At 44.7% G+C, this 68,749-nt stretch overlaps 1 long non-coding RNA gene and 2 pseudogenes across 1 annotated transcript; 2 read left to right on the top strand and 1 right to left on the bottom strand.

Moving 5' to 3' along the window:
* Positions 1 to 13,720: 13,720 nt before the first annotated feature.
* LOC138398245 (uncharacterized) lies at positions 13,721 to 57,373 on the bottom strand. Its single transcript, XR_011235937.1, has 6 exons — positions 57,295 to 57,373; positions 34,079 to 34,299; positions 33,326 to 33,424; positions 27,867 to 28,016; positions 27,292 to 27,425; positions 13,721 to 13,995 (listed from the first exon to the last, which is right to left on the bottom strand). It is a non-coding gene; the product is annotated as an uncharacterized lncRNA (long non-coding RNA).
* Positions 15,088 to 15,937, top strand: LOC138398242 (spermatogenesis-associated protein 31E1-like; annotated as a pseudogene).
* LOC138398190 (olfactory receptor 1A1-like) lies at positions 29,094 to 30,137 on the top strand (annotated as a pseudogene).
* Positions 57,374 to 68,749: the final 11,376 nt, after the last annotated feature.

The raw sequence follows: 68,749 nt of genomic DNA, 5'->3' as shown, positions 1-68,749 counted from the left end.
CGACCAGGGGCGAGGGACATCTCCCTTCACTCCCAACCGGCGACCCACCAGCGCGTCCACCTAGGCCTTCTGCCGGTCACATCCCAGGGCCCAGTTACCTTCACTGTACGGATTCTCAGAACTCCAACTCCTCCTCGGGTCCGGATTCTGTTCTGGGGGTTTTAGGATCCCGGAGGAGCCCCTAAATGTTAGAACTGGTTTCTCTCAGCCCCAGGAACAGATAGGCAGAGTCACCAAGGCTGCGACAGGCAAAGGAGTTTATTGTCTAGCTCGAGCTAGGGTCCCAGTCCCACAGCGCCAACGCAGTGGCCTCTCCACGAACCAGGACCCCGCCCTAGGGTGGGAACTAAGCTCTTATACTCATCAGTAGGTTACATGTACCGGGCACACCATCCCCCCCGCCTTAGTTCATTTGTTCTTTCAAAAGTGGCTGATAGTGTTGGCTCCTGATTGGCCAGTTTCCAAGCCGTGGGACTTTCAGTTGTTACCAGCGGCATTCCTTAGAGGGGGAGGGCCCACATCCGGGAAACCGAAACTTAAGCCTATCCTAGGAGGTCCAGTCTGTCATGGAGTTACTCCTGTTTTCCTTCCTGCTCTGCACCAATAGCTGTGATACATTTAAATTCATAACTTATTTAATTATCATGACATCTGAAATAAATACACTTGTTATTTACACTTACAAACGAGAAATCTGAAGTTAAAGAGAGACAGTATCTTGCCCAAAGTTACACAGCCAAAAATTGACGTGTGCTTCAGATTCTATTTATCTGATTCTATAACCCTGGTGTTAAATGTTGCATGATACAGCCAACAATCAAATATAGATGAAGTCATCTGCTTCATAGCAAGAGAGGAGTTAAATGAGACAATCAGTTGAGAGGGCAGGTATATGCTAAAATGTGTAGTTTAAGGTTCCGTAAGTGTAAACTCAAGTAGTATAATATATATGGTATACACCTAGTAAACATGTACTGAGGTATCATGTGTTTTTTTCTTTATTATATTATGGTAAAAAAACACATAACATAAAATTTACCATCTTAACCATTTTTAACTGTCCAGTTAAATATTAAGTATATTCATATTGTGAAACCCCCAGAATATTTTCACATTGTAAATCTAAAATTCTACACTCATTATGTGGACAATTTCCCTTTTTCCACTCCCTGTAGAGCTGCTAGTCACCACATTCTACCAATAATGTGTTTTTAAGACATTGTGATTTGGGGATTTAAGAGCCACGTAATGATGAATAGGGTAGGAACAATCTCTTCTTGGATACGGAAACCAGCTCTTTGATCACGTGTTTTCCAGTTTCATTAAAAGCTGTTGCATATGAAAAAATACTAGCATATATTTGGGGTAACAAAATATGATATAAAGATGGACAATACAACCTTTTGAAAGATGAGTATTCTCTTGGATAGAACTGTAATTATTGACTTGCCAGAATTATGTTGGGATAGGAGGACAGTATGTTTTTGACAGATTGCTGGCAGCCTGATGACAGGTAATTTCACTTAATGGTTAACTGTGTCGATTTTAGAGTTAGTGAGACCTGAGTTCCAATCCAATTTATACCATATTAAAACTACTCATTTTCAAGCAAGTTACTTTACCTCTCTGAGACTCAGTGTCCTTGTTTCTAAAATGGCATCAGTAGCAGTACCTATCTCATAGAGGTGTGAAGATAATCCACACAATTACTCTCAACCAAGTGTCCGTTCATTGCTTTCAGGAGCTGGTTAGCTAGAGATCCTAGCTGTCAGGGGCAGGAGTGAAGGAAGGCCTAGAGACATGGCACAGAGAAGAAAACAAAGTAAGGAAGAAAAATATCAGGTACTCTGAAAGTTGTAACTCACCTTAAACTTGCTTACATTAAGATCTTTTCTCCTAAAATGCTCACATAAATAATGTCATTGTGCGAACTGGGAATACCTTTGTCTCCCCATCAAATTCTTCCAAGGAATATCTACCTCCCCTCTATGCAAGCCTATCTTGTAGGAGTGGATGCTGAAATAGAGTAGTGTAAGGTAAAAAGAACAATACAAATCACTGTAATTTTAAGATTCACCGTCCCTCATTGCAGACAAGGCTGTCCAGGATAATTAAGAAATACCTAGTCACAAAGTTTCCAGCGTTTCCTGTTTTTGTATTAAAATATAAATTTTAATTTTCTATTAAAATACTATATGATGTTATTTTCTAATTCTCCAACCAAAAGATCAAAATGGTTTTTCTTCAAAGGCTTTATTGCAAATTTAAGTCAAAATACTGACTACATTTTTCAAAAAACGGAATTTCAATCTTGCTTCTAAATATGGTCATTACTTAACCGTGGAATAAGAAGGCAGGGAAGATGCATATCTATTCTAAAGGACGAATTTTAAATACATTCCATAAACTTTAAAAGTAAAATCAGACATATAAAGTACTATATCCAATATACATGCAATTATGTAATTATGTAAAATATGCCATACATTATATAATATGCATGTAAATTACGTTTATGTGAAAAACAGGCTATTTGATTATAGGACATGTAATTGTGTGGTGTTATAATTATATGAACGTGCCTAAATAAATAATGTATCGCTTCTCTGGCCTAAGGATTAGTGAATTGATGAGCAATGCGTATGTGCCGGTTTCCCTTGCTGTCTGCAGCCGCAGCGCTCCCGGGCGGCCCTGGGGAGCGGCGGAGCCGAGGCTCAGCGCGGAGGCGGCGGCGAGGACCGAGGCGCAGGGCAGGGGGAGGCGGCGGCGAGGACCGAGGCGCACGGCAGGGGGAGGCGGCGGCGAGGACCCAGGCGCACGGCAGGGGGAGGCGGCGGCGAGGACCCAGGCGCACGGCAGGGGGAGGCGGCGGCGAGGACCGAGGCGCACGGCAGGGGGAGGCGGCGGGGAGGGCCGAGGCGCACGGCAGGGGAGGCGGCGGCGAGGACCGAGGCGCACGGCAGGGGGAGGCGGCGGGGAGGGCCGAGGCTCAGCGCGGAGGCGGCGGCGAGGACAAGGCGCACGGCAGGGGAAGGAGGCGGCGAGGACCTAGGCTCAGCGCGGAGGCGGCGGCGAGGACAAGGCGCAGGGCAGGGGGAGGCGGCGGCGAGGACCGAGGCGCACGGCAGGGGAGGCGGCGGCGAGGACCCAGGCGCACGGCAGGGGGAGGCGGCGGCGAGGACCGAGGCGCACGGCAGGGGGAGGCGGCGGCGAGGACCCAGGCGCACGGCAGGGGGAGGCGGCGGCGAGGACCGAGGCGCACGGCAGGGGAGGCGCAGACGGGAAGGGCGCTCAGGGCGCAGATGGCGGGAAGCTCTGGCGGCCTGCGGGGCTGGGAGGAGCGGAAGGCGGGGGAGGAGCCAGGGGCCAAGATGCCGGCCACCCACGCGCTGGACCCGACAGAGGGCGCCGAGGTCAGCGACGACGGGCGCCCGCCTGCCTGCCGAGCGCCTCCCTCCAGCACGAGGCCGGCGGGCAGGCCCGGCTCCCCCCACGGCACCTGCAGCGCCTTCCCCACCCGGGGCTGCCGGCACCTTCCCGCCAGGATTCAGGTATCCCTCCCGCTCCCAGTGGTCGCCAGAGGCCGGCTGGTCCCCGGATCCCTCTGGCCTGATGGCGCCTTCACGGGAGGTGGGCACGGCGGAGAGGAGCGAGCTTACCTCGGCGTTGTCGGAGGGCGCAGATCACGCAGGCGAAAGAGAAGTTGTTCCCGCGTCATCCCTGAAGACCGGGCTCGGGTCCTGCAGAGCCCAGGGGAAGGGTGGTCCAGATCTGGGCTCCAGTTCTCTCTGCGAGGCCGGAGGGCTGCCCAGGAGTTTGCAGGGTCTGGGAGAAAGGAACGGTGTGGAGAGGGTTTGGGGTGGGGCAGCTCAGCGGCCCCTTCCTCTCCTGCCTGGGTTCAGGGGGCCGCAGGACAGGTTGAGAATGGCCTCAGCTGGCTGTCCGCCTCCGTGCAAAACTCACCCGGAAGGGAGAAAACCCAGTGGTGGGTGGGCTGGGGTAACTTGGGGAAGCTGGAGCCGTCAGGGCATGCTAGCACGCTGGGACCAGGACACCGGCCTCCTTCTCCTGCGCTGTCTTGGCTCCTTCCCGTTGTGGTCTCCTCCTTTTCTGTTCCTCAGTAGCCCTGAGGATGCTGCTGCACCTAACGCGTACTGGTGTAGTCTTCAGGAATGTGCTTCTGGAATTTCCTACTTCAACATAGGTATACATATATTTTTACATAGTTAACATTTGATATACTAAACAAAATCTAATAATTCATGTATTTTATTTTCATTATGGTTCTCTCATTCCATAACTATTAATATTTCTTTGGTTCCTCTTATGTGCTAGGAAATATTTTATTTCCTGAATATACAATGATGAACAAAATAGACATGCCCATATCCATCTGAAAATTACCACCCCTTAGTGGGCTTACTAGACAATGGATAAGCAAAGCTATAAATTGATATGTTAGTAAATATGTTCTCATATCCCATCCAGCATTGCTTCAGAGCATAGATTTTCTGATATTAATGCAAAAATGTTATTTTTCAAACTGAAAATTAGATAATTAATTGATTCCGCACTCTCACTCCTTGTCAGAAATAGCCAAGCACAAATAATAGTCCTCTGTCCTACAAACAGAGTTGACACCCGGATGAAAGATATCATGGGATGAGTTTGAACGCTGTCCTGCAGGCTGTTGGCTGTGCTATTAGTTCACTAGATAGATGCTGTTTTAATTACAGCCAGTGCTCCTAAACTCAGAGAACCAGAGGCAAAAGTTGCACACTATTTCCACCTAATAAAACTAAAATATTTGCTTCCTTTCCGTGTGACTTTGTCCTCTGCATTTTATAAGCCTTACTATCCAAAGAAGAAAAGTTTCTATTATGTGAGTTTGCATTAAACTGAAATTTGCGTTGCCTTCCAGCCATTTGGGATTTCTTATGTGACAGACTGACAATCCAAAATAGACGAATCCCTAGCCTTATATAGCTATTCTGAGCTGGGCTCATAAAGTACACTATGGCTATTAGAACTGAGACTTTATTTTTTTTATGTTTTAGTATGTGCCAAATTATTATATACTTGTTAACTGTATTCCAACTCCACCGAGTAAAAGTCCAGGAAATGTTTATATTTTAAATATAAATAGAGAGATCTATTACAAATTACTCAATTTAGTAGAAAGAAAAGTATATTATACTCAAAGTCTGGAATGACTGAATGAAACTCTAACGGTGGGGGAGTAAGAGGATGTCTTCAGAGTCTTAGTTAGGAATATTTTAAGAATCACAGAAAGCTTCACATTCTGCAAATTGAGAGAGAATAACTTTCTAATTGGTATGTGTGAGTGTATGTGTGTGTGTGTTGTGTGTTATAGCACATAGAATGAAAATTCTGGGATCAAAATTACTGAGACCATAGAGAGTGTACCGGGTCGTGGCAACATCCTTGGATTCTGGGGTCGGGAATTATGGATAAATCAAATATAATTCCCCAAGCTGAATGAGATGAGCTTCAAGAATTTATTAAATGTATATTTAAGTAATATCAGTACATGTTTTCCAAACTGGCTTTCATTTCTCAATATTTCCTCACAGACTGCTCAACTCGATAACAAAGCTCATGGACCCCTGACTTCTTAGGAAGTATTTTACTGATGATACCAATGGATGCAGTTGCAGCCTCTATCTCACCTTCTGAGTATTTGTGCCAATCTGTGATTTACTAAACTTTAAATTGCTGTGGTATGTCTAGGTTTTTGCTTTTTATTTTATATATGTATATTTATGTATATTTATGTATGTGTTTAGTGTCTATCTTGCCTAATTTTATTTAAAGTATTTTATCCTACATATGTATAAAACTATTCCTTGTTCTGTGAATATGTTATTTTTCTGCTTTTATTACTTTATTTTTGTGTCAGGTTTCAAAATAGTAATTCATCACCCTGATATGCACACGTGTGTGCACTCGTACACACATACACAGGAATAGCAAACACAGGTGTCTTTGAGTAAGGGCCCCTTAAAATACATTCATTCAAAATTTAGCAAAAGAGCTTCTACTTTGATAAGCACAGGTGCGCGTGCTTGATTCTCACCCAGAATGATTACTCTATCTCCTTTCCCATAGTAAACTTTTCCTGAATATTTTGCATTGATTAGTCTGTATTCTGAGAAAAATCCATAACTATTTTTAATTTCCATTTGTTAAGATATTTCATTGCAGTGTTACCTGCACTGAAGTATATAATTTGTCATTTTTGTTTCATAACAAGTTCCCCTTGCAATAATAAAACTAGGTTCATTTTCAATAATTTCATCAGCATTGTTATCTTTGCCACAGGATATCACACTCGCACTATTCCTTACAAAATTTCTTATAGCAGAGAGTGAACTTATCAATGTTTTAAAAGTATTTTTTTCTCATATCCTTTTTGGATACTCATTGAAGGAGTCATGGGAAAACCTTGGTTTATTTAGTTTGTGGGTATTCCTTTACACATAAGTCTTTTTTTTTTTTTTTTTTTGACAGAGTCTCATTCTGTTGCCCGGACTAGAGTGCCGTGGCATCAGCCTAGCTCACAGCAACCTCAAACTCCTGGGCTCAAGCGATCCTCCTGCCTCAGCTTCCTGAGTAGCTGGGACTACAGGCATGCACCACAATGTCCGGCTAATTTTTTCTATATATTTTTAGTTGTCCAGCTAATTTCCTTCTATTTCTAGTAGAAACAGGGGTCTCGCTCTTGCTCAGGTTGGTCTCGAACTCCTGACCTCAAATGATCCACCCGCCTCGGCCTCCCAGAGTGCTAGGATTACAGGCTTTAGCCACCGCACCCGGCCTACACATAAGTCTTATCAAGGCTGTACCGCTCACTATTCTTTGAGACACTTGCTGTTAAACTAAGTATCTACTAAAATCACATTTAATTGTAAGAGGTTGTCAGAAATGACAATATACTTTTAGGTAGGTATACTTTGAAGTTTGTTTTGTCATTTAGGTCATGAATACTATTTTGCAGTTCTACTATCAATTTGCAAAAACATGCATCTTTTTTAGTCTATTTTTTGTTAGCAGTATGTTTAATCCCTTTTTATTTTAAATAAAAAAATGAAAAACTAAGTAGCATTTCTGAAGGATTATGATGGGAACTCTAGGTTAGGTACTCTGAAGTGGATAAGAGAAAGTCATGGATCCATATCTATCAAATGATGCTAAAACACTTACATACTTGGGATTAAACATGATATTTAGGTTAAATAATATTCCTAACAATTCCTACGCTAAGAAGTGACTGATATTAAGACACACACCTATGATTATTTCCAGAAGTTTATAAGTTTATTTTTAACAAATAGACTACTCAGAAGAACTTTGGGAGGCTTAGCTTCCACATAGAGTCCATTATTTTCTAGAATAGGTGCCAAGATCTTTGAAATGCTGTTCAAGGCCCCTTCATCATTCATTCCCATTTACCTTTCTATCCAGTCACCCTCTGCTTTTGCCCGGTTGATCCACAACTAAAGCGAACTACTTAAAATTCCCATGTTTCTGTTTCTCACAGTCATTACCTTGGTTTATGGTTCATTCTCTCCCCTCTCTCTCTTGCTCTTGCTCTTTCTCTCACACACACTTTCACTCTTGCTCTCATACATATGCTGTGTTTTTTAGTTTTTCTTCATTTATAAGTCCTAATTCACTAATCACTTTATTTTATTTACAGTATTTTCAGTTTTATTATAAAAATGCACACACAACACAGATTGTCCTGTCATTCTTGGCTCTGCTTGCATTCAGCACTTGCTCTTGAGCAGCTTTCTTTGCCGTTACCGTCTCACCAGGTTCCTTACGTCATTTCGTGCAGTCCTGCTTTGCCCTGCCAGGCACCGCTTCTGCTATTTTCTCCCCATCTTTCAGGTGTATTTCCTGGGTATATTTTCAAAGCTTGTTCCAAAAGCTCTGTTCCTCTGTTGTCCATGGGGTGAGATCTGTGTGTGGACCTTCACATCGTTCTGAAGGTATTGCATTGTCTGTGTGAGCTGCCGCCCCATGTTCTTTTTCAAATTTATCAAATGCCTTTTTATTTATATCATCTCTTTGAGGAGGGTCAAGGTTTTGGAGACTCTTTGCTTTGCCAGTAACATCTCTGGTGCTTCTTTTGACTCCAGAAGAAGAATGTGTGCTCATGTAATTAGCAATAAATCCCATCTTAAATTTATTCCAGCAGGGAAAAGATTCACAGCTTTAATTAGTAATTGCAGATCACCTTCTGACCAATTTTAACTGCCATTTCCACCGTTGCCAGTTGATTTTTAGCTTCCTCTTTCTCTTTTCTAATTGGCTCGTTTATTTCTTCGGTCTGTTTTTCCAGAGCAGCGTTTCCGACTTCTTTTGCAGATGCTGTGTTTCCCTCAAGCACTGCAAACTTGGGAGTTCAAGTCGATCACAAAGTTTTCCACTTCTTCCATCATTTTAACCACTCGGCCTCCTTGTCAGAAAGGTGATTCCCGCTCTTGCCTGAGTTTCGGAGTTTTTGCCTTTCCTTTTTGATGGCATTTTTGTGGATATCTTTTGCCTTCTTTGCCAATAATCTTTCTGTCTAACTTCCTCTTCTCCTCTCTCCTTAGCTAACCAAGCAGGTTCTGATTCAGCTTGTCTTTGTTTTTCTTTAGCTTCTTGCTCCTTCCATTTGGCTTCTGCTTTTGCTTTCTTTTCTGCTTCTTTCTTGGCTTTTTCTTCTTCCTTCATTTTTTTATCCTTGGATCACATCTATATGCATTGTAAACCCATGTTCTTATTCTGTTCATTTCTTCTTTTATTCCCTGTTCCCTTGTTGCTCTGTTCTATTTTTCAAGCCATCTCCTCTCATCACGATATTCTTTTTCTTTTCCTTCTTCATCTAAATAAGAAAATTCTCTCCAAGAATAAAAAAAAAAAAGATACGTTTGAGACAGAGTCTTGCCAAGGCTACAGTCCTGTGTTGTCAGCCTAGCTCACAACAATCTCAAACTCCTGGCTGGGCGCAAGCGATCCTCCTGCCTCAGCCTCCCAAGTAGCTGTGACTATAGGCATGTGCCACTATGTCCAGCTAATTTTTTCTATTTTTAGTAGAGGCAAAGTCTTGCTTTTGCTCAGGGTGGTCTTGAACTCCTGAGCTCAAGCGATCCTCCCACCTCGGCCTCCCAGACTGCTGGGATTAGAGGTGTGAGCCATCATGCCCGGCCCACTATTTTACTTTTTGTTTCTATGAATTTGACTCCTCTATATACCTTATATAATATAGGTTATTTTTTAAAAATTCAAAAGTAAGCATGCAAACAGACTCTACACCCTGTGCTCTTCCCTACCAGACATCATTCATTGATTCATTCATTCAGGACACAATGTGTTCCTGAATGTGTTTAGGTCTGGGAGACACGGTGTGAACATGTTAGTTGTGTGAACATTTCTGCATTTTTCTAACCCAACAAACTATTTCATAATTTCTTGCTTTTTAGATCATGCTCCTTGGCTCGGAAGGATCCCTCCTTCCCCCTTTACCCATCTGTCTGAAGAACATATACCCAATCTTTATAATTAGCTCACATGTAATCTTCTTTCAAAATCTGTCCAGACTCTATAATCCACAGTTTTATTTTTCTTTAGCTATGCTCTACCCCAAATCTATAGTGACTTTACTAAATGTAATTGTTCATATCCAACTTACTTGAGAACAAGAAATATATCTGATCCATATCCGCATTACCAGTTCCTGGCACAATATAGACAGATGTATGTTTGGTAAATGTTTGCTGGCTACCTGCGTGTCTGACCAGTAGGCACTGTGATTTTTTTCTTCTGCTTCCATCATTCCATAAACCCTTACATCATTCAGAAACACAAACAGATTTCATCACATGCTGGCCAAGCTAGATCCAGATTGATTCATTCACTCTGGAACTGGTGAAGGTTGCGTGGATGACGGGTACCAGGTGCTCCTTGTCCTTCTTGTCCCTCTGGCTCCAAACGGAGCCCAGGCATTCACAGCTCAGGGTCCACAGTCACCCACAGTCCCAGGCAGGTGACAGTGGTCTGAGGTGGAGTTTAAAAAATCTTTAGAATTGAATCCAAGCTTGTGGGTGTCCCTGGGTTTTATTCTCTGTTCACTGAGGGTGCCAAACGCATAAAGGCCCAGACAATGGTGGGAAAGAGAGAGGGGCACTTTCACCCAGGCCTTTCTCACGAACTCCAAGCACCAGAAGGGCCTCAGACCTGCTCATCCCTGAGGCTGCATCTTCTGCCCATTCTGATTGGCCCTCTCTTCCTTCTCCGCATTCAGGACTGTGGCCCCAATCATACTTTGCCATCCAGGATTTACCATCTCTGGTTCCAATCAGCATGTACACAAATTGATGCAAGTCAGATGACCCTAGGTCATATGTACCCAAAATAATTCTAAAATATTCAGTGCATATCTGATGTTCTTGTTTGAATTTAGGGAAATTGTTAATTATAGCATTTAATTAAACTAATATCTTAGGTTTAAATTCTAAAGTTGCTTACATACTTGACTATGGGAGAGGTAGATCTTTAGATGTGACTGGCATTTTGGGGATTTAGGACAGTCATTTGGAAAATGGAGAGGTCAGGACAAAGAGGATAGGAAGGAGGAGTCAATGGTGGGTCAGAAGAAGACAGATCAGAATCCCGAGAGGGAGATGGGAGAGCTGGATACAAGGAGGTGACTGGAAGAGAAAAGAAGGGAGAGGATTTACTAAAAAAATGAGTCCAGTTTTTTTGCTTATGAATTTTTATCACCTTTGGCCACTGAATAATTTAGTGAAGCAATTATTATTATTATTTTTTAAAATTTTGTTTCAGAATATTATGGAGGTACAAATGTTTTGGTTACATAAAAATTGCTTTTGCACAGTTTGAGTCAAAGTTATAAGTGTGCCCATCCCCCCTACGGTGTGCATTGTACCCCTTAGGTGTGAATTTATCCACCCCCTCCCTTCTGCTCGATTTCTGCTGAATGTTATTTCCGTATGCGCACATAAGTGTTGATCAGTTGGCTCCAATTTAATGGTTAGTGCATGTGGTGTTTGTTTTCCCATTCTTGTGATACTAGTGAAGCAATTTTTAATTCAGAATGTTATGTGGAGTTTTCTGCCTCCCAATTTTATTTTTTAAAAGTGCCTCCCAAGTGAACAATGTTGTTCTAGTCAATATTCATCAAATTAAAGGTCCACATAATCCTTGGCAAGGTTATGCTATTTAGAGAGATAGGCACAAGAATTTCAGTAAAAGTGTGCATAAATACAAGGAGTGTTTACTAAAAGGGAAGCAGATAAAAGGAAACAGGGAATACCTGGCTTCCAGGGGGACAGATTAGAAAATTGACTGAGGTCCCTCTGTGACAGGTTGTGCAGGTGGAGTCTGAGGGAGGGATCCAGGAGCCCAGGGGTGGAGGGATCTGCAGGGTGGGGGAGGGGCTGTGGTTCAGCCTCCTCCTCTCCCTGCCCCCCCCACCCCCAAGCAGCAGCCCTTTGTGACAGGGAGGCCAGAGCTCTGTGATGCAGGGCTGGGCCCTGGTCAATAGGCCCCACAGGAGACTCCCAGCCTCAGGGGCTTGAGGGCAAGAGTGTGATTCAGAAGATGGAGCATCATCTCTCTCCTCTGAAAAGCCTTAGTGACACAGGGCTGAGCCCCAGCTCCGCTGCCTGGGTGGCAGATCTCATGCTGGGCTTCCCCTGTGGGCTGGGGCTCTTCCTCCTGTGACTCCCCTGCCTGGGGGTGACCGATCCTCATCAGCCCAAGGGCAGAAAGGAAGCATCAGTAAGGTAAGGACCCTTGGCCCAGACCCAACAGAGAATGACTCTCTCTTTCCTTTTTATTATTATTGCTACTTTTCCAAACTGACTAGAGACCCCTGAGATGGGAAATGCCCTTGTCCTCCCAGGCCCAGGTGGGGCGGGGAGGTGACAGTGGTGTGGGATCTCTATCCCAAGCTCTCAGACCACACGTGCAGGTGTGCAGGCGGCATCAGGACAAATCAAACGCCAGGACTCGGACCAGGACGAGGCCATGACAGAGCTGAGGTCCCTGTGGGAGGAAGGCCCTGGGCCCCGGTGCCTCAGTCATCAGTCCCCTTCCCGTGGCTGGGGCCTCAGCCCGGCCTTTCCTCTGTGTCGGGTGACCTGAGGGCTGTGCTGAGCCCCCCAGAGCCTCCCATCCGAGGCTGCAGTGGCCTCTGGGCTCCTGGGGAAGCAGGTCCCCGCCTGACAGCTCAGCCCATAGGCCCGAGTCAGTCAGTTTCTCCAGCAGGGGAATGGGGACAATGACGCCCGTGGTGGATCTCACATAGAAAATCCCTCCGTGCATGTTTCAAAGAAGGATAACAGGAAACACTTTAATCCACTTTAAAAATGAGTACAGGGAAGGAAAAGCAGACAGAGCTCCATCAGGTGGATGCAGAAGGTCACGTCCTCCACAGACACTGAATGTCTGCAGCTCCTCTCGGGGGAGGCAGGGGAGGAGCGGTCCCAGCCCCTCCATGTTTCTTGTGTCTCAGCGTCCAGTGGCGATGCTGGGGCTGCCCAGGAGCGGGAAGCAGAGCTGTGGTCTGAGAGGTAAGGGTGTGGCCCGGAGCCCCAGGGGGACTTAGCCTCGCTGTTCCTGAGGGACGAGTCTCCCAGGAGGTCAGCTGCAGAGGCCTGGGGGGGCTCCTGGGGAGGAAATCAGACCCGGATTCTTCTCAGATCCCGGGCTGGGCATGACGCCAGGTGGGCCGGGCATGGCTGCGGCCCACAGCGGGAAGGTGGGGGTGACCCATGACCACCTGCGTGTGCAGGTAGGGCCTCCAGGCCCAACTGTGGACAGCGGCTCCGCCTGCCTGAGGCTGGTCCCTCTAGGAGGTGACGCCTGTCTCCTCTCCCACAAGGGCGGGTGAGGCCCCTGGGGATGGATGTGGAGCACTGAGTACATGATGAAGCGCTGCCTACTGCGCTTCTTTCTGTCACTGCCAGGTCGTGTGGCCTGGACACTGACGCTTGGGCTGCAGGGTCTAACCTCACACGGTCTGTCCTAGGGGCACACTCAGCCACCTGCAGGATACCCAGGTCCCTCTCTTCCCCCCAACCAGGCTCCTGATTTCCAGCTTGCAGAGATGGCCTAAGGGAACTGGAGGGGTCTATGGACCTGACTTCACTTCTGCAGAGGTGAGGGACTGTCCCCTTGTCCCCCTGTCCTCCTCCAGACCAGGGCCTGGGTTGGGACCCCTGGCCTGGGGCTGACCTGGGAGGGGGAGATCATGGAGGGGAAAAGGGATGTGACTGGAGCCCTGGGGCCTGGGAAGGGCAGAGCCCTGTGAAGTCAGCAGGGGACACTGGAGGGGCCAGGGCAGTGCACCCTGCCTGCACCCCTGCCCCACCCACCCCTGCTGCAGCTTGTGCCTCCTGTCCCCTGCAGCCTCCTGGGGATGCTCCCTGACAAGGGGACTTTCATCGGCTCTCGTGTCCAGGCTCCCCCAGGGAGGGGTGCAAGCAGCACCTGCCGGAGCCCAGGGCCGCGTGGGGAGCGTGTGGAAGATGCTTCCCCCCCCACCGCATCCCCATGGGCTTCCCCGGCTCCCCTGGCCGAGCACCTTCCTCCTCTGGGCTCCACCCTGTCAGCAGAACCTCACGGAGACCAGTGTGACTTGAAGACAGTCCCCTGGGCACTGTGTGGTGCAGCTCACCTCCAGGTTCCTCAGGTTTGTGGCCTCCCTTCTCGACCCTCTCAGGCCTTGAACGCATCATTTTGTTCCTCTCCAGGTGGTGGGCGGCGGCCAAGGCCGTGTTATTCCTCACCTCGCGCCACAGCCAGTCCCAGCGAGAGCCTCTTCTCCACCATCCCCCAGAGGCTTCATTCTGGGGAGACCCCACGCACAGACAGATAAAGGGTGGTGACCCCACTTTCACCAGCCCCGATGTCCGGAAGCTCCTGGAGACGCTCCTGACCAAGAGAGCAGAACTGAAGCTGTGAAGGGGGAAGGAAAGGAGGGGTCGTTTCTGCAACACATGAGCCCAGACCGCCCCCGGGGTTCTCTGGGGAATATGTTCAAGTCAGCGGGCTGGGAGCCGGACACCGCGACCCCACACCCCTTCTGGAACGTGAGAGACAAACCAGAGCAGCTGCCCAGTCCTCAGCAGCTCCCCCATCCCCCATCGCTCCGTTTCATCCCGTGAAGTCCCTGAGGCTTCTCCACTGCAGACCTGGGCTGAAGCACCTTCGCGGCCTCCCCAGGCCCAGCCCTGACCCCAGCACATGGCCCAGCCCCAGCCTTTGACTCAAACCTCCTCCCAGCCCCAGCAGGGTGGATTCCCAGGGAGGGGTCAGAGTCTGGCTGAAGACAAGCGGGGGTCCTCCCTGTCCTCCCAGCCGCCTGGGTGTGCAGGTGAAAACAGCAAGGACATAACCACAGGTGGGGCCCAGGAGCTCAGAGCCCACGGTTGTGCCCAGACTGGGGCCCCCTCACATCCCTCTGGACATCGTGTCCCGCAGGTGAGGGGGCAGAGAGAAAACCAGTCAGGGTGAGGACTGACTTGTCTGGTGTCACCTTCTCTCCTGGACCTCCCTAAGGACGTTCTCTCAGGAAACTGTCAACCTCACCTATAGATGCGTCCCCAAACTCACTGATGGCCCAGGAGGGAAAAGCAGAGTGTGGAAGGGGCCAGGGTGAGCCTTGAGATCTACGGGCTCCAGGGACTGGAGGTTTGAGCCTGGCCTGTGCGTCACCCGGAACCTTCCAGTGTGAGCGTCGAGCATCTGCTGGGTGCATGGATGGAGGAAAAAAAGCTCCTGGGAGGTGTTCATACAGCATCTTACCTCTCCAGGATGGTAGATTTGTGGGTTTTGTGCGGGTGTCAGACTTGGGCACAGCAGGGCTGGCAGGAAGCCAGGACCCACGCACAGGCACAGGGACCATGCCCGCAGCAATGGTGCTCTGTCCAAATGAGGTTTAAGGGTCTCTTTGACATGCTGCTTCTCTGGGCCCCTCACTAAGCAATTTCCTCATTTATAGCCCTGGGGCCTGATCCGCTCACTCTCTCCTCCTCCTCATCCTCTGGAACCTTCAGGGAGGTATTTCTGATCCTGTGCTTGCATCTGCTGGGCCCCTCTCCAGATCTTGCCTTAGGTCCCTGCTGGGTCCTTGTTTCCTTTCACCCTCATGGAGTCCTTCCCAGAGATTCTTTCCCACAAAAAATCCACAAATCTGCCACTCTGGAGGGGTCGGAAATGCCGCGTGAACACCTCCCAGGAGCTTTTCTTCCTCGATCCGTGCACTCAGCAGATGCTCGAAACACACACTGGAAGGTTCCAGGTGAGGCCCAGGTGGGGCTCAAACCTCCAGTCCCTGGAGCGCATAGATCTGAAGACTCAGCGCAGGCCCCTTCCACACTCTGATTTTCCCTCCTGGGCCTTTAGTGAGTCTGGGGACGACTCTATAGGTGAGGTTGACAATTTCCTGGGAGAACGTCCTTGGAGAGGTCCAGGAGAGAAGGTGACAACAGACAAGTCAGTCCTCACCCTGGCTGGTTTTCTCTCTGCCCCCTCACCTGTGGCAGAGGACGTCCAGAGACGGCCCCAGTCTGGGGACAACCATGGGCACTCGGAGGCTCCTCACACTGGACAGGAGGGCAGGTGACTTTCTCAGCTCCTCACATGCAGCCTCAGGAACAGAATCTGGCAGAGTAGGACTGTCCTGGGGACCAGGAGAGGCAGTGCAGAGCCAAGTCCAAGTTCAGCAATGGCCAGGAATGTGCTAGGGGAGGAGAAGGAGACTGTGGTCTCAGGAGACCCCTACAGTAGCCCAGCAGTGCTGAAGCTCAGTGGAGGGTCCCTGAGCTTGAAGGCCAGAGGAGACCGTGGAGGCTGAGGAGGAGAAGCCCCTGTTTGGGAAGTCACCTTGGGAGCAAGTATGATCACAAACTACCAAGCCTTCAAAGTGAGCTCAGCCTCTCTGGGGACCAGTAAGAGCTCCCCACTGTCTAGAATTTCTCCCAGCCAGGATCCAGCAGAGCTATGCCTGAAAGCAAAGGTTGTAAGTTTGAGTTCAAAGTGGAGGTAGAGTCAGAGAACCGGCTGCAAGGTCCTGCCTCTGGTGTCCTCCTCCAAGACTGTGCCGCTGGCCTGCACTTTCGAGGCCGTCACACTGACTGCTCCCCCCACAGACATGTTGCCTTCTCAGGCCCCTCTGTCCTATTCCGTGAGTGCACCCAGTAGGGAAATGTCATCTTCCCAGGGGCTATGTGACCCCGCATGGAAGGGAGGGAGCAGCCAGGGGCAGAGGGAACAGCCAGGGGCAGCAGGAGCCCAGCAGCCCAAAATCCAAGGTGCCTTGGAAGAGTCAGAGCGAGAAGTTTGGCCCTACTGAGAAGACAGAGCGCTGGGGGAGGCCTAAACTAGCAGAGCAGGAACAAAGGTTTGCAGGACCAAGGACCTCCCAAGACAGTACGATGAGCCACGCTGCCCGGGTCAGGGAATACTATCATTTTCTGGCAAAATCTTACAGAAGAAAGCCGCTTCAGTAAAGGGAACACTTTCTGCGTGCCTGCAGCCCAATAAAAAAGGCAAAAGGCAGGAAGATCCCTGCAGAAGGGCAAGCCTGGGTCGGCCCCAGCCCAGAGCCCAGGGCCAGCCCCAAGAAGAGTGTCTGTGCACAGCAGGGCTGTTCAAGTCCAGGCACGCGTTACACTAGCTGGACAGATCCTAGTGGAGAAATTGGGCTTTGGCAAGGCCTTAGTCCCCTGGAGTTCAGTTGTCACAAGGAGCAACTCCAGGCCCAGTGTATGGGTGTTCCTGCTACCCCAGGGATCCCTGCCACCCAGAACAAAAGGTGGTGATGCAAGATGTGACCTGCAGTCACTACACCACCACCATGGGCCACAGCCGTCCTAGGAAGAACAGGCAGGTCCAAAGCAGGGACAGCAGTTGGGGCTCCCCACTCAGGGAGCCTGTTTCCCCAGCCAGGTCCTGCCAGCATGAACAAAGGTGGCAAGAGCCTCGGGCCACCTTCACTATCACCTAACATGGTTGTCTGGTCAACCAGACCACGCTGCTTGTGCCTTTCCTGGTGGGACGTTTTCTCCAAGGGAAGGAATGTTGTGTTCATTCAGAGAAAAGCTGTTTTGTCTCATGGTATCGTGTCCCCTATATGCTAACGCCTTCCTCCTACCAAGACATGTATTGCTTCCCAATATTCCTAATAGATGTGTTTTTTTTCTCATTAGTGCTGGTGGCTTTTGTCTATGGGATGCGGGGTTACAGGTAAGGGGCCAGTGTTGCTCTCCCCGCATGTGGCTCCTAGAAGGGCCAGGCGTGCAGGAGCCTGATGGGCTTGCAGACCCACCCTCACCCCAGGGTCCCTCCCTGCACCTTGTTTTCATGACCCGATCATTACAGAGACTCTTCAGGACTGTCAGACCCGAAGGAGACCCCACCCTGGGGTCCGGCTCCCCTCTCTTTCCTGGGCTTTCCCTCTGCCGTGAATTTGTGCAGTGTAGGGCATGGGTTTACAGAGGCTTCTTAGGGCAGAAATTGCCCTGGGGCTCCAGGAATGTGGGAGCCAAACAGCCTTACATGCTCGAGTGGGCCGGGAAGTTCTGGGGGTGGGGCGCTGGCCCTGGGTTCAGAGTCAGGAGAGATCTGCCCCCCTGGATCACGTGGTGGGGAACAGACGACCCTGCCCACTGAAGATTGGGACAGAGCCGGGCCCTACTGACCCCTCTGGGCTCAGCCTGGATGCGGGGAGCACCCTCCCTCCCCCATCCATGCCCACCTGCCTTCCCCTCTGCCGTGACCTCGTGCACAGGAGCCCTGGTATAAACCCTCACATGGGATTGTCTCCTGGAGTTGCCACCGTTACATGCACAAGACCCACTAGAAGAAGCAGAAATGTGACACTGAGAGTGTAGAGAGAGTCTTACTTGAAGCACAAGCTACTGAAAAGAAGGCAAAACCTCACATGTCTGTGCAGCTGTCGCTGATGAGAACAAACGTCCTCCAGAGTCAAGGCACTGAGAGCGGGAGCTGCTCTTCCAGGGTTACGTGCTGCCTCTTGGCCCCGAGAGAGCTCAATGTGAGAAATCGTGGATTTTTAAATAATTTGTGTTTTTGTTTTGTTTTGGTTTACCGCACAAAATAATAGTCACGTGTGACATAAACTAGCGCTGGAAATTCTATCATGACAATTTGAAACTAAAGTGTGGTCACTGCCCCCACCGAGGGAGGAAGGCACAGGAATAGTGTAAGTTCTGATACGACACGCGGGAGGACTCTCCCTCTCCATTTCATGTTTCTGAAAGCAGCAAGAAGGCCAGTCTGTGGCTTCCTTCCTGTAATGTCACAGGGTCCTCAGCGGCCGGCAATGCCCAGGGAGGAGGCCGCAGGTGCGCACAGTCTGATAAAGACTCCCTGAAGGCCTCAGTGTGGCAAATCCTCTGCATCCTTCTCCATCAAGACTTTCATCAAATCAATGTAAAAATTTTCATTTGATTTTAAAAAGCCTTTGAAGTCTATAAATATTAGTTTCAAAATTCTAGTTGGTAAAATGCAAGTACATCAAGTTTCCAAGGTGCAGGGACGTCCCAGGGAAATGTGAGGGCAGGAGCGCCCCTAAAGCAGGTTCCCGCACCGCTGCCCCGTCCTTGGGACGGGACTGAGTTTCTAACCACTCAGAGGGGAGTGACATTCACAAGTGCCCCATCGCTCTGCTCCTGCCGTCTCTGGCAGCTCCTGTCGACGGAGGAACTTAGTGATCCTGGAAGGAAATGACACGAAGCCCCGGGCAGAACAAGGCACAGATGTGCCTTGTTTTCAGTATCGCACATTTCCCACACAGGGGACCTGAGGGGCATGGCTGCTGCCCACGGAGCCCAATCACGTTTTTAGCCACGGTCTTTCCCTCCTTCTCAGGAAGCACCGTCACTGGCCCTCACAGTCAGCTGGAGCGACCATCCCCAGAGCCCTCACCTTTGTCAGCTCAGGAATTCCCCACCCCAAGCATAGCTGTCCCTTCCAGAATGAGGAGGGGTCTGCAGATGGCAGAGCTGGGGCACAAACCCAGCCGGGCTCCAGCACCCAGGACCAAGGTGATGTGGCAGACCCCGACCATCTGCCCCATGTCCTCCCTGAGAGCCCAGGACTTGATGTAGACACCGTGCGAGTCCTGGCCGGTGGGAGGAGGTAGGCAGGGTGGGTGGCACAGACCCACAGAATGGCCCACCGTGCACTGACCGTGACCACCCAGCCCAGGACCACCCATGGGTCCCAGCTGTGCAGGGCTCCTTAGCCTCTTCTGAGCCATAGGGCGGCCTCCAGGAGGACGAGTGCAGCCCCCAGCCTGGGCCCCTCCTGCAGGCACGACAGTCCAGTGGCCGGGCCCTGACACTCTTAAATGATCAGCGGAAGAAAGTGGGGCATAAAATTAGCGGGTTAGGGATGGGAGGTGTGGGCTTCCCATTCTGTGTCGTCCAGCAATAACCAGCTCTGGCAGCCCTGATGCCCTCGTTGGAGTCCATCCTCTCTACTAAGAAGGAAATAATATTTTAAGGTTTGCTAAAGGTGCTAAAAAGTATGCAGGGTACTCATTTTCAATTTCTCTAAACAGAGGTGCTCCTAGAATGTCAGGAAGGTTATCAGATGGGAAAAGACAGGAGAAAAGGAGTGCGGAGTACTGTATTCAGCTGCGTGCATTCTAAAATGTCATCAAAATGTGTGAATAACTGCCTAACTTATACCCCCTGCCTTTGGGGCCGTGTCTGCTAACAGCGTCCACAGGCAGAGCAAGGATGGCTTTTTCCTGATGCTTTTTCAGTGACCAGATGCACTTCAAAGATACAAAGAGTGAGCTTCCTCCAAGGGTCAAGAAAACTGCTGGGGGAAGACCTGTGATGTGGTTCTGACCTCATCACTTCTCTCATGCACAGTGTTCTTGACCTTAAGGAAGTTCATTACCTCCTCTGGGCCTGTACTTGGCAGAAGGCACAAGGTAATCTTTAAGGTTCTCCCACCACTAATGTTCTCTGATTCTGCTAGTACGGATGGACAGAAAGACTATCTCTTTGTCCTGAGTTACCACATCTTCCACCATCCCTCCTCCTGCCTGCTAGCACTGACCACCACAGCAAAACAGAGCTTACCGTTTACCTCCAAAGGCCCCCCCGCCTCTGGCATTTTTCCATCTGGTTAGTCATCTCAAGCCTCAGGAATGGTTTTGTCTTGGCATCATCGTGGGGTAGAATGGAGCAACTGGGTTCAGTATCATAGAGAATGACCAAGGACACTGATTCTCAGCTCTCTGTTCACCCTCCAGGACCACAGGGTTTCTTTAACAATGTGGGAGATTCCTTCTCTTTTGGGATTTGTCTTCTTTTTTTTTAATTCCAAACTGGAAATCTCTTCACTACTTAAAAATTCCACAATACATGTAATATATCATGTTATGAAAGTCCAAACAATACAGAACATCATCATCACCCTTCTACACCATCCCCACAATACCACAATTTAAAAATAATTATTGTTGGCCGGGCGCGGTGGCTCACGCCTGTAATCCTAGCACTCTGGGAGGCCGAGGTGGGCGGATCGTTTGAGCTCAGGAGTTCGAGACCAGCCTGAGCAAGAGCGAGACCCCACCTCTACTAAAAATAGAAAGAAATTATATGGACAGCTAAAAATATATATAGAAAAAAAAAAATTAGCCGGGCATGGTGGCGCATGCCTGTAGTCCCAGCTACTCGGGAGGCTGAGACAGGAGGATCGCTTGAGCTCAGGAGTTTGAGGTTGCTGTGAGCTAGGCTGATGCCACGGCACTCACTCTAGCCTGGGCAACAGAGTGAGACTGTCTCAAAAAAAAAAAAAAAAAATTATTGTTAATCGTTTGGTGTTCAGCTTTCCAGACATGTGAACAAAAACACACACACTCATACATTCAGAAACCATACTGTTTTGTAATTTACTTTTTTCCTGTCCACATTACATAGTATAACTCTTACATGTCAGCCAACAAGTATGACTTATCCTTTTCAAAGTTTGCACAGTACTCCATTCTATGTATAAATTATAATATATTTAACCAAATCCCTATGGATATAATTTATTTTCTATTTTTACAACTTCTAATAATACTGAGATTAATATTTATATATCTTTCCATACATCTGAAATTAATCCCACTGGCTAAATTCATGGAAGTAATTTGTGTGCGTGTGTGTATATGTAGGTATGTGCATGTGCACTAAAGGAATTACAGATGCAAAGTTAAAATTTAGTAAGTATTCTGCCTTTCTGTTTGCTAAAAAATGTGCATCATTTTACATCCTGATTGGCAGTGTATGAGAATGACTGCTATTTCATATCTTTGAATTCACTGGGTGTTATAAATATATCTTTGTATCTTTGAAAATGAGATAAAATATTGAATTATCTTTTCATTTTAATTTCTTTATTTATGGTTGACTAGGTTTTTACATACAGTCGTGTGTCACTTACTGATGGGGATACATTCTGAAAAATGTTTTGTTAGGTGATTGTTATTTGTATTTCTTTTTTTTAATGTTTGTACAATATTTTCAAAAATGTATTATGCTGAGAAAAGAAAATCTCAATAAGTTCCTCCCAAGTAGAAAGGGAATGGGCCATATCATCTGAACTCAATGTCATAAAACTAAAAATTAAATACAAAACATTAAACAAATGATTAAAATTGTCCTGGCAGTTAAACACCATATATCTGGAATACTACTGCACCACAGAAAAGGATGAATTAAAGCCTTCTGCGAGAATTTGGATGAAACTGGAGACCATGATCCTAAGTGAAATATCTAAAGAATGGAAAAACAAATACCACATGTACTCGCTGTTAAACTGGAACTAACTGATGAGCACACACATGCACAGAGGGAAGTTAAACTCAGTGCTATTTGTATTTCTTCTTTGCAAATTGCCAGTTTGTATTTTTCTGCCCTTTTGGTGGTAGTTTGTCTTTTATTAATGATTGGTAGAAACACTTCATGTTTTAAAATGGTAAAATTGGGAGGCCGAGGCGGGTGGATCGCTCGAGGTCAGGAGTTCGAGACCAGCCGGAGCAAGAGTGAGACCCCGTCTCTACTAAAAATAGAAAGAATTATATGGACAACTAAAATATATATATTCAAAAAATTAGCCGGGCATGGTGGCGCATGCCTGTAGTCCCAGCTACTCGGGAGGCTGAGGCAGGAGGATCGCTTAAGCCCAGGAGTTTGAGGTTGCTGTGAGCTAGACTGATGCCACGGCACTCACTCTAGCCTGGGCAACAGAGTGAGACTCTGTCTCAAAAAAAAAAAAAAAAAAAAAGGTAAAATTGTTTGGCATATATGTTGCAAACATATTTCCCAATTTCCCGTTCATCTTTGACTTTGTTTAGAATGTTTACTGCCCAAATTAGGTTTTACATTTTTATGAACTTTATTTTCTTTGTTTTATCTCATGCTTAGAAAAAATAACCTTTCCATCTTAATGCATATGTCTGATGTTTTTCTAGTACTTTTACATTTCTTAAGTCAAATATTTAATTTATCGAGAGCTTATATTTGTACATGTTCTAACTTTCCCCAGCTGATAATAATTATCCCAACACAATAAAATGTAATCTTGATTACATATATAGTGTATTGATATTATATATAATAGCATAACATAAGCTCAGTGAAAGAAAAGAATATTTGAACTGAGACAAGAGCTGCCACCCAAGAAGAAAGTTTCCAGTTCAAGTGTCGCCAAGATAATTACCTGCTAAAACATAGGCAAAAACACTCAATAAATAACCAAATCTAGACTCTCCAGAGCTTAACATTCATAATGTCCAGGATATAATCCAAAATTACCCAACAGATGAAGAATCAAAAAAATGCAACACATCCTCTAGAAAAAGAAAATCTACTGAGCCCAACTCTGAAATGAACTTGATGCTGAAACTGATAGACAAACATTTAAAATGGCCATTATGACTATTCTAAATTCAGTAAAAAAGGAAATAAAAAGGCAACATGTTTTCAATGAATGAAAATCTCAGCAGAGAAATAGACATAATAAAATGGAAATTCTAAAAATGAAAAATATAATATGCAAAATAAAAAATTCTCAGGGTGTATTTGGCAGGCAAATGGATACCCCAGAGTAGAGTAAGTAAACTTGAAGGTCAAGAAAAATTATCTAATGTGAAAAACAGAGAGAAATAAACTCAGAAACTGTTAGATGATATTTTAAAAGCTCGGTATATGGGGAACTGGAATGCCAGAAGAGGAGAGAGAAAAATGGGACAGAAAAAATATTTGAAGATATAATGACCATTTTTTTTTCAAATTTTGTAAAAGATATTTGCAGTATGAAAAGCTAAACAAACACCAAACACAATAAACACAAAGAAGCCCACACCAAGTCATATTATTGAAATCCAAAGATAAAAAGAAAATATTGAAAGCAGTGAGAAACAAAGACAAATCACCTGCCAGGGAGCAATTATCTGACTAACAGCTCGCTGACTTCTCTGGAGAAATTATGGGACCCAGAGGAGAGGGGCAGAACATATTTTGTATGGTTAAAAGAAACCCTGCCAAATAGAATTCTACTTCCAGTGGAAACATCCTTCAAGATTGGAGACATAACAGAAGCATTTCCAGATAAAGGAAAACTAAGAGAATTTGTCATATGTCACTAGCAAGGATGCATTGCCAAAGTCCTCATCACTAGCAGATATTCTTATGTCACTACAAGAAATTCTGAAGGAATTCTTCATCTGAATAATCCCAGATGGAAACTTTGATCCCCTTACAGTTCTAAGATGACAAAAAATCTGGAAAAAATGTGCAAAAGATTTTAAAAGACACTTTACAAAAGAAGATGTAGAAATTGCCTGTAAGTACATGAAAGATGCTCAAGCTCACTAGTCATCAGAGAGATGCAAATTAAAGCCATAGGCCGGCTGACACTGAGTTTCTCAGAGATCACCAGTGCACTTGTTTCCGTATTAAAGAGAGCGGCCTCTGGACCTTCCCAGGGAATGAATCGAGCAGTGGTTCCTCCGATCCCATGTAAGGTTTCTACTCCCCCGAGCCCCTGACCTCTTCCTCGATATTCTTTGAAGTCAATGCTGGCATCGCCAACATCACCTTGCCTGAGCTTCAAGGAGACATGTCAGCAGTTTATGAGGACCAGCTCCAGAAGGCCTTGCCAGGATGTTAAATCCCGAGGCCTGAAAAAGTGCTCCCATGTCAGTTAACTCTGCCCATCTACCCATCCTTACATTCTACCCCACTCCCCTGGTCCTCAGCATCCGCTCCCACGTTTGCTCCTCCATGAGCTAGAGGGACTTCTAGTTCCTGCCAGAATGTGTTAGCCAATGAATTAGTTCCCCGCTGTTGCTGTAACAAATGACAGTGACAAGCCTGATGGCTTAAAACAACACAAATTTATTCTTTCATGGCTTGGCAGGGGTGCAAAAGTCTGCAATGAGTCCTATGGAGCTAACTTCAAAGTGTCAGCAGGGCTGGTTCTCTCTGGAAGCTCCAACGGAGAATGCATTCCTTGTCTCCTCCAGCTTCTAGTAGCTGTCGGCATTCTGTGGCTGTGGCTACCACACTCCAATCTCCACTTCCATCATCACATCGCCTTCTCCTCTGTTGTCCAATATCCCTTGGCTGCTCTCTTATAAGGACAGTTATGACTATATGTAGGCCCTCCCAGCTGATCCAGGATAATATTCCCAGCTTAACATCTTGTTAGAACCGGTTCCCCTCGGCCCCAGGAACAGAGAGGCAGAGTCACTGAGGCTGCAAAAGGCAAAGGAGTTTATCGGCTAGCTCGAGCTAGGGTCCAAGTCTCAGAGCACCAACGCAGTGGCCTCTCTACGAACCAGGACCCTGCCCTGCGGTAAGAGTCAAGCTTTTATACTTTTCAGTAGGTTACATACGCTGGGCACACCATCTCCCCTCCCCTTAGTTCATTTGCTCCTTCAAGAGTGGCTGATCGTGTTGGCTCCTGATTGGTCAGTTCCAAGTCTCGGGACCTTTTAGTTGTTATCAGTGCCATTTTGGGGAAGGGGAGGACCTGCGTCGGGGAAACCAAAACTTAGGCCTATTCCAGGAGGTTCAGCCTGTCATGGAGTCACTTCTGCTCTCCTTCCTGTTTTACAATCTCTAACTTTAAAGTCCCCTTGACCATAGAAAGTGGATTTCAGGAGTTAGATTGGATGTCCTTGGGGGCCATTACTCCACCTCCCACTGCCAGGTAGAGGAATTCTTTGCAGTGAGTAAATTATTTCCTCTTGACTGACAGATGGATTCCTCCCTCAGACGATGCTGAGGACTGCTGATCTCAATTATTTTGGAGGTTCTGAGGGACGTGGAAGATGTTCTTGAGAAGGACAAGAATCACCTTGTTAGACTTCTGCTTTATATGAGATGTTCTTGTGGCCTTTGGGCAAAAGGAGGTTTCTCTCCTCTAGCAAGGGGCAGGGATGCTTCTGCCCTGGCAAGTGGAGTCAGGGGAGTCTGGGGATTCAAAGTTCTCACGCTCATCCACTCAGACATCCCCATGCCAGGACTCAGGGTCTCACTCCTGTCCTACCAGGGCTCAGAGTTTAACAGAGGAGAGCCGCCCAAAGTACATGTCCAGCCCTCATGGTAGTTTCTCCACTCTTACAATTAAGCCCGAGGCCTAATTTTTAACACTGTGCATCTACAGCTACAGAAGGTTAATATCTCGTTAAATGTCACCATGGGAGATTTCCAGATTTCACAACACACCCTAAGCTGCTGGCTCTTGGATAACATGGAGCTATTATCCAGTTTCTTCCAGGCTTTCAAGGAACTTGACAAAAGCCATCCCTATTCTTAAAACTCCACAATACTTATAATTACTATAGTTCTAGAGCTACCACATAACCCAGTGTTTCGCTTTCCACTGTACCTCATCCCAATCTATCCCAAGCAAGTCTGAGCAATGATGATGCCATCACGTGCTAGGGGTTACCACCAACCCCACTTACCCCAAGAGGATGAGTGGTCCAGTCCCAGTATTCTTTCTGGAGGATATACCTCCCAGAGCCACCCCCAGAATCAACTGTCTTAGCTGGGTTCCCATGAAGGCAGAGTCTAAGACAAGAAGTGAGTGTGGTTTCACTGGGAAATCTCATGGAGCAACAGTGAGGTTATTTACTTGGGAGGTGATCCCAGGGAGCAGGACTGATTTAAGAAGAGAGTGAGACAGAGAAGGAAGAATTGTCCCCTACTGAGGGGTGCATTACCAAAGTCCCTGCTGTGGACAGCAGAGACTTGACTGTGCAGGAGCACACAGAATGTCCCCAGAATTGTGTGGAGATGAGGTAGGGCCTCTGCCCACCGTCTCCATTCCCCATTGTCAAGCTGCCCTCTGCACTTCTGAGCCCCACACGTGCTCAGACAGAGGGAGCTACCCCAGCGTTAACGCCATCAGGGATCCCAGGGAAGGGGCTACACTGTCAGCTTGCAGTGAGCATAAGCCTGCAGGGAACTCACTGTCCACCCAGCCATGGCTGAAATCCAAAGACAGGCTAAGCATGTGTGAGTCAGAACGTCCGACATGTCTGCTACAATTTACTTCCTAGAATTGTTGTGAGGAACTATAGGGCCTTCAGGCTTGTAAAGTTCTCAGTGCATCACCATGTACATACCACACACTCATACATGTTAGCAATTCATATGTAGATGAACTGTTGCACCTCTGCTAGCAGCTTAAAGAATCTTACTTCATTTAATGTTCACAGCAATGCTCTGTGATGGAGGATGTCCTCATTTCTTAGATGAGGAAACTGAGGCCCAAAAGTGTTCAGCAGCTTTACAAAGTCAAACCACTAATGACCAGAAGAGCAGGTCTGGTCTGTCTGTGATGATTTTCCTACTGCACTGACTTCCCTGGTGGGAGGAGAGAGAGTACTCTGGCTTAGGGGAGGGGGCAACCCACCCTGCCTTGGGGGAGGGGGCGACCCACCCTGCCTTGGGGGAGCAATTATTAGTGGGAATAGGAGTTGGAGGAACACAGCCCTCAACCTTCCCACACCCTCTGCTCATTAATCTGTGACCTCCACCAGGGCTCTCACTTTCTAAGGGCCTGACTTAGGAAATCGTGTTGGTAGGCAGCTTCCCAGGAGTCCTTCCAGCGTGACATAGCTCTTCTACCACCACTTCCAGAATCATTACAGGATCTCGAAGACACAGTCCCAATGGCCCCACTAACAAGCTCCCAGAGAGAAAGCACCCCATTCTTGAGGGCTCATGAGCACGCTGGCTTTGAAGAAGGCTTCTCCCTCTCTTCTGGGGCCTCGTCCTCATCCCAGGTCCAAGGCAAGTTCAGAAATTGGCTTGTCTCTGCTCAGACTCCTGGGTTGACATCTGGGAAAGAAAATCCCTGCTTTAGGAAACCCATATCTCGTCCCCACCTGTACCTCTCCCCTCCCTGGGACTTTGAGGATAAGTGCAAGTCCTGGAGACCTCAGTCACCCACCAGGAAGTGGAGCTGCCTCACCTGCCCTGACCAGCTGCCCAGAAAGCCAGCACCAGAGGTGAAGCCTTCTGTGAGGTCTAAATACCAGAAAACCTGAGACGTGGCCGCCATCTGCGTGAAGGGCTTGAGAGGCTTCACTTTCCGTGTCTCTCTCCCCACACTACTCCACTCTCCTGGGAGGGCTGATTTCTGAGCCCCCAGAGGATAACGCTGCAGGAAGAAGAGCCCATGACAGAGAGGGTATCAGCTTGTTCCCCTCTCATTTCTAACATAGAGCTAGCTACCTGCTTGCTTTCTGGGCGGGGAACTGGGTCCGCACAGTTCCTCACCTTCTTTCCTGAAGAAACCCCTCTGGCTTCCATGCCCCTTCCAGGGTGAGTATTCCCGGGAGTCCTTCCTCTGCTCTCACAAACAGAGAAGGGGCTTCTGTTCCCAACGGCTTAATGAGCCTGACGTTATACACAGCGCCTCGGATGCCCCTGAAAGGGAAAAACCATTTAGGGGAAGGGCTGGGACTATAATCAAGAGGTTCTGGTTCCTTTTGTGGTCCCCACTGCCCATGTCTCCCTCTCGGGCGAAGCCTGCTCTCTGTCACCGAGTGTGAGGGGACTTGCGGAGTCCAGCTCACTGCCCACACCCGCTGCATCAGGCAGCCTAGGACCTCCTCTCCAGCAAAACCCTTGCTGAGCATTTTCATCACTGGGAACCTGAGGGATGGGTTGGAGTTCCAGTACAGGGAGCTGTCACAGCTCAGCAAGGACAGCCTGGCGAGTAGTGATGCAGGAGGGCCTCATGGCGACCCTGCCAGCCACTCTGGATGGGATGTCTCAGGTGACCTGAGGTCATCCCAGAATCCCAGATTTTAAGTGAGCTGCACCTCGAGCCTTCTGAGGGTTGGCAGCAGCTGTTTCGTGACTCTTCTGTCCTTGGCCGTAATGTGCTTGTCTGTAAGCGTCTTGTTATTTAGGGAGATTTAAGTGAAAAACATGTCAGCATATGGATTGTTCCATGACCCTACTTGTCTCGAAGCACAAAGGGTTCCTGCCACAACCCTGCACTGAACCCCACAGCTCCTCTAACTCACACCAATCCATGAAATCTAGGTCAGATCCCAGTGTGCCTATAAAGTCTTCCGTGACAACTCCAGCTCATACTGATGCTCCCTTTCTCTGAAATCACAAAAATATTAGAACCATCCGTTTATTTATTTACGAAATATCAGGTAACTAAGATGTGTGTAGTATTACGATGAGTATTGCTATCGAAAAAATGAATCAAACATATACTCTGTCCTCAAGTCCCTTATAAAGAAGTAGGAGAGACAAGCTCTATAGAGAAATGATGGAGCTAGAAGGTAAACAGTCGTAAGTTCTAAAAAATAGTTTGTAGTGGTAGACAGGAGAGAGAGTGTGAGAGAAAGAGAGAGATGGGAAATTTTCAAGGAAGAATAAATTCAGCAACTAACATTTGAATCAAGCCTTGAAATACTCGGTCATGTGGAGGTGGAGGAAAGCATTGCAGGAAGCAAACACAGCATAAGCAAAGGGGTGGAAAATCCTAGAGTAACAGTCTAATGCTTGAGTCGAAATGTGGGGAAATGGGAGTAGTGAACCGGTTTCTATTTCTTGACCCCATCACACTGATTGGAAACATGCTCGTCATGTTGGCCATTCACTCTGACATTCACCTTCACAACTCAATGTATTTTTTTCCTTGCCAACCTCTCTTTGGTTGACATCTTCTCCTCATCTGTAAGCATCCCTAAGATGATAGCCAGCCATCTCTTGAGCAGCAAAATCATCTCCTTTGGAGGATGCCTAACATCGACATATTTCATGCTTGCCATGGCTAACACAGACAGCCGTATCTTGGCTGTGATGGCATATGATCGAGCTGTGGCCATCAGCCGCACACTTCACTACACAACAATTCTGAGTCTGAAATCTTGTGTCCTGCTACTTGTTGGGTCTTGGATGGTTGGAAACGCCAATTCCCTCTCCCACACTCTGCTCACAGCTAGTCTGTCCTTCTGTGGCAACCACGAAGTGGCCAACTTCTACTGTGACATTGCCTCTTTGCTCAAGTGTCCTGTTCTGACATCCACTTTAGTGTGAAGATGATGTGCCTGGGGGTTGGCGTTTTCTCTGTGCCACTGTTGTGCATTGTTATCTCTTACATTTGGTTTTTTTTCCACAGTCTTACGGCTTCCATCCACCAAGGGTGTGCTCAAAGCCTTCTCCACTTGTGGCTCTCACCTCACAGTTGTTTCTTCGTATTATGGGACAGTCATGGGCATGTATTTATGTCCTCTGACTAGGCACAGTCTAAAGGATGCAGTGATAACTGTGACGTACATGGCAGTGACCCCAAAGTTAAATCGTTTCATCTATAGTCTGAGAAATCGGGACACGAAGGCTGCCCAGCGGAAACTCTTCGGCAAGAGGATCTCCTCACGCCGTGTGAGGGCACGTGGAGACTGCGACACGCACTTGAAAGCCCGCCCTCAACGTAATTCCCTCCCGGAAGCTACCTCTGACCTGTCCAGTCAGAAAATTCTTCTCAGAAATCTTGGAACAAATTGATGAGATATTTCATTGAGATTACCGCTTTTAACACATTTTTGCTCCTTTTGGCAGAGTGGCAGCATAAGAATATTGGGCACGTGTGCCAGCTCTTCTACTGACTAACAGAACAAAGTTGGGAAAGTCTGAAGCTCATGTACATATTAGAATAACAACACCTGCCCTGTCTCTATCCGTGGGTTTGAGGATCACAATAGCTCATGCTTTAAATGCCATAAATCACCATACAAAGGTCAATTTTTATTGGACTATTATGTTTAAGCACCTCTACTTTGTGTCAAATTATGAAGGCAAAAGCTGTCTTAATACACCACACTGTGTATCTCACAGTCTTGATCACATAAGATGCATACAATAATTATTGGTGAAGTGGAATAAATGTATGAAAATATTCATATCTGAAATGGAATCTGTTAGTAATTAGACATAAACAGACTGGACATTATTTTCCCATACAGGTCAGTTAGAATCCATTCTGTAAACAGAAATCACCCAGTATTTTTAAACAAAAAGATTTGAAACAGAGAATTAGATACTTAGTTGTATTCTGAAAGAGACTAAAGGTGAAAAACGTTCTACTGTAACTCAAAAGTTATTAACTGTAGAAATATGTTACTTCTACTAGGACTAGGGGTAGAAAAAGGGAAGAGTGGTGTTATCAGAACCTAGGAGTTCAGAGGAGGGATGACCACATACCTGATCCTCAAATCTCTGAGGGGAGCTGCTACACAGCTGCCATTTGGTCATTATTTAGTGAGGCGACCCAAACTTTTATTTTTGAGGGGTCTGAAACCTGCCATAGTACTACTTTTTTTATTTTTGTTACTGCAAGTTTTATAAATCTCTGCTATTGGACATGGAAATATTAAGAAGCACCCCAGACATGGTTGTGATCCTTGCCCCTCATTGTGTAGCAGCAACACAGTGTCCTGGGTAATTGGGATCAGTCACTCAAACCAGTGGAGAAATATCTTTTTTTTTCCCTGAATGATCCATAGAGAAATGCCACAATTTGGCTGATCTTAGCAGCATAATTTTAAGTTTAAAAAATGTATATCCAAAGATTATTACTGATAAATTCTTATAAGGTTATAAATAACTAACACATTTTTTTAAAAAACCACTTTCTAGGATAGATACCATAAAAGTGCATTAAAAACAAAAGCGAGGGGAAGATGAATACAGGTTCAAGATAAGAGGATTCATAAGAGTAGACACAAGGGAATGAAAGTGGGGCTACAATTAGTTGATATAGGCTATTACTAAATTCTAATTTTCAGGTCGGATGGTGGATCAATGAGTGTTACCAACGTATCCTTATGAATAGATCAACAGATTGATGATGGATAGATAGACACCGGAAATAAATAAAAGCTCTACATGAAACAATGAGAAGAATTAGTCTTGAGCCAAGGATTAGATATCTAGAAAATGGTAAGGGAAGAGTGTGGAGTAATGAGACCAAGAGTTTAATTAGGCATTTCATAGAGCAGTCTGGAGAAGAGAAAGTGACAATAAAGAAAATATAGATGAAAGGGTGATGTGGAAATAGAAACAATATAATATAGGAATATACAGGAATAGCAATTGTCTGCTCGTGTCTACCTTGGTGCTGCCCCGCTCATGTCTGTGGGCAGCAGTGTTCACTGGCCCACGGTGGCTTAAGCACTGCCCAACCCAAGATCATCAGTGGCACCAGGGACCAGCACATGGCGGCCCAATCTTTCACACTACCCAAGTCCCCCACCAGTGGTGGGGGCACACGGCACCTGCCCATGGGCCATGCAAGAGCACCCAGCCCCTCTGCTCCCTCCCTGGCCTGCCAGGGGTACTGGGGAGGCAGTAGCAATGGTTGATCTGACCCCTAATAGACACAGTGCTCTGGGGCTGTGATCTCAAAATGCTACCAGCCATGCCACCCAGGGTTCCTGCTAGTAGGGCCCTGACAAGACTTCTCACCAAAGCTACACCGCGGCACAGTCTCCAGTCCACTCTCTGTCAGTCCGGCAGCCTGCTACAGTGGAGGGTGCCTTACACAGCTCAGACTGCAAAGTGCACAGGAGAAGGGTTAAGCCGAGGGTCATCTCCTCTGTCCCTTCTCCACACGCAGACACCTTCCCTATGTGCCCCTGATCCCACAGGGTGGGTTGCATCTCTTCCCTCCCCTTCACTTTGGGAGCCTCCTGTCACCTTCATATTGATTCCCAGTGTTCTCATTAGATCACCAATCTGCAAGTGAATATCCACTGAGCACTTTCGATCTCCATGAAAGCAGCGTGTGCAGTCTGCTTCTGGCCCTCCACCTGGGCCCCTCCTCCCAGGAAACACACTTTCTGATTTTAGTATTAATATTTAAAAATGTTTAAATGTCTCTTTGTTGTGAGTCTTTTTCTATAACTTAAGCTTAGGCCAGTCATCCTCACACATCCCCAACTCTCTCAGGGAGGCTAGGATTGGCATCCAGCCTCCTGCATCTAGAAGAGCAAAGAAACGAAGAACTCCTGTCTGTTCTGCCATTATTGAAAATTTAAGTATACTTAGAATTTATCATGCTGCTCAAAAATGATTCTCTTTAATAACTAGGCTAGCTCTAGTCTAAACCAATAAGAAATCACATCACAAAAGTCCTAAATATACCCATTTTGGGCTAACCTAGAGTTCTACTGGGTCTTTGCTAGACTTAATTGCTGAAAATACAATATTCTCTAAGGCATTTTACAACCCAGGGAAACTACTAATATCTGAAGATGGGAAAAGGAGAAAAATATAAACATTTCCTTCAGCTTCTAAGTAATTTCAATAAACATTTGTTCAATGATAACTCCACATTAAATTCTGTGGTAGGCTGTAGAGAAATAGAACTGAAAGACATCTTTTGTCCCAGACCAATTTACAATGCAGTGGGGAAGACAGACGGCTGGACCAAAAATTCAAAAGGATGGGTAAGCACTGAGATAGAGGGGCAGGTAAGAAGAACATTAGTTCTGGGGGAATGAAACATGAACTGCGCCTTCAAGGAGAAGGGGACAGTCACAAGGGGAGAAGGACTATTTCCTGTCAAATCAGTAGCTTTCAAAAGGTTAGGGAAGGAAGACCAGCCAGTGGGACGCCAGAAAGGCGGCCTGACGTGGAGGAAGAGTGAAACCAAAACCGGGAGCTGTGCCTGTACCGTATGCCAAGGGAGGGCTGAGTGGGGACAAACTTACCTGCCTTGACGAGGCACTGGGGCATCGGTCCATTTTCCTGGAAGTGTGACATCGTAAGCAAAAAGGGGACAAGATCATATGTAGATTTTACAACCATTCCTGTGAGTGAGAAGGAAAAATCAAATGGTGTCAGAGCACAGGCAAGGAGACACACTGTGAAAGGAATCTTTTGAGCAAAGGGCTAAAACCAATTTTGTAATATTTTAATTATGCCCAATATTGTTTAAACAGATCTTTTTAAAATTAAAAAATGTATAAAAACATTTTTACTCATCTCTGATTCTTGATTCTGAAACTTCTACATGTCGTATGTCTGCAACAAATCATCGGCCCCATGAATGAGAAATATATTCCAATGAAATAAGCCAAAGAAACAGGATAAATACTAGATAAAGTCACCTGCAGGATATTCTAATGTTTCTTGTCATCCAGAAGCTTCCAGTTTCTAGGACAATGATTCACGTTTCCTTTATTCTGACACCCAAAATTATGTCTCCTCTCTTGGGCATAAGAATATCTAGAGTTACATTTAGGTGACAGTAATGTGTGGTGAAGAGCGGACCCTGCTGGCATGATCACAATGACCCTGTTTGCATCCAATACAGTGCTCCACTATTAACCTGTAAATAAATATATTTGCTTTCTAGACAAATTCCAGGAGGCCACAGAAACTGGCTTCTTAGCCATATGGAATAATCCACAGGTGAATTTCTTTCAGGATAGACCAAAACTGACGTAGACAATAATCCTTACATATTGTGATCCTTCAAGCCAGACCAAAAAGAAAATCTGGCAAGCAAGGCTTCATCGGAAGAGAAATGTGGGCTGATGCCATGCTGACAGTTGGTGGACCTGTTCTACATCTTCTGGGGAGACTGGAGCCCAGTGTGGGCCATGGTCAACTCCAGTTGAAGTAAAGACCTCCTCCTCGGTGTGCATGTGCTTGGTACAGCTATGCCATGGTGATGAGTACCCTAAAAACGACAGGGGAAAAAAAGGTAATAATGCATGAAGTGTGCGTGCCCAGGAGTCCCCGCTCTAGAACCACGCAGGCTGGGTTCAAAGCCCGGCTGGGCCACTCCCACCTGTGTGACCTCAGGAATGCTCTAGGGCTTAACTATCGTTTTACTCAATTTGTGAAAAGAAGTGAGCAGAACCTGCCTGCCAGGAAGGGATGTCATAGGGTGCAGCATCCAACCTGGTCTGGGCCCCGTGTTCCCTTCTCAGAAACCCTCGCAGCTGGGCTGGCGATCCCTGTGGCAGCGCAGAGGCAGTGGAGAGGTCCCCGGAGGAGCCTGGCAGGATCGGGGTTGTCCCCGGGCTCGGCCTCCAGCAGGCTCTGCCACCGCCTGTGACCTGGGGAGAAGGCGGCCACACAGCCACAGACAGCCCATGCCGGGCCCTGGCGCCTGCAGAGCCAGCGCCCAGGTGGGAAGGGATCTGGCCCATGGAGCCCCACAGTTCCCAAAAGTCACACACAGTGGCCCATCTCCTGCCAAACACCTGCCGCCAGGAGCAGGAGTTGCCCTTTGCCCTTTGGCGCCTTTTCTCTGCACCCTTGGCTGGGCCCCCACGCTCGCGCCGCCCCCGCCCCCGCCCCCCGCGTCTTACGTGGCCTGCCCTTTCTCTGTCACCAGCTCCATTGGGATGTCACAAGCGCCCTGCTAACCAGTGCATGCTAGGTCTCCAGGAGAGCTGGATGCTCGGAGAGGTCTCTCCAACTCTTCTGCTCTCCAGAGCCACATCGTGCACACTTGGCCCTAAATGGGCAACTGGCTTAGCAAGCTGAATCTCCCCATCCTCCGCCGCCCCCGCCGGGCCGGCATCCCCCCTTCCCTGTCGCCCGCGATATTACTGCGCCAGTCCGCGCCCACCCCGGCTCCTGCGCCCGCCTCCCGGCCTGTCCCCAGGCCGTCCGCCCCCAGTGTGGGTCGCTGGCCTCTATCGGGGGGGCTTCTTCATAGCCCCTAGGAGGAATGCTCCTCTCCGGAGGGCATGCTACCCCCTGGGGATCCTCCCCAGCACACCTTGGCGGGAGGCCCGAAAGAAGCCTGTGCTGTCTCCTGCCACCTCCATGATGGCCAGATGCTCCGGAGCTGTCAGGATCCCTCCTCTCCAGCGACACAAGGTGACCTTCCTGCCTTCACCACTGGGGCCGGAGGTCAGGGCTACAAGGCCTCTAACCTCCAGCCACCTCCTCATGTCTTGCCAGGAGCAGAAGCAGGAGAGGGCCCAGGAGACAGCAGAGGAGGAGGAGGAGCCAGAGCAGGAGGAAGAGCCCGAGGAAGAGCAGGAGCCGGCGCGGGCGGAGGCGGCGGATCTCGTGGAGACCAACCGGCAGGACAGGAAGACGCGCCCTCCTGGCGGTGGCGAACCACCAGCACCACCAGGGGCCCGCTCTGCACGCTCGCTCCAGGCACCCGTGTCTGGGTCACAGGCCGAAAAGAGTGGGAGCTCTTCGGCCACCAGGAATAGGCCCCTCAAGAGAACGATGCCCATGCCACGGCTGCTGCCACTGCCACCACCTGTGCTGCTGCCACTCTCATGGGACAGAGGCGAGCTGCCCCCACCTGCGAAGCTGCCTGCCATCGCCGCGGAGGAAGACCGAGGCACCTTGGGGGAGAGCATCGGCGATCAAAGAAACACCAAGGTCGTGCGGGACAAAGCAGAGGCCCTGGAGGATAAGACACAGGCCCTGGGAAGCTGCGGGGCCACCCAGCCTGCCCCTGCTCTCCCCCCTGCTGCTCAGATGGCCCCCTCCCAGCCCCCGGCCCCTCCTTACCCTGACCCCGTTCCTCCCACCCCTGACTTGGCTGCTGCACCTGTGGTCCTTCCTGTCCCTCCACCTTCCTCCGCAACCCTCACAGCCCCTAGCTGCCCTCCGCCTGTTCCTGCTGCCCTTCCTCCTCCCCGTAGGGCCAGTGCTGCTGCGGGGACCCCGCCTGAGGGGAAGGGAAGCCCTGCCCTCTCGGGCCTCCCCGCAGCGCCTCCCGCCTCTCACCTGCCCGCACCTCCTGGCCCCCTACCCTTCTCCTTGATGCTGCCCCACTGCAGAACCGAGTCCCCCACACCCATGATTGTGGACTCCCCTCCTCCCCCTTCCATCCAGAACTCTCCTCCTCCTTTCCTCCTCTCCCTTCCTTCCCCCTCCTTCTACAATCTTCCTCCCCACCTGCCCTCCTTGATGCTGCCCCACTGCAGAACCCAGTCCCCCACACCCATGATTGTGGATTCCCCTCCTCCCCCTCCCCTGCCCAACCCTCCTCCTCCTCCTCTGCCCAAACCTCCCCTGCCCAACCCTCCCCCTCCTCCCCTCCCCAACCCTCCTCCTCCTCCCCTGCCCAATCCTCCTCCTCCTCCCCTCCCCAACCCTCCTCCTCCTCCCCTGCCCAATCCTCCTCCTCCTCCCCTCCCCAACCCTCCTCCTCCTCCCTTGCCCAACCCTCTCCCTCCTCCCCTTCCCAACCCTCCTCCTCCTCCTCTGCCCAAACCTCCCCTGCCCAACCCTCCCCCTCCTCCCCTCCCCAACCCTCCTCCTCCTCCTCTGCCCAAACCTCCCCTGCCCAACCCTCCCCCTCCTCCCCTCCCCAACCCCCCTCCTCCTCCCCTGCCCAATCCTCCCCCTCCTTCCCGCCCCAACCCTCCTCCTCCCCTGCCCAATCCTCCCCCTCCTTCCCTCCCCAACCCTCCTCCTCCCCTGCCCAATCCTCCCCTCCTCCCCTGCCCAACCCTCCTCCTCCTCCCCTGCCCAACCCTCCCCCTCCTTCCCTCCCCAACCCTCCTCCTCCCCTGCCCAATCCTCCCCCTCCTCCCCTCCCCAACCCTCCTCCTCCTCTGCCCAAACCTCCCCTGCCCAACCCTCCTCCTCCTCCCCTGCCCAACCCTCCCCCTCCTTCCCTCCCCAACCCTCCTCCTTCTTCCCTCCCTAACCCTCCTCCTCCTTCTGTCCCCTCTCCTCCTCCTTCCTTCCATGCCCCTTCTTCCCTTTCCTTACCTTCCGCTCCTCCCATTTCCCTCCCCATCTCTTCTCTTCCATCCCCTACCCACTCTACTCTTTCCTTCCCCACTGGTCCTCTAGTCCCTTCCCCCAGGAACCCTGCTTTGCTCACGGGCACAGTCATCTCTTCCCCAGCAGCCAAGTCAACCGTCCAAGGCAGCCCATCTGCCCGTGTGACCCAGCGACCTCATGTAGACGCTGAGGTCACCGATATGGATACAACTCCCCCTTCTGCAGCTCATGTTTTCACCTCTCCCCCAACCCCTAATGTGGTCTATCCCCACATCCCTGCAAACATCAGAGTCCCCGTCAACCCCCCTCCACCCACGGTCCGCGGCCCCACCCGCCAGCCCACATTCGGGAGCCCTGCTGGCAGCAGGAGAGAGCCCCTGTTCCCAGGGCCCCTGTCGTCACGAGCCTCCCCACCACGGCGCCTCCAGTCGCCCCCACTGCAGCGGGCAGGGCCTCTGCTGTACCATCGTCCACGCCGGCCTTTGACCCCGATGCCATGGACACCACCCCTCCTCCCTAGGCTGTCATCTTCCGGCCTCGGTCTCCTCCCGCCCCTGGAGGAATTCCACCACTTTCCGGAGGGGGCATGCTGGGAGCAGAGCACCGAGTGGCAGCAGTGTGGCAGCGCAGGTCACCAGTGGCATGGGCAGGCCTGGACGGCCCTTCACGGGACGCAAACCATGGCCAGGAGCCGCCCCTAAACGCATGTCTTGGCTCCCTCGTGGACGGTAACTGTACTACTGCCCGGGGGACATGCAGGAGTTCAAGGGGAAGCCGCAGGCCCGGCCCAGCCTCCAGCCCAGCCGCCCGGGCAGCCCGCAGCCCTGGCGAGTGGCGCGCTGTGAACCGTCTGGCCAAGAGACGCCGCTCCTGGAACTTTATCCTGCTAAAATAAAAGCCCCAGTGTACCTGAAAACACATGTGCTATTGTTTGTAGCGGTAAAAAAGTAGATATAAAGCGAATGCCCTCAGCAGGAAAATGACTAAATAAATAATAGTACCCTTTCATAGTGAATGTTACACAGTTACTAACATTTCATAATGACTGTTATAAAAAACTATACTTGGTAACTCAAAAGAATTTATACAAGGTATTGCTGAGTCAAAATCAAGATGCAGAAAGCTCATATATACACACCCATTTTTGTAAACAATGCCAAATTTGGATAAATATATATGTGAACGTAAGTCTACAGGTCTACATAGGACTGGATTACAATGGACCCAACAAAGAAAGGGCAGTGTTTGCCTAGAAACCTGGTGACTTGGTGGGAGGGAATTCAGTGATGCAGGGACAAGGAGAAAGAAGGGAAAGAAAACCAATCAAAAAGAAACGCTTGTAGGTGACAGCAGAAAAATGGCAGCATAGGAAGTCCTGGCCTCTCCCTCGCGCAGGCACTCAGACTCAGCAATGACACACACAGCAGTTCCCTTGGGAGGAGTCTGGAACCAGCTTAGGCTCCTACACACAGGCAAGCATGAAACCAGCCGTACTGAAGCCCACAGGAAAGGCCAAGAAGCCCTCAAAGCACAATCCCTCCCCTCCGCACGTGCCCCATGATCAGCGGCAAACCCCCAGCTCCCAGCTCCTCCCTGGGAAGGGAAGGCAAGGACTGAACCGCACGTCCAAGGTTCTGATTTTTCTGAGCGCTGCCCAGGCGACTGGTTTATGTCCTGCCTGGATCTGAGCACTGACAGGAGAGGACCCCAGTTTGGGAGCCACCGAAAGCAAAGATGGCAGTTTGGACCAGCACACAAGCACTCCCTGCAGCCCTGTCCCTGGCTCAGCGCAGAGTGAGTGGGTGAAGAACCCTAAATCTGAGCTTGTTCCTGGGGTGGGAAAGAGATGGACCGTCTGTCCAACACTCCATCTTTCCCACAGGCTGCATGAGGGTCTGGCCTCTGCCACGCCTGTCTTCAAGCACAGATGGGAGCCACCAAACTACAGACACCTAGGAGCCCTGGGAGCACAGACAGCAGTTTGGACTGATGAGAAATGGCTTGCCGTGGACCTTCCTCTCAGCTCAGCGAGAAAGCAAGCGCTCCAGCTTCTCCACGGGCTGCCCCAGGGACTCGCTTCGGTCTTGCCTCAGAACCCTGGTGGGACCTGGCACAGTGGGGGAGGGGCTGCCACTCCTGTTCAGCCCCAGCACCTGAATGACCTGCACCTGGTTGCTATGGCACCTGGGGGCTGCACTCTCCCTCACCATAGAATCTCCCCTAGGCAAACAGGGAGGTTTTCCTGCGGGGGGCGGGCGGGAGCGCGGGCACCCTCCCAGCGCATAGCATCTCAGAAGCCCACAGCATTCTGCTGTCAGATCCCTCCACGCTGGCCTCCTCGCCACCCAGATCAAACTCACAGACCTCCCTGCTGTGTCTCCAGCAATCCGCTTGAGGCCAGAGGGCACAAGGTCCATACATCTTTTTATTATAATTGTTTTATATTGAAACAGTTTAAAAGTCACAGCAGTTACAAAATAGCACAGAGAGTTCCTGTGAAACCTTTACTCAACTTTATACAACCATAACTACATTGTCAAAGTCAGGGCAGTGCCATTGGTACAATGCTATTAACTGTTAAACCACAGACCACACTTGATTTTCACCACTTTTTACATGCACCTTTTCTTGGTGGGTATTCACTGAAATTTTATTCTATGTGTAGATTTGTGTTATTAATATCACTACAACCAGGATACAAAACTGTTCCATCAACACGAAGAGACTCCCTCATCTCACCCCTCCCCTTAACCATAGCCCCAGCATGCACTATCTGTTTTTTTGTTTTTTTTTTTTGAGACAGTGTCGCGTTGTTGCCCTGGCTAGAATGAGTGCCGTCAGCCCCACACCAACCTCAAACTCCTGGGTTTAAGCGATCCTACTGCCTCAGCCTCCCGAGTAGCTGGGACTACAGGCACGAGCCACCATACCCGACTAATTTTTTCTATATATATTTTAGTTGGCCAGATAATTTCTTTCTATTTTTAGTAGAGACGGGGTCTTGCTCTTGCTCAGGCTGGTCTCAAACTCCTAACCTCGAGCGATCCACCCGCCTCGGCCTCCCAGAGTGCTAGGATTACAGGCGTGAGCCACTGCACCCGGCCTTGCACTCATCTGTTATCCATCACTACATTTGTGTCACTTTGAGGATATTATATAAATGGAATTGGATGAAAGGTAGCCTTTTGAGAGTGCGTCTTTTTTGCTCAGTGTAATATCCTTGAGATCCATTCAAGTTGCTATGTTAGTAACGTGGACCCTTTAAATGCTAACTAATACTCCACAGTGTATTTGTACCTCAGTTTGGTCACTCATCCATAGAAGGTCATTTGGGTTGTTTCCAGTTTTTGGCTATTACAGATAAAGATTTTACGAACATCTATGTACAGGTTTTAGTAAGAACGTACATTCTCATTTTTGTAGTATAAATACCCAGTAGTGGGATTGCCAGATTATATGGCAGGCATATATTTAAATATTTGAAAGAAAAACCTACCCATACTCTTTTCCAGAGTGGCTGTATCGTTTCACATTCTCACCAGCAATAATTCAGTTTCTAAAAATCTTATCATACAATTGTGCTTGTCATACAATTTTATGTCACATTTTCAAAATTCCTTAAATGTCTTTTGAAAACATGCTTTTATTGTCTGCAAACTATTCTATCATCTGGATATACCATAATACATTTTATCAAATTACTTATTACTAGATATCTAATTTTCAAATTTGTGGTAGGAAGATTCTCATTATGATCAATATCTGTAGTAGTCAGAGACTGGCCAGGAAATGAGACACTGCTCCAGCTATTTCAGAGGGAGTTTAACACAGGGAGTTTGCTATTCAGTTGGTGGAAGCACTGAGAAGCCAAAGTCAGTGAGCAACTCAGTATCTAGGGAGAGCAGGAAAGCCTTAGAGGTGAAGGGACGATGTGAGGAGCTGTGAGATAGAACTACCCAGCAGGAATGAGCACTCTGGCAGGCACTGCTGGGAAAGTGCTGGAAACACAAGGAAGAGCTTCCTGTCTGCTGGTAGCTGAGACATGGAAAAGACAGAGCTGCTTCTGGTGAGGCCACAAAAAGCAGAGAGACAGTTGAGATGCACCTTCGGTTCTCCCAGCCTCTAATCTCCTGATTTTCTGCCAGTGCCTCCCATGGTGACAACTATCCAGAAACCTAAGGACAACAGAGCCTGGGAAATGTGTGTTTCCTTTTTTGAACTTGAAACAGGAAAATAAAGGTGGGCATGAATCTGATAGGAAACAGGCCACACATTGAAAAGCACATCATCCTCACACGCAAGTGTTTGTGCACATCTTTGGTGATTTCCTTAGGATGCATTCTTGAAACGGACCCATAGAGTTACCGGATCAATGGATAAACCATTTTAAGGGCTTTGTTATGTACTTGATGTCACTAAAGGTGTCCCCTAGAAAACAGTTCCACCGTTTACACACACAACTCCCAGTCCCTGGCACTCAAATTACCACTTGAAAACAATCTCCCAGTTCCCCACTTTGATAGAAAGAAAATTATATATCATTATTTTAGTTTGCATCTTTTATTTTGCTAGTTAAAAAATATTTCAGTTTTTTAAATTTTTTCCCAAGATTATATCCCTTCTCATGAGAATTGACTGTTGATATATTCTCTCTTTTTTTCTCTTTATGTGCTCACACATTTTAAAAGCAGGTTTATTGAGGCATAATTTACATACAACAAACTGCTCATATTTAAAGTGAAAACTGTGATATATTTTGGTGAGTGTATACACCTATGGAGCCATAAACATCAAGAAAATTAACATGTCCATCACCTCCCCAAGTTTCTTCTCGTCCCTTTGTAATCCTTCCTCCCACTTCTGCCCACTCATCCACTCTCTGTCACTATAAATTGGTTTGCATTTTCTGGAACTTTGTATCAAATTAAGTCATATAGTCTGTTTCCTCTCTCTCTCTTTTTCTTTTTGTTCTAGCTTATTTTACTCAACATAATTATTTTGAGATTCATCCAGCTTTGGTTTTTGTTCACTCATTGTTATTGCTGAGTACTATTCCATCGTACAGATACACCACAATTGGCTTGTTCATTGACCTTTTGATGGACACTTGGGCTGGTTCCAGTTTTTGACTAGCACAAACGGAATTGCTGTGAACATTTGTGTTCAAGTGTTCGTGTGAACAAATGCTTTTTATTTCTCTTGGATCAGTAACTAGTGTGGGATGATAAATGTCTATTTAACGTTTAAGAAACTGCCAACTGGCTGTTCCAAAGTGGCTGCAGCACTTTACATTCCCTGCAGTACTGAGAGTTCAGTCTATCCCCATCCTTACCAACGTTTGGTGTGGTCGGTCTTTTTAATTTTAGCCATTCTAATAGGTTTCCAGTGTAATTCTTGTATGTATATATTTAAACAGTTTTCGTCATATACATTACAAATTTTTCATTGTTTTGTTTTGAAAGAACTGTTTTTGTGGCTCCCATTTGATTATTCCAATCTCAGTGTGGCTAAATATTTTGCCGTATTTTCTAGGTTGACACCTGGCCTGAGTTCACCTCCGTTCTAACCAAAAAAAAATCCCTCAGTTCCGTTAGGGATCCCATAACACTTTGTGTTCTTCCACAACAGAGATCATTCCCATTGTCTTCATGGCTCCTGAAGACAATCACGGATTTTTTTGTTTGAGCTGGAAAGCAAGCTAGTGCAACATCACAATGTGGCATTCCTTCAGTTTCTTCTATGCTTTTTTATGCTGTCCCCAGCTTTTGCTCTGAGACAGGGTCCAGAGCCTCTAAGGTGGCCCTCATAGGCAGTTGTACAAACTTTATTTTTCATGACAGCAATACCCAAATGCAGAATTTAAAGCACCTGGTGACAGCACCAAATTCCTGATGTATTCCCCATTTCACAAAGGCACATTTGCAAATCAAGTTTCACAGCTGGCCACAGGGAACTCCTCATTGGTCTCCAATAGAAATGGAAAAATGCATCTCTCTGAACAACCATAGCCGTTGATTTGTGCTGTGTGTGTGGAAAGCAAAGCATCCAGGCACTGGCCCAAATGGAGAGTGGAAATAAGCAGTACAAGGCAGATGCTCACTGGCCCTAGACAGACGGACCGAAGGGCTCTGTAGATACTCCAGCTGCTGATTTGCTCTAATCTCAGAGAGAAGAGAATCTCTTACAATAAAATCCCTTTTGTTTTGCAGAAACACAGTTGTGAGTGAAAAGGACATTGCCCTTTAGAAACATAATCTGATGAAGATTTGTTTGGAAACGCATTGAGTCCAAGGTCCTTCTCTACTCTCCAAAGGAACAGAATAGCATTTCCTAAATGAGTGAATGGTTATAGGAATGTATGATATGTATAAATAAATTCATTCAGCAGAAATTTATTTATAGTGTATGTCTAGCACTTTCCTAGACATAGTCCTTGGGCTCATGTAGCTTGCAGTCTAGAGGAAGAAGATGGACATTATTCAAACAACATACAAGCACATATATAATTAAAATGGAGATGAATGTTTTCATGGGAGAGTACAAGGTACTATGTGAGGGTGTATACCTGGGACCTGCACTAGTCCGGGAGTCAGAGAAGTTTTCTCTGAGAAATGACACTTAATTTGAAACCTGAATGATAATTAACTGAATGAAGAGATGAAAGAAGTGCGTTCCAGACAGAGGAAACAGCATATGCAAAGGCCCAGTGGCAGGAGGGAACGGGACCCTTTCAGTGTAGACAGGGTGGGGGGGGAAGGGGGAATGAAAGGGAAGGTGATAGGAAGGTAGACACAGGACAGACAATGAGGACTTTGTAGGACATGTTAAGTTATTTTGGCTTTGTCCCAAAAGAACTAGGAAAGTCACCAAAGAGCTTGAAGTGGCCGTTTATCTGATTTGTGTTGCCAAAAGATTGCTCTGGCTGCACCATGGAGAAGCACTGAGCGCGGTACCTGATTGAAAGTAAGAAGACCTGAAAGCAGGTTAGAGCAGGACACCCCGCGGGAGGTGATGCTAAGGGGGCGCAGGGGCCATGTGTCGGGGGAGGCTCACTGAGTATGTCAGGGAGCATTCAGGATGACGTGGGTTTCTATCTGGAGCACCTGTGTGCTGGCGACGGCCTCCGTGGAGACCGGGAAGATGGGGTTGTCTTCTTCAGGGAAGAGCAGGTTTGGGAGTTCAGTTCAGTGTCAGACACGTTGTGTGGGGGGCGACCTCCAGGCGTTCTGAGGGAAGACAAGTGGGCAGAGGTCTGTGTGGGTCCGGAGCTCAGAGGAAAGACCTGCTTTGGAATGACGAATGTGAGGGTCGCTCTCATACAGATGGTGGCTGAAGCTGTGGGTGCACATGCCTTTGTCTTTATCACATTGAGAGTAGGTGTCAAACCAAACCAGGAGGGCTGTCAGTGTTAAATGTCTATGTACTTAAGGTTAAGTCAGCCAGAAGGAGAAGGAGATGGAGAGTGTCAGGAGAACGTGGTGTTGTGCAAGTCCAGGGGGAAAGGTGCCTTAACAAGGGCGTGGTTAGTAACATTCACAATTTCTGAGAGGCCAAGAACTACGAGGACTAAAAAATAATGTGTTAACTTTAAAATAGTTTATAGATTCTTATTAGACAGGTTTGTCTCACCTCTACAACCTTGTTTTATGCCATATCCTTGTTATTTCCTTTAAGGTATGTGTTTGTCTATTCAGATTTTCTGTTGTGATCTTTGTTTGAGTGTTCTGGAAAGGTGCTCTGGAAACATATATATGTTGTATATAATGGTACAAATTTAAAAATAATCTATGTTTAATTTATATTTTCCTGTTAGAATTATTCAATGATAATTTCAAGTTCCCTTATAAAAGATGAAAAAGTAAGCAATTTATATGGTTTCTTTTTGCTTTCTATATCTATTATGCTAAAAAAAAAGCTTATATCATCTGGGATTATTAGTACCTTTCACATCTTCTGGTTTTAAGAATGATTTTTTACATTTACATTCATTTTTGCACATTTACAACAAATAAGCCCTCCTTTGGCACACCTTTTATACCTTAGGTGCCTCATTCTTAGCCCCTACATTTCCCCTTTTTTTTTTTTTTTGGAGACAGAGTCTTACTCTGTCACCCCAGTAGAGTGCTGTGGCATCACCCTAGCTCACAGCAACCTCAAACCCCTGGACTCAACCAATCGTCCTGCCTGAGCCTCCCAAGTAGTTGGGACTACAGGTGTGCACCACCACGCCAGGCTAATTTTTTCTGTTTTTAGCAGAGATGGGGTCTCACTCTTGCTCAGGCTGGTCTCGAACTCCTGAGCTCAAGTAGTCCTTCCCCCTGGGCCTCCCAGAGTGCTGGGATTATAGGCATGAGCTACCACATCCAGCCTCCTTCATTTTTGATTAAAGTGTATTTTTAGTTATATATGTGGTTATACACACAGACACACACACATATATATATATATATATATATGTTAGAGAGAGGGTCTTGCTCTGTGGCTAAGTTGGAGTGCAGTTGTGAGAGAGATCATAGCTCACTGCAGCCTCAAACTCCTGGGCTCAAGCAGTCCTCCTGCCTCAGCCTCCTGAGTAGCTTCCTGGGAACACAGGCATGTGCCACCATGCTGGGTTAATTTTTTAATTTTTTGTAGAGATGGGGTCTTGCTATGTTGCCAAGGCTGGTCATGAACTCCTGGCCTCAAACAATCCTGCCACCTCAGCCTCTCAAAATACTGGGATTCTAGGTGTGACCCACCACGCCTGGCCTTTAGTTATATTTAAATAGAAATATTTTTAATTTTGGATTATAATGTCATTGTCAAAATAAAATCTAAATAATATAGATGATGGAAAATGAAAGATCGTCACACTCCTACCCCCAGGAAGAACCTCAACTGAAAACAAAATTCTTTGGTTTCCCTTTCCTTTAAAAGCATACAAGGGTATTTGAGAAGATTTCAGCCTACTTGGCAATCTGTAGCCCTTTGTAATGTAAAAATTCCTGTCTCTCTAGACTTGTAACCCTTTGGTCCTGGAAAATTCTACATTGATCATTTTGTGACCATCCTCTCTGTTCTCTTTGGAACCCCCATAGCCAGTGGTAGGATCGACTTCAGTGGTCAGCACAGCTCAGGTAACACAGTTCAACACCACTTTCCTCGGTTTCCCACCTAGTTGTTGCAAGTTGCCATCCTGGAGCGGGTGCAGGAGGTGGGACCCGATGGGCACGGTGATGGTGAGAGGTGATACAGCTTCCTCAAAAAGTCACCCCCCCATGAGAGAGGGTTGCCACCTGGTCTTCTGATTGGTGTAGCCCTGGACTTCCGAGTTGCTTGCAGAAAATTAGAAATGAAGAATCTTCTAGTCTGTTTGCAGGACGTTTCTGTTTCGGAAGAGAAAACAGACAGATGTGGTTCTCAATCCAGTTCTAACAGCCTCATAGTTAGGGAGACTCCTCCAAGTTTCAGGCATTATATTGTTTATCGTTTTTAGTACGGTTACAAATTTTTATATTTCTGAACTCTTAATTATTTTAGTGGTCTGCCTTAGGCATGGTATTTTAAATTGGAAAACTCAAGAAATGTTTATTGAGTACGGACAATAAAAGTGACACATTATAAACCTCTTTTATCTAAAATGTAAATGTGAAAAGGAGGATAAACAAAAGGTACAAAGCTCCTGGTTTTATATCAGAATAATATTTTTAGTATTATGGTTACTTTTCCCTTTGTCTTAAAGTTACTAATAAAGGCAGGGGAGGGGGACTAAATTCCTCTAAAATATCTGTTGCTTTGATTTTTTAAGTGGCAGTGAACTGGCCTACAGATTTATTCTACCAGCACCCAGAGCTTTTTGCTCTCACAACTGTCCTGCTGGAATCAATGAACTGTTGATTAAAAACCTTGTTACTTAATACATTTCGTAAGTTTAAACTGTTTTTTAGAAGCCTAATCACTTTCATGTCACTAGCTGCAGGAATAGAGAAAAAAGCTGTGGCTAATTATTAAACACTTTACAAAGCTGATATTGAATTTCTAATGTATCCCAAATGCCCCCTTTCTCCGATTAGTTCCTGTGTTCTACTAGCTAGCACATTGCTAGCTTGGAGGATGGCTTCATGCTGAAGATCCTAAGGTTTCAGAAACCTTGAAACAGTCACAGATTGTCTGGTCATTTTGAACCAGTCCTGGGCCGATGCAAGGTCTGGAGACCCGAGGGAGTAATCGCCTGCTACAGAGGGCCAGCAGCGTCCTTGCAGTGCCACCTGCTTCGAGATGGCTGTCTCCCAGAGAACTGCCTTGGAAAACAGGCCAACCTGGTTTAGACGTATTCCAACTCTCACATCGCTTTCTCCTCCCCCGAATTCTCTCCTGAGACCCAGAACTGCATTTCCAACTGCCAAATATACGAATATTCTCCAAGTTGCAGAGGACCACGGCTAACTGTCTGAAAGACCATATTGAAAGCTGGAGAGTAGACCCAGATTTTGAACTGAAATCCAGTCCTCTAACTGTCCCTGGGGTTATGTCCTGGGAGCGAAGGTGACATAATTAAGGCATCCAATTAAGCTGGTGTTTATTGGCAAATGCTCTAACTTCTGCGTAACTCACCCGTATGTCCTGTAATCTCACACTCAGGATGGGCATGCTGGAATCATTACACTTCAGACACGAGTCCCACTGGTAGAACAAGGTCAAAGGGCAGCACAAAAAGATCATTTTCCCCTGAAATCTGCCTATCTCATTAGCCTTTTCGCGGGTGATATAACTTCTCCTTCTCTCCAAATATGCCAGGGTCCCAAGGCTATCAATACTAAGCATGTCATTTCCATTATTGTTATGAATTATGTGCCAAGCCCCTGGAGGCCCTTGTCCAAAGGCACAGATACTTACTGAAGATGAACTATTATATGACAGCGTAAGGAAAAACGAACTTTAGGAAGTCAAGCTAACAGACTTTTTTTGATAAACCATTAATCCATCCAGCATGTGTAATATGGGTAATTCCCATAAAGTGGAGTAGGTAGTTCACAAGATTATTCCTGAACCTACACCACACACACACACACACTCTCTCTCTCTCTCTCTTCAAAAAACAAGACTGTCAGTTTAATATTCTAATTTTTATTAATGATCCTTTTTAAATTTTTCCCACCTTTTCTAATTTTTCCAATTGGTTAATATGAGTTAACACTCTCCCCTTTATTTTTGGTTTTCTAGCCTTTAAGATCTCAAAAGCAAACAGAGCTAAAAGTTGGCCCTGCTGGTTGTATAACAAAGTGTGGAATTATAGTGTTATATTACTTATAGTGTATCTGTTGATGTACTTGGTTAAAATTTGATTAAGTTGTCACCCAGTGAGATTGTTACTCCTGCCAAGGTCCTGAACATTACATGTTTTGGTCAAATAACCAAATCAACTCCACACTTTTACACAAAACATCTATTTCAAAATATTTATTTAAACAATTAATCTTGTTTCTTTACCCTCTATCACCAATCACTGCCTTGAAAGTATTATATATAAATAGTTAGAAATGAAATTAATATGTAGATAAGGTCGATTTCCTTCCTAACTAAAAGCTGACCTTTATGGAGATTAGTTTTCTTCATGAAATTTTAAGAAGCAAAGCAAAGTCTCTTCCTCAATGACAAGGACGGAAAGAATCTGTTGCTTGCTGACCTGCCTTACAAGCAACACTAAAGCAAGTCTCTTCAGCTGAAAAAAAGCAAGCCCAGGTGGCAACTGAGATCAGTACAAAGAAAGAAATGACGAGAACTGTGAATGGTAAAGGAGCAGATTAACATACAAGATCGCATAGGTTTACATTTTATTCTTTTCTTCCCTTCTTTAAAGATTTATGTGAGATTGCATAAAACAATAATTATAACATTGCACTGAGTTTATAACACATATAGATGTGATATATCTGACAAGGATAGTATGAAAGGAGAAGGAAATGGAGCTACATTAGGGCAAAGTTTCTGTATTTTATATGAATTAAGTTGGTATTAACTTGAAGTAGATTGTGATAAATTATGATGTAAATTATAATTCCAAGAGGAATTACTAAAAAATAACTAAAATATGTATAGTTAAAAAGATAAAATTGATAGACTATAAATTGTTATTTAACAAAGAGAAGGCAGTAAAAGGGAAAAAGGAAAATAGTATAAGAGACATACAGCAAACAAAATAGGAAAATGGCAGGTTTCAATCTACTTACATCAGTAATTCTATTAAAATGTGAAAGAACTAAACAATCCAATCAAAAGGCAGAGGTTGTCAGACTTGACTAAAAGAAAAGCAAACAAGATCCAAATATATGTGTAAGGCTGGTGGCCGGCACCCCTCCCCTCCCTAATGGAAAAAGCAGCAGCTCAGGAGACCTGCCAAGGACAATGTCTGCAGGGCCCAGCTGAGTTAAAGGACGACCACACCTGGATGGTTACCCTGGTAAGAGTCTCCGTTCCTAGAGTCCACACATACCACCGGCCCCTCCTATTTCTCAATACCCGCCCTAAAAGTGCAAGGGACAATTCCTTGCTCTCCCCACCATAAATTTTCCTGCCAAAGAAACCTCTACCCCCTGCCCTAAAAACATATAAACCCACTCAGACTTCTGGGCAATGTGACTTCTCCGGTCTCTCTCTCTCTTCTGGGATCCAAGAATATCGCCTGGGGCCCCCTCTCTTGGGACCCGTTACCCTCACCCAGGAACACCCCAATAAAGCCTCTTTACTTATCCCTTTCAACTCTGCTTGTCTGTCTTTCTCTGGCGCTGGCCAATCCAGAAAACCTTACAATATGCTTTCTATAAGAGACACACTATAGATTTAAAGAAGTTGAAAGCAAATATTAACAGTAAGAGATGTGAAATAGTTATAGGAATAGCAGACAAAATAGACTTGAAAACTACAAATAGGACTAGAGTCACCAGGGCAATATCACATGAATAAAGGGTCAATTTGTCAGAAAGATATAACAATTGTGCGTGCATACACAACTAAAACAGAGCCCCAAAATACATTAAGCAAACATTGACAGAACTGAAAGGAACGATAGACAATTGAACAATAACAGACTTTAATATCTCACTCTCAATAGTTAATAGAACAGTTACAAAATCAGCAAGGATATAAAAGAGTTGAACAATACTATCAACTGCTTTGACCTAAAAGACATCTATAGAACATTCCACAAATGACAGCATAATATGCATTCTTCTCAAGTGCAAAATGGAACATTCTCTAGGATAGATCATGTATACTAGGCCATAAAACCATTAATTAATTTAAAAGGATTCAAATAATAAAAAATATGTTCTCAACCACAGCGAAATTTTAAACGGCAATGGAAAACAACAGTGGAAAGAAGACTGGGAAATTGTCAAAGGCTTTTAAATACCCAATGGGTAAAGAAGAAATCACAATGGAAACTAGAAAATATTCTGAAATGAATGAAAATGAAAACACATATATCAAAATTTGTGGGATGCAGCTAACCTTAGGGGAAAATTTGGAGCTTTAAATACCTGTACTAGGATAGATGACAGGTTTGAAATCAATAACTTGAGCTTCTACTTTAAGAAACTAGAAGAAGAAAAAGCAAACTAAACCAAACACAAGCTGAAAGAAGGAAATACTAAAGATTAGAGCAGAAATAAATGACACCAATAACAACCTAACAGAAATTAAAAGACTCACAACAGAATGCCATGACCAAATTTATGCCAACAAAGGAGATAATTTAGATGAAATGGAAAAAAATTCTTAGAGTCAAATTACTGAAATGAATCCAAGAAGAAACAGAAAATCTGAATGAACCTGTATCAAAGAAACTGACTTAGTAACTGAACTCTCATAAAGTCAGGCCTAGCTGGCTTCACTGATGAATTCTATTAGATATTTAAAGAAGAAATAATGTCAATTTTTCACAAACTCTTTCATGATTTAGAAGAGGAGGGAAAACTTCTCATTTTTCCTGAAGTTAGTATTAACTTGATATGAAAAGTAAAAAAAAAAAAACATCACAAGAACCAAAAACCTACAGGCTAATATCCTTCATGAATATAGACACAAAAATCCTGAAGGAAACATTAGCAAATTAAATCCAGTAATATATAGAAAGGATTATACACCTTGACCAAACGTGGTTTATCCCAGGAATGCAAAATTGCTTTCACATTTGAAAATGTCAATGTAGTATACCAATTCTGAGCAGAATAAAGGACAAAAACCACGTAATCATCCAAATAGACTCAGAAAAGGTATGTGACAAAATCCAACACCTATTTGTGATAAAAATTCTCAACAAAGTAGGAATAGAAAGGAGATTGAAGGCATCTAGATTAGAAAGGAAGAAATAAAATCATCTTATTCTTAGATAATTTGACTTAAATATAGAAAATTCAAGAAATCACAAAAATATATTAGAAATAATAAATGAGTTCAGCAAAGTTATAGGAAACAAGATCAAAACATAAATATCAATTGTATTTCTTTATGCTTATAATAAGCAATTTGAAGATAAAGTTCAGAAAATAATTCAGGCTGGGCATGGTGGTTCAAACCTGTAATCTCAGTGCTTTGGGAGGCCAAGGTGGAGGATCACTTGAGTCCAGGAGTTTGAGACCAGTCTGGGCAAAATTGAGAGACTCCAGCTCTTAAAACATTTTTTTTGTTGTTAAATTAGCTTAGAACGGTGGTGCATGCCTGTAGTCCCACCTACTTGGGATGCTGAGGCAGGAGGAGTACTTGAGTCCAGGAATTGGAGGTCATAGTAAGCTACGATTGCACTACTGCACTCCAGCCTGGGCAATAGAGTGATATCCTATCTCTAAAAATATAAATTAGAAAACAAAAGGCCAGGCGCGGTGGCTCACGCCTGTAATCCTAGCACTCTGGGAGGCCGAGGTGGGAGGATGGCTTGAGATCAGGAGTTCGAGACCAGCCTGAGCAAGAGCGAGTCCCCGTCTCTACTAAAAATAGAAAGACATTATCTAAACTAAAATATATAGAAATCTATATATACATATCTAACTAAAATATATAGAAAAAATTAGCCGGGCATTGTGACACATGGCTGTAGTCCCAGCTACACAGGAGGCTGAGGCAGGAGGATTGCTTGAGTCCAGGAATTTGAGGTTGCTGTGAGTAAGGCTGACGCCACGGCACTCTAGCCCGGGCAACAGAGTGAGACTCTGTCTCCAAAAAAAAAAAGAAAGAAAGAAAGAAAATAATTCAATTCATAATAGCATTAAAAAAAAAAAAAAAAAAACCTCAGGAACAAATTTAACAAAAGAAATACAAGGCTTTTACACTGAAAACTACAAATCTTTGTTGACAGAAGTTAAAGATCTAACTGGGAAGACACACTGTGTTTGTGACTAGGAAGACTCAATATTGTAAATAGAGTGATTCCCTGAAATTGACCCATAGATTCAACACAATCCCCATGAAAATCTCATATAAAACACAATCTCCTATCAGCACAATCCCAACAGGCTTTGTGTAGACCTAACAAGGGATCCTAAAATATATATGGAAATGCAAAGGACTAAGAACAACCAAAACAATTTTGAAATCAACAGAATTAGAGGACATATACTATCCTAGGCAAAACTGACTGTACATCTATAGGAATTGAGATGGCACGCTCCTGGCATAAAAGGTATTATAGATCAACGGCACAGAACTGAGAGTCCAGAAATAAACACTTACATTTAGTTCAACGTATTTTTGACAAGGTGCTAAGGCAATTCAGTGAGCAAGGACAGTCTTTGTAACAAGTAGTGCTGGCACAATTGGAGATCCCCAGGCAAACCTATGAATTCAAACCCTTACCTCACACCAGAAACAAAGATTTCTCATAATGGATTGTCTATCTGAGTGTAGGAGCTAAAACTACAAAACTTCTAGAACAAAACTTGTGACCTTACGTTAGATAGCTCATTCTCTGATATGACATCAAAAGCAGGGAGGTGAAGAAAAATGATTATTTGAGCTTCATTAAAATTAAAAATGTTAACGCTTCCAAAGACAACATTAAGAAAGTGAAAATACAACCCACAGACTGGAAAAAAATAGTTACAATCATGTATCTAATAAAAGATTTTATATCCATCATATATAAAGAATACTTACAACCCAATATGAAGACAAACAATCCAATTAAAAGAATAGAGATTTCACCAAGAATATATATGAATGGCTAATAAGCACATGGAAAGATACTCAGTATCCTTAGTCATTAGGAAAATAGAAATTAGAATCATAAAGATACCGCTGCACATCCACAAATGCTTATAATAAAAAAGAAATAAAATAAGTGTTGGCGAGGATGCTGAGAAACAGATACGTTGCTGGTGGGAATATAAAATGGCGCAGCCCCTTCGGAAAACGGTGTGATAACTTTCCAAAATAGTGAAACGTAAACTTACCGTAAAATCCTGCAAGTCCTTCGGTAGATATTTACTCAAGAGAAATGAAAATATGTGCTTGCCAGAAAGACTTGTACATTATGGTACCTTACAGCCAAAAACTGAAAATCCCATGTCTGTGGATTGGTGAATAGATTAAAAAATGTAGCATTTCCATACAATGGAATACTACTGGCAATAAAAATCAGCAAACTACATGCTACAACATGGATACACTTCCAAAACAGCATGTTAAATGAAAGAAGTGTACGATCCCATTTATATGAAATGTCCAGAAAAGGCAAAACTCAAAAGTAACTTAACTGCCTACCAGGGGAATCCAACTCTATAGGAATACAATAAAAGGCCGCACTAAAAAAGGGTAAACTTCAATGTTCATATTCCAATCAAGAATGAAAAAAAAATCTAACATCTGCTATAAAAGTGTCACTGGATGAAATTAACAGAAGGTTGGAAACTATAAAAGAAAAGATCATTGACCATGAAACCATAGCAAAATGAAGCTAAGGGATTTTGGGGGGAAAAAAAAAAAAACCACAGGAAAGAAAAAAGCATAGAGGACCACTGACCTGTGGGATAAGATGAAATATGAGTAACTGGAAACTAGGGGGAGAAGAGACAGAAAAAAATATTTAAAGAAATTATGGCCCCAAACTGCCCAAATTTTATGAAAATTATGAATCCACAGAATCAAGAAACTTGGTGAATGCGAAACACAATAACATATTCACTCAAAAAGCACAACAAAGGCACATAATAATCAAATTTTGAAAAAAGCCATGACAAAGGAAAAAAATCTTAAAAGTGACAAGAGAGGAGAAAATACACTTCATATATAAATGAATAAAGATAACAATGACCACAAGCTTCTAGTCAGAAACCATACAAGCCAGAATACAATGAAATGATATCTTTTAAAGTGCTGAAAAAAACTATCAATTTAGAATTCTATATCGACTGAAAATAGTCTTCAAAAATAAAGTTGAAATAAAAACTTTTCCAGGCAAACAAAAGCTGAGAGAATTGATTGCCAAGAGTCCTGTACTAAGAGAAATAACGTTCTTCAGGTGAAAATACAAGGACAGCAGAAGGAAACTTGAACATATTTAAAGGAACGAAGGACGTAAGAAATGGTATACATACATACATAAATATATATATATAGGCAATTATAGAAAAAAGAAAATAAAGAGCAAAAATCAGAGAAATACAAAAAAAAGTTAAAATCATTGAAACCGAAGCTAGTTCTTCCAAGAAAACAATCTACTATATTGATAAACCTCTAGGTAGATTGATTAAAAAGGAATAAAACACTTATTATCAACATGAGGAACAACCTCAGAACACAACTCAAAGACATGAAAATGATAAGAGAATACTGTGACAATTTACATCAATAAATACACCTTACACAATACAACTGACCCAAACTGACTCAAGCAAAAATAGAGAATCTGAATATAAATATTAAAGAACCTGAAAGGCAGGCGCTATGGCGCACGCCTGTAACCCCGGCACTTTCGGAGGCCAAAGTGGGAGGACTGCTTGAGAGCAGGAGTTTGAGACCAGCGTGGGCAACGTGGTGAGACCCCACCTATACAAAAAATAAAAAAATTAGCCAGTTATGGTGGCGTGTGCCTATAGGCCCAGCTACTCAGGAGGCTGAGGATCACTTTAGCTGAGGAGTTCCAGGTTACAGTGAGCTATGATGATGCCACTGCACTCCACCCTGGGCAACAAAGACAGACATTATGTCAAAAAAAAAAAAAAAATTGAGTTCATATTTTAAATTCTCTCCACATAAAAAAATTCTAGGCCCAAAGACATCATTGCTAAATTCTATCAAGGATCTAAAGAAGAAAAAAATACCAATCCTACAAACTCTTTAAGAAAATATAGGAGGAAGAAATATTTCCCAAACTAACACCATTCTTAATGGCGAAAGACTGAACCTCAACTCTTAGCTCACACCACATACAAAATTTAATTCAAAATGGATCATAGACCTACATGTAAAACCTAAAATTATAAAACTTAGAGGAGAAATCATAGCTGAAAATCTTAGTGACCTTGAGTTTAGCAAAAACTTCTTAGTAAGGACACAAAAAGCACAAAATACAAAAATTATAAATTGAACTTGATAAAAAGTAAACACACATGCTCTCCAAAGGACACTGTTACGAAAATAAGGCAATACTTCTTTCAATAATCTACAAACAACATATAAATATATGTTCTTGGAATTACTTTATTTATAATAACCAAAACTGAAATAGATGACTAGACAAACAAATTGTGGTCTATCCATACCCAGCAACAGAAAGGAATGAACTACTTCTTTATCTATGCCAGGCATAGATAAATCTCAAAAATGTTATGGGAAGCAAAAGAGGCCATAGACAGAAGAGTCATCTGAAACTCAAACAAGTACAATCTATTATGACAGAAAGTAGATCAGTAGTTTCCTGGGAGCTGCGGTCAGTAGGAAGTGGGGGAAGAAGACTGACCTGGATGGGGTACCGTGATCTATCTGGGGTGCTATCACTGTTCTTTATCTTCATTTTGGTGATGGTTTTATGGGTACATAAAGTTTGTCAAAAGTTGTTACAATGTACACATATTATGAGTACATTTTATTATACATATAAACTAAACTACAAAGTTGATTTGTAAAAAAAAAAAAGCAGCAGCAACAATGATCTAGAAAGTCAGTAATCAGACGAACAGTACTGGTGTAGGAGGACCCAGAAGCAAAATTCAACACTCAATCATAATAAAAATTCTCAAACTAGGAACAGAAAGCAACTTCTTCAACCAAAAAAGGATATCGACAAAAACGTGCAACTAATATCATACTTACTGGTGAAAGAGAAAATGTTGCCCTACACAGGACCAGTGTAAGGATGTCCATTGTCACTCTGTAACCAGGACCACACTTGAAAGGAATCGTCAGTAGTATCCAGTAGTACTCAACTATATTTTGCTCAGAAATCTGCTTGCTTATTCTCTGAGATGACCACTTTTCATTCCTTCCTTTCCTATTTTCTTAAAACTTCTTACACCCCTATCTCTGGTCCACTCTCAGCTAACCATTTCACCTCATTTTATTTTTCACAAGGCAAACCAATCATGCAAACTCTTCACACAATACAAATCCTCCTACCTGCAAATCTCAAGACGGCAGAAGCTTTTATCCTGGCCACGATTCGAGAGAGACCAAGTTATCTGGCCAGCTTAAAACTCAACTGGAACTTGGATTATAAACATAGGTCTTAGCCAGAAACTCTAGGCAACTGATACTTTTCTATCAACAACTCCTACAATCAAAAGCAAAGACATGTTCAATCCCTGAAATCTAGCATAAAACCATAGTAAGAAGACAGGGATAATTAATTCCCAAATTTTGGTTCCCCATCTTTGAGAATGGTTCTTGTCATTTAAAAAAAAAAAAAAAAAAAAGTATATTTGGTTTCTCACCAACAAATGAATTAAATAGGAAAAGTAAAGAAAAATATATCCACATTTGCAAAGCTTACCTGCTGGTGGTGGGTGCTGGGATAGGCATACTGGACAGAGTTGGGAGGATAACCTGAACTTGAAATCAGCAGTAGAGAAGTCCTCACCAGGCTGCGAGATCAAGTCCAACAATCATGCTTCCAGGAAACCACCTAAACAGGATGAAAAAACACAGAATTGATAAGAACTAAACCACCAGGTGTACTTCCAATAAATTATAACCATAGCTACATGAATAAAACCACAATTATCAATAACAGCTTTTTCTCATGTATTTACTTAATATAATGGAAGTTCCTGAGGTTTGAAACACATTAATGAGTGATTTCCTTCATATTTAAAAAAGAAGGCCGGGCATGGGGGGCTCACGCCTGTAATCCTAGCACTCTGGGAGGCCGAGGCGGGTGGATCACTCAAGGTCAGGAGTTCGAGACCAGCCTGAGCAAGAGTGAGATCCCGTCTCTACTACAAAAACAGAAAGAAATTATCTGGCCAACTAAAAATATATATAGAAAAAATTAGCCGGGCATAGCGGAGCATGCCTGTAGTCCCAGCTACTCGGGAGGCTGAGGCAGTAGGATCGCTTGAGCCCAGGAGTTTGAGGTTGCTGTGAGCTAGGCTGACGCCACGGCACTCTAGTCTGGGCAACAGAGCGAGACTCTGTCTCAAAAAAAAAAAAAAAAAAAAAAAGGTTTTCTAATATATGAAAAATAATATAATTACCTACATAAAGTAAAAATATGTATCTAAAATCTTACTATAGGACCTGGCACATGGCAGCTTTTAGTAAATGTCATTTTATAAATATCTAACAAACAAATACATCATAAAAACAAAAACACAAGGTTCTAAATTTTAGAGTTGTGAAAAAGTCAATTGTAGACCCAGCACAGCAGCTTATGCCTGAATCCCAGCACTTAGGGAGGCCTAGGCAAGAGGCTCACTTACGCCCAGGAGGTCTCAGATGAGACTGGGCAACACAGCAAGACCCCATCACTACAAAAAAATCAATCATAAAAAGAATCCAAGAGTATTTATAAGGTGAGCATTTGTGCAGAGGAAATATTGTGTTCAACCCTTAACAACTCTAAAGTCAATATGCATCCTACAATCAATGACATTTTATGGTTTAATTAGTAGCACTTTATCTTAGAGGTAAATTAACATCTTTTTGCTGAAATATAGTATCAGAGAGTCACTGCATCAGTATTTGGTTTCTGTCCTAAATCTTCCCCCTGGAAAGCTCTCCAGTAATTGCAGAAGTTACCATTTGCTTTTATTTTCTTTTTTCCCTTTTAATTTCTTCCTTGACTCTTATGATAAAGCAAGGAAATTAAGGACACTAATATTCTCAAGTGATTTCCAGTCTGTAGTCCTTTAAAAGATCAGGTAATATTTGCAGTACTTTCAAAAATCCTGACATACATATGTAAATTAGGAATAGAGAAACACATCCTAAACACGACCTCAAAAACACAAGTAAGATTGATATCTTTAATTTATAAAATATATTTTTTATCTTTCTTTACAGCAAAGACACCTTAAAAAGGCAAACCACTGTCCATCCAAAGATGACTATGTAAAGAAATTGTGGTACATATATGCAACGGAATATTATATAGCCATGAAAAAGAAGGAAATCCTGCCATTTGCAACAACATGGGTGGAAATGGAGAGCACTATGTTAAGTGAAACAAGCCCAGCACAGAAAGACAAATCTTGCAGGTTCTCTTAACATATGTGGGAGATAAATAGCAAAACAATTGACTTAATGGAGACAGAAAAGAAAATGCTGGCTACCAGAGGGTGGAAAGGGTAGCGGGAGGCGGGCAATAAAGTGGGGATGGTTAATGGGTGCACCAGTATAGCTGGAGAGCTAGACGGAATGAACCATAGTTGACAGCACAACAAAGTGACTACAAAGAAATGCTTGAGGTGATGGATACCACAATTACCCTGATTTGATTAATACACATGGTATGCCTGTATCCAAACATCACACATACCCTATAATATATACAACTATTATGTTCCCATAATAAGTTAAAATTTAAAATTGGAAAAAGGCAAACCACAAACTAGAACAGTGCAATGGCAAAATTTTGATCCATCTAATATATACATATTTCTTACAAATGGCAAAATTTTGATCTATTCAATATAAATATATATCTTACTAATCAATAACCGAAAGAATGATCCCAAGAGAAAAATAAGGCAAGACAGGACATGGGATTAACAAAGGAAATCAAAGACATGAAGTAAGACAATTTCATCAATAATCACAAAAAAGCAAAACAAAATCATTGTTTGCAAACTGGCAAAGTACTAAAAAATAATAATGCCTAGTGTTGATGAGTGTTTGCAGAAACAGGCATTCGACACACTACCAGTCTGTATGTAAACGGTACAAACTGTTTTCTGAAGAATGGCCATACACACCTAAGCCTTACAACCATGCACACCCTCTACCACAGCAGTTCCAGCACTAGGAGTTCATCTGGTTATTCAACACAGAGATACTCAATGATAGAAAGTTAAGAATGTTTCTTAAGGAATTGTTGTAAATATCCAACACATAAACTTAAGAAAATTATGGTTTTTTTTTAAAGTTTAGCTAATGCGAAAGTCCACATAAATGAGAAAATTTTAGTTTTATAAAGTACAATTTGTGTATACCGTTATTACTCCATTTTTCCTGTGTCTCTGTCATATATTCACAGTACGGTTTTAAGACCAACAGTAGAAATGTTATATAGTCAACAAATATTGAGTAGTACACTACTATGTACCAACACTGTTCTAAACATTGGCATAGAAGGGTGACCAAAATATACTTACTGTGAAGAGACACAGACTGTAAATAATTGTGAAATAATACGATAAAGTGCTATAAATAAAACAAGGTAATAGGTCAACAGGACTGGCCAAGAGGGGACAAGAATGAGGGGGTCGGGCGATTAGAGAAATCACAGCTAGGATGACCATACATTGTGATTTCCTGAAACAGTCCCAGTTTATACCCTTGTCCCAGTGCAATTATTAATTATGCTCCATTTCATTCTAAAAATTGTCCCCCTTTCGGTAACAAATTATATTCTAAGGTAACTTTTGTGCTGAAGCTTGAGAGATGAGAAGGGAAGAGTTACATGTTTCAAAACAAATCCGCCTCTTCTCTCCTAGGACAGACAAGAACATTCCAGGAGGAGGCACTACAGAGGCTGGAGGCAAAAGCAAACTTGGCCAAGTCAAGGAGGCTGAAGGAGGGAGGGAGAGAGGGACAGAGGAGGTGAGCCCTACAACAGGTAGGGCAGAGCACATGGGGCTTTGAGATATCGCTCAAATCTCTCTCTCTCCTTCTGTGTATATTCTGAATAGTCATCCCTTTTCTGCCGTGTTATACATATTTGTCCCAGAATCCACAACTTCTTTCATCTTTTCAAAGACCTTCTCCACTCTCAAATTACAAAAATATTCTTCTACATATTCCTCATACTTTTTAAAGTTTTAATTTTTTTATATTTAGCTCCTTAATCACCTAATTTTTTTTTCTAAAAAGGGATCCAGCTGTATTTTCTTTCCTAATCGATAGTCAATTATCCCAACAAAACACTTAAGGAACATGACTGTCTTCCTGCCCAGATCCGAAATGCAACCCAACAATTTCACTCACAGGTATACAGCCTAGAGAAACTCACATGCTTTCTTACAAAAGGTATTTACTGCAGCACTGCAATAGGAAAATCTGAGAAACACCTAAATTCCTATCAATAAAATAGATAAACTGTGGTATATTCATATGATAAAATACTATATGGCAGTTACAGTGAATTAACTAGAGCTTACTGTTTCAAAACAGATAAACCTCAAAAAAGCAGAGAATTTATAAAATGATATTCACATGTAAGCAACACAGAAAACAATACTACTAATTACAATCCACATATAATAAAAGCATAAACACATGTGAGATATACATCCACTTTAGGATACTAGTTACAGCTAAGGAAGGAAGGAGAAAGATGGAGGAAGAGGTACAATCTGTAACACTTTATTTCTTAAAATAAAAACTGCTGTCTCCCTGCACTCTGGGAGATCGAGGCTGGAGGAGGCACTGAGGCCAGGACCTGGAGACCAGCCTGAGTGAACGTGGTGAGAGCCCGTCTCCAGAAAAAAACATTAAAAATTAGCAGGGCGTGGTGGCCTGCAGCTATAATCCAGCTACCTGGGAGGCTGAGGCAGGAGCTGGAGGCTGCAGTGAGGTATGTGATCACACCACTACACTGCATGCAGCCTGGGCAACAGAGTGGCACCCTGTCTCAAAAAACAAACAAACAAATGACACCAAAACTGAAGTATGATAAAATATTATGTTTTCTGGATCACCAATAGTGGTAGATGAACATTTGTTAAATCACTCTTTGCACATTTCTGTGGCCTGAAAGAGTAAATAAGGAAAAAAAGCACATCTTTATTATCAAGTATATTCCCAGTTATACAGGACACTAGGCTCACCATTAATAATTTGTCTTTTCTTGTGTCAACGCCACACTTTTCAAATAATGACAGCATTAGGAGATTTTTATATCCCGTAGGCCAAGTTTCCCCTCCCTGGGCTTTGCTGTTGCTGCTCCTTTGAAAACTTTCAGAGCTATTCTAGCACATTTCCTCGTGAACAAGAGTATCCAAGTCAGCTTCAAAATAGGGAGCATTTAGATGTAGTAGAGTTTGGAAGAGTAAGGCAGGAAAAGAGGATTCCAGAAAGGAGTACAGCATGAGCAAAAACAACGCTTCTTAATGTAACACAAAATAAGCATAATATTTAGTAGCCCAAAGAGAATAAAGAAGTATATCATGCTTCTGTATTTATGTGAAGATTGTCAGTTTAAAGAGAATACGCTTTTTTCTTTAAACTAAATTATATGGCATGGGTACCTATAGAAAACTGATATCACAAATGAAATTTTCAATATAACATTAAGTACACAGTTCCTATCCATGCTATTTATCTAAGCTTTTATGTAACAATTGAAGCACCTCATACTTTAAAAAAAATTCCACAAGTCTGAGAGTAGGTGAAACAAGAAACTGCTAATTTATAAAATAATTTAACCTATTTGTTTTGCTCTCGAGGTACCTAACCACTGGCATAATAAACTCCCATCACTGTAATACTTAAATTACATGGATTATCACTAGGTCCAGATAACCTCGAAGACATTTTTGTTAAGAAGATATTCATCAAAGCAGATTTAAAATTGAGCAAACTAAATAATTCCCAGTGATTACCATATCACTGATATAGATCAATACCAGTATTTTCAAACTATATTTTCATTGCAGAAATTTAATGTTAAGAAGTATCTTAAATTCAATACCTAAGCTGAATATCCAAAGTGATCTCTCATTCCCCATTCACTACAATTTTTGTTTTCAGTGTCAACTATCACACTGAATCACCCCGGCATGACACGGTGTGATGGAATGAACACTACACTGGATGGGAGAAGACTTGGATTCTGCTAGTGCCCAATGGCAACAACTTAGGCAGATCACTTCTGTGACCCTCAATTCATTCAAAGGTAAAAACAAGTAAGACTAGATCATCTAAATGACCCTACATTCTATAAATTACTAGCACTTTATTTTAACCAACTGAGATCACTGCAAAATAAAAGTAACAGCACCACACATGGAAGAAGCATTTTGAAGAACTCCACAGGAACATTCTCAGACGTTCAGATGTAAAGAGAAAAAAAAAAAAATGGATTATATATGAAGACTATGCAAGTAATATCTTGACCACTTAAGCTCCTGTGGTAGGAAAAAATGGTAGCACAGTATAACTGTTCAAGGAAAAATACCACAAGAATACCGAAATAAAAAACAGATGCTCCACATATAGTTACTGCTACATTACAGAAGCTTTTCCTAGGTTTTCTTTTCTTTTCTTTTTTTTTTTGAGACAGAGTCTCGCTCTGTCACTCTGGCTAGAGTGCAGTGGCGTCAGCCAGGAACCTCAAACTCCTGGGCTCAAGCAATCCTTCTACTTCAGCCTCCCGAGTAGCTGGGGCTACAGGCTTACGCCACCATGCCCGGCTAATTTTTTCTATGTATTTTTAGTTGTCCAGCTAATTTCTTTCTATTTTTTTAGTAGAGACGGGATCTCACTCTTGCTCAAGCTGGTCTGGAACTCCTGAGCTCAAAGGATTCTCCTGCCTCGGCCTCCCACAGTGCTAGGATTACAGGCCTCAGCCATCACACCTGGCCTTCCTAGGTTTTCCATACTCCTAAGAAGTCCTGATAGAAAAAGAAACGTTTCCTTAACCATCTAAATGTACTTTCTGCATCATCAAACATGAAAAGGACAAAATATGAGACAATCTAGAGAGTTAGTTATTTGTGCATTTAATTGATCTGCTGAAGTATGCTTTATACCTGTTTAGCACTTAGTAATGTGCCCTGAACATAAAAGGTACTTCACACTGGTTGAACAAGTTAGTGAACGAAAATACATGAATCTTTAGTCTACAAATGAGGCTGTACATTATAAATTCTAACCAACCTTTACTACTTGCCTTATACCATATTCTAGTAAAATCCAATATTTGAAGTAAAAGAACAGATGGAAGGAACTAAATGTGCACAAGCTCTATCATCCTCAGACATCAATAAAAATTTGAAATTACAACTAAGACAGATCACATAATACAATTTAAACTGAATAACAAAAACAAACACACAAAAAGTTTGAGTAACAAATAGCCTACCATTCACCTCTATCAACCCCTGGTCTGTCCAAAGGCCTTTTGCTTTCTACGGCAAATAGCAATGGCAAGAAAATCTCACCATTTCAGAAAATTTTTAAAAAATGTTTTCAACAATTTGAATAACATAAACTTGCCTGGCCTTGGGACAAACTTTTACTTAACTAAATTTTTAAAAAGTTAATTTCCAACATTTCATGCTTTTCTAAAAAGTTAAAAGGACAGGCCAAACACTTAAGTTTTACTGTATTTTTTAAATTCACCAAGACATCCAATTAAAATCTATATTCCTCTAGAGGCCATAGAGAGAATCACAGCTATCGATGTGTCATGGCAGACTGCAGGTGTGTTCTTGATAAACTGTAATGTGAATACATTTTTCTGATTTGAATCCTCTTTATTCAAAAAAAATCTGCAGTGTCAATATCCAACACAAACACACACTCCTACCCCACGCCTTAAACATAAAGATAAAATCAGAGAAGGGCCTCCCTTGCTCTCAAGAGGAGATAAAATAACAGCTACAACACAAGGTAGAAAGAGTAAGCACCGTGAGAGATGTGCAGACGTTCCTACCTCACAGAAACATAACCCTTTCATCTGCTGAAAGCGATTTCATAACAAGTAACTCCCTCTAGGCTCACAACAGCCAACTCTGTTGTTGGAGTGCAAATGTTTTCCTAATATTACAAATGAGGAAACTGAAGCAGAAAGGTTGATCGGTTCCAAACTGTCGCAGAGTTAGTTACAAAAATAGAGACTGTTTCTGTTATATTTTCTCTGGGGGAGCAGATCAACATACGGCAAGCCTTTTATAAAAAGAAAGAGTATTTTGGTACTGTAAGCAATCACTTCCTAGTCTATTTTATATACATACATAGATATCTATATAAAAACCTTGATTGCCATTAACAGGTGTGCCTAAAGTAAGGCAAAGCAACTAGGTATTATAAATATTAAAATAAATAAACCTCCATTATGTTTCAACAGAATGAGAAAATAAGATGTAAGATTTCTCCCTCCAGTAACTTGGTTATGGTCATGGTCATTTCTTTTGCAATTTTTACTCGTTTAAGTAAGATCCTAAAATTGGTCTGCTCCGGAGCCCAGGCAAGTATAAGTTGGTTGATCCAACAAACACCACTAAGAAAGGGTATATGAAAACTTTTTTCAAAAAGCCACTGAAAATTAAATAATGCCATCAACTCTTCAGTTATCCATAGGACCATGATGTGACCTGGCCTCAACAGCCTATGGAGCAAGTATGTTGAACGAATGAAAGAATCTCCGTAGCATTTTAAAATCCCAGGCCTGTTGCTCTTTGCACACTGCCACGTTCCGCCTCCCATCACTGCCTCACCAGGGTGCACACAAGGAATGTAAACTTCAACACAGTTAGGATATAATTAGCGAAGCAAATCTGATGCAGGTGAATAGACTAATCCCAAAGATTAGAATTACCCATACCACTACTCTCCAAGGTTAACTGCTCTCTTCAAGAGCCACCAAGGCATGCAGCTATCATGGAAAGAAAAGTGACACATTTTGAGAAAATGCTTTTCATACACAGCACTTATTCCCATCCAATACACGCCTACTCCGATCCAGGGTATTCGAAGAACTCCATCTCTTCTCCATTAGGGCCGATTTCTCAACTACAGCTTCTCAACTCCCCCCTGAGCCAAAAAGAAGTGCGCTCACCGACTCCACACGGAAAACCCCAGTAAGAAACGGCAGAAGGGACAGGGTTCGGATCTGTGGCATCTCCACCACGACCCACCCTTCCCCCTTACAAGTGGTCTGGTTAGAAGGGCGAACTTATTTGCTCTTCACGCACTTGTCCCCCGCTGTCACCCCCCCTGGCCCCTTCCAAGCTCCCCAGTGGGCCACCAACCCCGCCTCAGGGTGAGCCCAGGCCCGCCCCCTGCGCCAGCCCCAGCCCCGACCCGCGTCGGCCGCCCCGCAGGCTCCGCACAGGACAGCTCCGGGCCGGCCAAGCAGCCCATTCCTCCTCCGAACTCCACGAGCTTCCACTCGCCCGGCCCAGCTCCCCGCCGCGCCCGACTCGCCCTGGGCGGCCGAGGGAAGAGGCCGGGCGGCTGGGACCGGTCCCGACCCGGCCGGGCCTGCGGCGCCCCTCGCCGGCCGAGAAAGCGACCCCGCGGCGCGAGTCCTGGGCGCCCTCGGACGAGCAGGCGCGCGGAGGCCGGAGCTGCCGGCGCCGGGGCCTACTCACCGGGAGCTGGCGGAGCGCAGGAGTCGACGCGCCCCGGGCCTGAGGGGCTGGACGCGGCCCCGTCGCGCGGCCCCACGCCGGGACCTCGCTCCGCGCGGCGAACCCGGCGCTCCTTCTAGTCGCAACCGCCGCCGCCGCCGCCGCCGCCATCTTAACTTAGCCCCGCCCCTCCGCCCCGCCCCGGCGGCCGGCGCCGGCCCCGCCTCCTTCCGAGCGCTGGGAGACCGGCTCCCTCTGCTGGCCGAGCCCCGCTCCTACCGCGGCCGGTTTCCTGGCTGGCGCCGCGCCTGCTCGCCTGGAGTCTCCCCTAGGGCAGGCGGCGGGAGTCACCTCTGATGCGTTGTCAAATTGAAGTGAACTTAGAAGATTAGAAAGTAATTTTGTAGGTATTTTAGAGTTCAACTCCACTCAACTTTCTGTGAAAGTTTCAAAGCATAGGTTCTCTTTGCAATACAGAAGAGGTCAAGTGATAAAACGAATATTGACCATGATCTTGGATTATGGGATAATTGCACAGGCGTATTAGGTTATTAAGTATGAAATGTCCGATTTCCTTAAGTACTAGCTTTGACAGTTGATATCTCTGACATTTCACTGTGACATTTTATTTTTATTGTGAAGGTACATCCTCAGTCTTGCAAATACGTTTTAGCTTGTGGTTATCTTTTAAATTAGTCAAAATTTCGTGTAATTTTCGAATCTGAGTTACATCATGGAAGCAGTGCAGCACGGACAACTCCAAATACCGAGGAAGTGTTTGGGAAGGACGTGGCTAATGAGCGCACGGTTGTCTATGGTCTGAGAAGCTCCCTTCTGGTGATTTTAATCTTGAAAATGAGCTACGTGGGCGACCTGAGACCAAGGTGGATGATAATGATGAGCCGAAAGCTGTAGTGGAAGCAAATCCATCTAAACCTACACGTGAATTAGCAGCAAGGTTTAACGTTATTTTCCAACATTTTTGGACCATTTGAAACAAATGCTCGAGGTAAAGAAGCTGGATACGTGCGTTCTGCAAGAATTAAATGAGCATGAGAAGAAAAATCATCTCGAAGCTTGCCTTTCTTTGCTGTCACGACATTAAGGTGAACCATTTTGACACCATACTGTTATGTGTGATGAAAATGGATTCTTTTTGACAATTGCAAGCGTTTGGCACAAACGTTGGTAAAGATGAAGTGCCGAAACACGTCCAAAACCGAATGTTCATCAAAAAAAGCTAATGGTGTCTGTTTGGTGTCCCGGCGCTGGTGTTATGTTATCCACTACAGCTTCATGAAACCTGGTCAGTTGATTACAGTAGATGTCTACTGCAACCAACTGGACAAAATGATGAGGATGCTTGCCATTGAGCACCTGAGATTGGTCAATAGAGACAGGCCAATCCTCTTGCAAGACAACGCTTGACCATGTGTCCCACAAATGGCACTGCTCAAACTACAAAAACTGGACTTGGAAACTCCTTGTCATCCACTGTATTCAGTAGACTGTGCACCAACTATCACTTCTTCCAGGCTTTGGACCACTTCTTGCAAGGAAAAATATTAAACTCTCAACAAGCTGTGGAAAATGCCTTTTGTGATTTCATTGCCACTCGCTCTCCAGGCTTCTTCGCTGCTGGCATAAACAAGCTGCCATGGCAAAACTGTGTCGATGGTTTAGGCCCATACTTTGATGCATTGTACTGCTTCTTGTCTGAGATATAATAAACTACAGTTTTGATTCAAAATCGGACATTTCATATTTAATGACCCAATATAAATGAAGTCATTGAACTGTACACATACAGTCGGTGAGTTTATGGTATGTCAAGTTATACCTCAATAAAGTTGTTTTTTAAAATTGCCCATGACTTCTTTTCCCATTTGGTTGTGTGTGGTTCCAATTCTTTTCCTATATAGCTTTGTTACAGAAATCACATTTTGTAAAATTTTATATTCTTTTCACTTAACATTACTTTTTCATTTATTTAGCTAATATTTATTAAACATTTATGTGCTAGGCCTTATTCTGTGCCCTACGGATACAACAGTAAAAACAAGCTAGATAGGCTGTGTCCTCATGAAACTTGAAATTAAAACATTTATTCATGTTAATAAGAGCTAAATATACAGCCTTTTAAATGATTTCATCAAGATAAACCTTAATTTAGTCTTTCTTTATTGTGTGTCTACTTAGGGGTTTTTAAACACTTTTTCTCTATTACAAATGACAACATCTTTATTTCAAATTATTTCATTAGGATTAATTTCTAAAATTGGCTGTTTTAAGGCTTTGCATGCAAATCACATTCCCAAAAACTTTAAACCAATTTATATTCTTACTGGCAGTAATGACAGTATCTGGCTTAATATGTTACCCTCTCTAAAGTATTGGCTGGCATTTTTTCTAGATTTCTTGACTAATATTTTTTCTCAAAAAAATCTTTTCTTTCCAGTAGGAGGAAACCATCTTCCATATTTATTGAGAATT

The sequence above is a fragment of the Eulemur rufifrons genome, chromosome 17 (genome assembly GCF_041146395.1).
Source record: "Eulemur rufifrons isolate Redbay chromosome 17, OSU_ERuf_1, whole genome shotgun sequence".
Classification (NCBI taxonomy): domain Eukaryota; kingdom Metazoa; phylum Chordata; class Mammalia; order Primates; family Lemuridae; genus Eulemur; species Eulemur rufifrons.
The sequence above is the reverse complement of the archived record's forward strand: the minus strand, read 5'-3'. Positions and strand labels throughout refer to the sequence as shown.